Below are 72,089 nucleotides of genomic sequence, written 5' to 3'. Positions count from 1 at the left end.
CAATTGGATTTCACTGCATTCTCCAAACAAAAGGAAAAGGATTACCAGCCTATACTTCAAGCAATCTGTATTGAAGGAGAAAATTGGGAATTTGATTGTAAAATGCAGCCCAAGAATCTGACCACTAAACACCTTCTCCCTCCTGCCAAGGTGTGGAGTATCTTTGTTATCAGCTCATTCATGCCAGTCATCCACACCTCCACTATTGCAGTAAAGAGGGCAGAACTCCTCTATGCTATTCTCACTGGCATGCCCATCCATGTTGGGGAGGTCATCAGTAGAGCCATGCTGGAAGTCCTTAAAAGGAGCAGAGATTCTTTAGCTTTTCCCTCTCTAATCACTATGTTGTGCCAGGATGCAGGTGTTGATTTTGGAGACTACCAGCAGAGAATTAGAGCACTTCCTCCCATTTCCACTGCCTTGGTAAAGGACCTATTTAAGCCAAAGAAGTCTTCAGACCCCGGTCTCACCTTGCCACCCGAATACAAGAAGGAAACCCCTGCAACAATCAAGGAGCAGCTGCAGCAAATAGCACAGAGGCAGTCTGCCATCCACTCTGGTCAAACCAGCATGCTCCTCCTCATGGAGACCATGATGCTGAACATTGGCAAGAAGATGGGGATGACTTCAGACCAGATATATCAGGCCCACCGTTTCCCTGCCCCTTTCCTCCGAGCTGCTGTTCAGAATGACTTGCCCCCATTCAATCCCAATGCTCCCAGAGATGTCCGCAACTCCAGTTCCTCAGAGGAAGCAGAAGAAGTAGAAGAAGATGAAGGCGCCACCTCATCCACCTCTGATGAAGATGCCATTTAGTCCACTTTTTGTGTTTTCTTTTATTTCTCTGCTTGTACTTATTTTCTTTTATTTTTCCAAGTAATTAGGAACCACTTGTGTCCTTTTATTGTCTTTCCGTTCCTGCTTTTATGTTACTCTCCTTCAAACAGTTATGTTACCTCCCTTTTCGTTCTTTTTCTGAACTCTTGTTATCATTGTGCAGAGATACCCTCAGTTCCATCAAGAGGAGCATCATTTTACCCTGAACTTTGAATACATCATCTATAAAAGGGGGGTGAACTCTTTGTCTCTATTTTGCATTTATTTGTAGCTTACTTTTTCTGCACCGTACTAGATAAAATACAAAAATATTTTCCTTATTTCATTTCTTCTAGTTTCCTTTTAATTTACTCCCCTGTTTTATAATTTTGCTTTTATGCTTTGATTGCATTTCCCATCCATCCCATACTCATTCTCATTTTTGTACATATTTTCGTTCCTAACATTTTGAACATATTTTCTTGCCGGGTGAATTGTGCTCTCATTTTGCAAGTTATTATCACTTTTACCATGGTAGTGAATTGGGCCTCTTACTTCTTTTTCTGTGTGCATATTACATGTATTGTTGCATTCATCCTCTAGAACTTGCCTTGTTTCTTAATTCAATATGCATTGTGCAATTTTCCATCTAGATGATTGAGGCCTTCTTTGCACATACCCTTCCCCCCACCCTTGCACTTCACTTCCCTGTTCCCCACCTCTTGCTTTTTCCAAACTTAGTCAACAAATTTACTTCCCTTTCCTTAATAGAGGTATTTCTTTTGAGTTGCCTCAAGATTGAGTGCAAGAAACTAAGTTTGGGGTGTTGATTATGCTTGTAGTTGCTTGAGGACAAGCAATGTCTTAAGTTTGGGGTGGTGGACAGCATACATGTTCATAATACATGTCAAAAAAAAAAAAATGATTGTCAAAGTCCTTAATATCACAAAAATATGAATGAATGAAAAAGGAGAAAAGAAAGAAAGAAAAATATAGCAAGGCATTTGAGTTGAAAAAGGATCTCCACATAAGGCAAATAAAAAAAAAATTAATGTGGTGAAAGAATGCTTTAACCTCTTAAGCTACATCATTTAAGGCATTCCACTCTAGTTGTTGCACTAAATCACTCAAAAGAACTCCCTCCTCTTGAGTACCCACTTGATCTAGTCACCCCCCTTGGTTAAAATTTGAGCCTATCCTAACCCCATTTGTGACCAACAAAGCCCTCATGATAGGTGGTTCGTTGTATCTAGGCAAAGGAGATCGAGAATATGGGCAAGCCTATGGTAGAGTGAGGCTAAATGCATGGATTGAGGGAAAACACTTAGCCTGAAATGTTGTTGAGTGATGAGTGAAACACCACCTTGTGAGATGGATAGTTTCTTTGCATTATGAGAGTCACATGAAACCTTGCTTGATTCTTTTGTTTCAATTTAGTGGGACTTTGCATGGAATATTTGATATGAATATGATTCCTCTGTTGAATGAGTCTATGGTTGTGAAGATGTTGGAATTGCTAATTAAAGCATGAAGTTGAAATGAAAATTTCTAAAATTTTCTTTGGACAAATTCAACCCTCTTCATTTGAATTGTTTGAATTTTGATTTGCTTGAGGACAAGCAAAAGTTTAAGTTTGGGGTTGTGATGAATCCACTTTTTATTATATTTTTACTTGCCTTTTTTATGCTTCTTGATAGAAAAAATGGACTTAGATAGTGAAAATAATATAGAAATCACATTTTGAATAAATATCATAGGTTTATTAATTTTTGGTTAATTTGCATTTAATTACATAGATATAGATTGCAATTTTAATTATCTTGATGATTTTGCAGAATGCCCAAGTTAAATTTGAGAAATCTTGGTCCTTAGATGAAAGTTGCCCCCAAAGTAGCTACTTTGAGGAGTAAAAGTGGCAACTACAGCAAGCATGGGCATTAAAGGTTCCAAAGTAGCCACTTTCAAGCCCAAAAGTGGCAACTCCAGAAGCTCCAGGAACGCCAATTTTGAGGCATGATGCGCGTGGTTACTATGGGCTCTCATAGTAGCTACGCGCATCCAAAGTAGTTACTTTGAAGACCAAAAGTGGCAACTTCAGAAGCCCCTGGACGCTGATTTTGAAGCCTTCCTGCGCGTGGTTACTATGGGCTCTCATAGTAGCTACGCCCATCCAAAGTAGCTACTTTCAGCACAAATAGTAGCAACTCCAGAGAAGAGGCATTCCTTGCATTCTGCGCGTGGACACTTTCAAGGCCCAAAGTGGACACTTTCAAAGGCAAAAGTGGACACTTTGGTGACATGTCATCCACTATAAATAGATTTTAGGAATTAGGGTACGGGACTTTTTGACACTTTACACATTTTTCCTTTGCCAAATTGGGATAATTGCTTACGACATTGGAGTCTTGGGTGACAGCCAAGGGTCCTCTATAGGTTTTAATTTCCAATTTCTCCTTTGATTTTTGTTAAGTTTACATTAATGATGTTTACGTTCTTGCATTTCTTTCTCTCATTTGTGAAGCCCATCCATATGGAGGGCTAAACTTTCTTGTAATTCCTAGTCAATGCACATGAATCTTGAATTCTTGGGATTAATTGCAATACAAATCTTTCTTTCCTTGAATTTATTAACCCCAATCTCTGAATGAAATGGAATTTGCATGAAGGGAACATTGCTTAATGAACCCTAATTTACTTAACGAAATTCTAATTCAAAATTGCTTAATTTTGATTAATCCTTGAGGTTGCTTAATCTTTGGGATAGAGATTGGAGCCCATTAAGATGCTTAATTTTAATTGGGATGTTAAAGTTAGTTTTCGCTTGTTAGATTAACTTAATTCAAGGGAAAGAAAGGGGATTATTGAATCATTAGAAAGAATAATGATAGAACTCATTGCTTGACTAGGGATTACTCATTTTAATTGATTGAATTTCATTAAATTTACACTTTGCTCTTGATTAAAATCTGGAAATTGACAAACCTCCCCCCAATTTACTTGCTTTAAAATACATGTTTACACTTGTTCGATGTATGTTCCCAACCAAAAATTCCTTGGAGACGACCTAGGATAACACCCTAGTACTGCATTCATTTCTTTGCATATTTGATGAGGATTAACGACAATCTTTTGCATGACGAGTAGCTAAAATCGTTTCATCAATCTTCAAGTGCAAAGCTGAATCTGAGAAAAGGTTGCACCAAAGACTCCAAAATTCTCCACCAAAAATGTCCTTGAGAGATTTGAACGAAAATGGAGGAACTTGTAAGGGTTGGTCCTCTCGGTTTTTTGCCTTGAGAAAAGGAAGGGAAAAGAGTGCTTGAGAGGATGGTGGCTCTCAGCTTAGTCTTTGAGAGAATGGGTGAGATTGAGAGAAAGTTGCATGTGTTTGGTGGTGTGATGGATGCAAAGTGAGGAAGAAGTGCTCACGGTTTTGGGTGGCCAATTGGGGTATCTTTGCTTGCTGAAATTGGTTTAGTGCGCTTCTAAATTTGTATGTTTCCTATGGTGCAAAAGTGGACGTGAAGGGTGAGGGGTCCAAGGGAATATTGGGTGCAAACTTTCAAGGAGAATAGTAATTTAGGGACTTGTGAATATTTGAAACCATCCTCACGGATTCTAGCTCCCAAAAGCAAGGAGAATGTGTTAATTTTGTGTGCAAAGTGACAAGAATCAAGCATGGAATTTTCGGTCAGCCAATGAAAACTAGGGATAGGATTTCATGAAGCTATGCACACGATTTTAACAAAATAAGGTTGAATGAACAAATTCGGCAAGAAACAAGTGTGGAATTTTCGGCTACCAAAAATGGAAATTGGCTTAGGTTAGTACAAGATCACGCACGCAGTTCAAGGGTTCAAACTTTTAGGTTGCATGGATTTTCTAAAACTAAGATTGCATGCAATGTGATTGGTCGTCATAAATGCGACGAGACTTGGTACAAATTCTGAAAAAGGTAAAATTTATAATGGCGGCTCCTCGAAAAACACAAAAGGAAGTTTCAAATTTCAAGGATTCCTCAAATCGGAAAACGAGACACTTGCATGAAATTCTATTGGCTAGAAATAGATTTTGGAAGATTCGGCGCAATGATTGCAGCGGCTCGGCACTGACTACGATGAAAAAGTGCAATCATTGCGACGACTAAGTAATGATTACAGCAAAAGGTGATTATAGGATCCAAGTAATTATGGTAAAATCTAAGTAATCATTACTAACTTTGCACGTCTTTTGAGGCAAAAGTAACTTTTTTGAAAAGTAAAGGTAAAAACACTTTTTGGCACAATTTTCAAAGCATTTTCTCGAAATTCACAATGGAACAAGATTAGGGATTATTGGACGATGTCGGGACTAAGTATCATGCATGCAGTCATTCTAAAATGCAGGGCTCTCTACGAATTGAGACGATCGATTCGAGTCTAATATCTAACTATCTATTCCGACAGTGGCAGGTCAGAACTGCAAGAAATTCACGACTCTATCAGATAACAATTAGGCTACGAAAATCGGAGCGTTACATAGTCTGTGTGACGCCTAAAAATAGCAGGATTTTTTTTTTGTACAAACATAAGCTCTCTCTTCATAGAGAGTTTTAATCACACAATTAATATTCCGTATCCCATAGACAATCATCATTTCACTTCCCAATTTCAACCACATAGTGAGATAAGGATAAACATAACTCATGACATAAAGGTACCTCAAGGTATTTAAACATCAGTTTGGTAGAAATATTAAAATGTTCAGATAGTGTCGAGAGCAACAAACATTAATCCAATCCATCAGACAGAATAACAACATAAGTAAACCAAACGCCCTAAGAGCAGTCCCACTAGGACAAAAACAAACAACAAACATCACTCATAAGGTGAATAATCCTCAATGGGATCAGACTCCTCAGAAGATGTCGGGGAAGCAGAGCTAGAAGAAGCAGCGTCCTCAGTGTCCTCTTCAATCCATCCAGCAGTGTGAGGTGGCGAACGGTCTGTAGTGAAGGGCGAATAGGTGTTTGGGTAGGTAGGGAGCATGTGGGGCAGTACATCATCATTCCTCACTGAGGGTTTTGCCATGTGGACATCTCTCTTAGTGGCCATAGGGGGTGGAGTAGGATTCTCAATAGGGAATGGTACAGGTGCAGGTACTGGTCTAGAACTGGGAGTACAAGGATCAACAGATATGGGAGAAGGAGTAGCTGCAAGGGCAGGATAAGGTAGGTGAGAATCTCCAGGTGGGGTGGAGAAAACAAGCTCGATGGGGGTATCAACCATAAAGTGGGTGGTCCATGAGTGTCGGACATCCTGTCCATGAATCACTCGTGCCATTCCATGGAAGATGCTTTGCTGTGCTGCCGCATCGAACACCCAAACGTCCTCCTCAGATGGCAGGATCCATACCTTCACTCGGAAGCTGGTCATCTGTATAAGGCATATACAAAGTACAACAACACACACAAACAGGGGTGAGTTCTCCAAACACAAACAAACATCCAATAGCCGTACCCCAAGGAAGGTGGCTTTTCACACCATCACCCAAACAACATCATTATCCAATCTCAAAACAAACATTGGTACAATATAAGTCGGTTCATACTTCTTATAGAAAATTCCTAGGCTAATCAAACTAATAATGCACATGATGCATGAATGCAAGTTTCTTTCCTCGCTATCCATCCCTCAAATTTTCGTTTTAATGCATATGGTATGCATGGGGATCCCTTACTCTACTGCCAGCGACTTGCCCAGCATTTAGTGTAGAGTTAACAATTTCATATCCAAGTCGTGTGGCGATCGGAGGACTCCATTCCCTGCATCATAATTGCACAGAAAAGAATTTGTCTCATTTATTCAAAAACACCCAAACTGGTGCTGGCCCCAAACTGGGTCTCTTCGGGAATGGACCTCAACGACCCTAGGATGTGGAGTTCTTGTTGAGCTTGGCTAAGGCTTGCAAGTAGGGTCACGACCTGGCCACAGAGAGCTTTACTGCGCCATCTAGGTCGACTGTTCCCCCTTTCGCCACCCCCGTAGGTCTACTCGGGTCCGAACCTCCAATACCTACAGTTGTGCCCCTGTTATGCCATCAAGTCGTTCCAAAGAAATGTTATGATGCATGGAGCATGATTTTCTTTTCTCTCCCCAATCTTTCTCAATCTTGGATCACATGGAATTCAAGCACAGAATCAAAGCCCTCACAAGGCCTACTCAATCATTATTCACTTTCTCATCCAGCATAATTTTGTTAAACAACGAGGTTTAGAAATTACATACGAGCTTCCAATCCCATCAATACACATCCACTACTTCACAACACCTAAGTTTCAGTAATTTGACATAACCCACTCAGATTTTCCTCATCCAATTCCATTATAATAATTTACTATATCACCATTGTTCATTTTATCATTTCCATTGTTATTAACTATACTACTTCCTACTTAAATATGACTTGTTTCCACTTTCCTCTTTCTCTCTGGTTTTTCCATTTGGTTATTTTCTAATTACTTATATTGATTCCCGATTACCTATTTAATTCAAGGTTACTTAGTTTAGTTCTAGTTCTCTTTAGGTTTATTAATATTAAGTCCTCACGCGATGGGTTCTATTAAGTAACTAATAGTGAGATCTTTCCAAGAATGACTTTTATCAATTAACTACTATGTTCAGACCCTTAATTAACATCTCATTACCTTTAATTACCATCTTTTTAGTTTGGGCAAACTTTCCATCAAAAAGGGCTGCACTTGATTTTTTCCCATTTTACTCCTTATCTAATGCAATGAGCATGATGCATGATTTATCTTAATACTCACGAATCCAAGTGCAAACAGCAACACACCCTATCATTATACAATCCTTATCACTCATATTTCATCAAAATTAACACAATTTCAAGTACAACTTTTAGGATTCCTTATCATCAAAACTGAGAGTGAATAGTTTTCACTTTCTTGTCCACCACAAATTCCCAAAGCACCACATGCATGAAACTTTTTAAACCAAGTGGAAACATACATCACAATCAATTCAATCATCCATCATCCAAACTAGCAAGCAACCATTTTCATGCAAATCACACAAAGTCTAGCACAGTTTTCAATTTCTAAAGTGTAGTTCAATATACTAGTCTTTTTCATGAAAGGTCAAATTTGTCCAGCCTTTCCACTAGATTTTCGTCAAGTTAAAAATAGGTAACACAAAGGAAATTAACATGCAATGACATAGTTTCATCGTCCAAGTGCAGGGGCAACATTTCCAAGTGACATTCAAACTTCCAAGGGAAAACCGAGACACTTAGGGGCTGAAATCAACATGCAATGGCTTCCATTTCACATGCAATCCAAGGTTTATTGATTACAAGGATAAATCAACATTTTAAACAAAGAATCCAGCCAAACAAAAGTGAAACTGAGGCATGCACAAAGGGATCCAAAGCATTCCATGGTTAAAATTCAACATGCAAGTGAAAGGATATGTTAATCAAGTTCACAGTTCATGGTTTCAAGGAAGAAATATCATTAATTCAAAGATTTCTCCAAGGAGACATAAAGATCGAAACATGCACAAGGGAAAACCACATCCACACATCAAAGTTTCAAGCTTTTTAAGGAACAAAGTTGATTAAAAGTGGAATCAAGCTCTTTAGGATGTAACCGAGGCATGCAAACAAGAAATCCACACACTTTTTGAACAAAATTTAACATGCAAGTTCAGATTTGAAGTTCTTCAAACATGCAGTCCAATATACACTATTTTTCAAAGGGAAAATGAGCAAAAACAGCCAAGAAATGGACATGCAAACACATCAATGGTGAGAACTCCCCCTTGCCTTGAATGTGTCAAAAATTTGTGAGTAAAAGGAGTTTATCTTGGCTGGTTCTTCAAAAGAAAGGTGCTGGACCGAGAGGATGAGTTTCAAACTTCAATCTTTCTCCTCTTGGCTAGATTGTCTTCCTCAGTTCTTTGAAGAGAAAAGGGGAAAAGCTTCAAAATGGTTAAGATCAAAGTGAGAAAGGAAGTTTTAGGAGCTTTTGGTGTTAGGCTTCCAAGGTTCTTCAAATCAAAGAAGGAAAAAGAGTGAGAAAACTTACCTTCTTGAAGGAATGGTCAAGGTTTTGAAGAATCAAGTAAGGGAATGCAAAGGTGAAAGCTTGGAGTTCCTTGGCTTGTCTTGAAAGGTTGAGAAGATGAGAAATTTTGAAGGGATTTAGGGAGAGAGGGTCTCGGTTTCTTTGAAGAAAATGGAGAGAATGGGACTTGAAATAATTTTGAGAGAAAGAGTGGGAGGCTCACGGTTTTTAGAGTGAAAAAAGGGAGGAAATAAGGTAGCTTGACCTATTTATATGAAGTGTTCAATTTTGCTTTGCCAAATGTAACTTAATGCTCACGGTTTGGGCTTGTGGGACAAGATTCAAATGCCAAAACTGCACAAAATTGATTTGAAGCAATTTGGAAGTGAATTTTGGTGAGAAATTTGAATAATAAGGGTGCCACGGTTTTTTGTGCATGAATAGTGAATTCTTTTTGCAAACTTGCAAGTAAATACAATTTGGCAAGCAAAATGCATGGAGGAATGTGGAGGCTACATGCACATGGTTTTGGAGTAGAACATTCCAAGAATTGCACAAAATTCCAAAGGCTAGATTCTAGGCAGCAAATGCATGCAATGCGATTGGCCGATGAGGAATTTGATGTGACAAGATTGACTTTTGAAGGGACATTTGACATGGTGCAAATTTCAAGAAAAGCATTTAATTAAAGTAATCATGATGCCAGCCTTTTAGAAGACAAGACAAGAAAGTTTCAGAATAATTATGTCTACAAATCGGGAGGCAAGAATCTTTTGCATTAAATTCTAGTGGCCGATACTAGATTTGGAAATCTTTATAGTAATGATTACTAGATTTCGTGAGATTCCGTGCAGAATTTTGACAACTAAGGAATGATTACAAAATCTTAGCAATGATTACAAAATCTCACGTTTTTCAAGGCGGATAATTTTGATTTGACAATTTAAATAAGATAAAATTTAACTTTTCCAGATAAAAATTATCAGGGGCATTGCGGACAGTACAGCTGAACATACTCAAAGAAATCCTTGGACGATATTGAAACTATATACTGCATGCAGTTATCCTAAAATGCCGAACTTAGAAATAATTCAATATTCTATCAAAAAAAAATAATTTAACATTTATCTAATTATTTCGGTACTAAAGAACCAGAATAAGCAAGTAAGTACGATTCAAGGGTCGCTAGCTAAATCAGGAGGATCAGGGCGTTACAGTCTGCAACATCATTCTCTTTTCCTTTCTTATCTCGAATTTCTAATTCAAATTCTTGAAGTAGTAGAATCCATCTCAGCAGTCTTGGTTTAGCATTCTGCTTAGAAAACAAATATTTCAGAGCAACATGGTCAGTATATACCACAACCTTGGACCCTACTAAATAAGACCTGAATTTATCAAAAGCAAATACTATAGCAAGCAACTCTTTTTCAGTGGTTGTGTAATTAATCTGTGCAGAGTTTAGGACTCTACTAGCATAGTAAATCACATGTAATCTTTTATCTTTTCTTTGTCCTAATACAGTACCCACTGCTTTGTCACTTGCATCACACATTAGCTCAAATGGTATAGTCCAGTCAGGTTTAACAAGAATTGGAGCAGAAACCAATTTTTCTTTTAAGATAGTAAAAGCATGCATACAAGATTCATCAAATACAAATGCTGCATCCTTTACAAGCAAGTCACTCAGAGGTGTGGCAATTTTAGAAAAATCTTTAATGAACCTCCTATAAAACCCAGCATGGCCTAAGAAACTTCTAATTCCTTTCACATTCACAGGTGGAGGTAATTTACTAATCACTTCTATTTTAGCTTGATCAACCTCCATCCCTCTAATTGAAATCTTATGGCCAAGCACTATTCCTTCTTGCACCATAAAGTGACATTTTTCCCAATTTAACACCAAGTTGGTGTCTTGACATCTCTTCAAAACAATGGACAAGTTAGATAAACAATCATCAAATGAATTCCCAAAAACAGAAAAAAATCGTCCATGAATACCTCAATTATTTTCTCAACTAAGTCAGAAAAAATAGCTAACATGCACCTTTGAAATGTAGCTAGAGCATTACACAGCTCAAAAGGCATTCTTCTATATGCAAATATTCCAAAAGGACAAGTAAAAACAATTTTTTCTTGATCAATTAGATCTACAGCAATTTGGTTATAGCCAGAATATCCATTTAAAAAGCAGTAAAATGCATGTCCAGCTAACCTTTCTAGCATTTGGTCTGCAAAAGGTAGAGGAAAATGATCTTTTCTGGTTGCATCGTTCAGCTTTCTATAATCTATACACATCCTCCATCCTGTGACAGTCCTTGTGGGTATCAACTCATTCTTTTCATTTGGTACTACAGTCATTCCACCCTTTTTAGGTACCACTTGCACAGGACTTACCCAATTGCTGTCTGAAATAGGATATATGATCCCTACATCTAATAGTTTAATGACTTCCTTCCTTACCACTTCCTTCATGGCAAGGTTTAATCTTCTTTGAGGCTGCACAACTGGTTTAAAATTTTCTTCAAATAAAATTATGTGCTTACAAAAGGATGGATTTATACCTTTTAAATCTGAGATGTTCCACCTTATTGCTGATTTATGGGTTCTCAAAATTCTCAGCATTTTTTCCTACTCTTCTTCCTTGAGTTCATTGCTTATGATAACTGGATTTTCATGTTTATGATCCAAGAATGCATATCTCAAGTGAGATGGAAGTTGCTTTAGTTCCAGCTTCTGACTTTTCTCTTCTTCTCCTTCATTTTTCAACTCCTCTATGATTGATTTTTCTGTAGGTATTAAAATAGGTAGAGCTTCCAATTGCTGCTCCATTTCAAATACGTTTTCATCTTCAAAATGCAGAGTGTAACGCCCCAATTTTTGTAGCCTAATTGTTATCTGATAGAGTCGTGAATTTCTCGCAGTTTCGACCTGCCACTGTCGGAATAGATAGTTAGATATTAGACTCGAATCGATCGTCTCAATTCGTAGAGAGCCCTGCATTTTAGAATGACTGCATGCATGATACTCGGTCCCGACATCGTCCAAAAATCCCTAATCTTGTTCCGTTGTGAATTTCGAGAAAGTGCCTCAAAAACTGTGCTAAAAAGTATCTTTACTTTTTACTTTTATGAAAAGTCACTTTTTGCCTAAAAAGACATGAGATTCATTAATCATGTCCTAGATTTAGTAATGATTGCTTAGCCGCCACAATTATTACACCTTTTTACTTTAATCATTACTTAGCCGTCGCAATTAATGCATTAGACCTCCTCGGATTTAGTGCTGACCAATCAAAATTCATGCACCCGATTTTGTTCCCTAAAGCGAGAACATCGTGATTACCCGAATCTTCCAAAATCTAGTTCTGGCCAATTACATTTCATGCAAGTATCCTCGTTTCCCGATTCGAGGACGCCTTGAATTTTGAACCTCCTTTGGTATTTTTCGAGAAGCCACCATCATAAATTTTATCTTTTCCGAAAATTGCACCGAGTCTCGTCGCATTTATTACGGCCAATCATATTTCATGCAAACTTACTTCCTATCAAAATTTGTGCATGATTTTACTATGTTGTACACAAAATCTACACATTTCTCCTTGCTTTTGAATGCTAAGAACCGTGTGAGTAGTTTCAAGGATTTTAAGACCCTAAGTTACTATTTCACTTGAGTTTTTGTGTCACTTTTGGAACAAATCCCTTTCTTTTTCATGCTATTGGAACCGTGCACACCTTTCACCATTTTGTACACAAAATTACTATATTTTTCCTTGCTTTTGGGGTGATAGAAACCGTGTGGATGTTTTCAAAAAATTGCAAAGTCCTAGGTTACTATTTCATTTAAAATTTTGTGCCAACCAACTCTTTTGAATCACTCTCCCTTCACATCACTCATTGTCTTATGGAAAACATGCAAAATTTGATAAACACCAAACCAAAATCAACAAGGTAACTACCTTGGTTGGCCACCCACACACCAAGACACTTACTCACAAAAATCTCCTCTAATTCACTCTCTTTTCTCCCTAACCGAGAAGCACCCTTCCCATCTCACTCTCTTCACTCAACCGTTCCATCATCACACACAATCTCATTCTCTCATTCTCTTGCATGCAATCGTGAAGCCTTACCTTTCCAACACTATCTTTTTCTCTCAAATTGCCCAAACAAGATCGAGAGCCCTCAAGTCCCAAAACTCCACCATTTTTCACTCAAACACTCTCATTTTCCCCTTATTTCTTCAAGAAAACCGAGAGCTTGTAAGCTCTCAAGCTCCACTCAAAATCCTCCCACCCTTCCTTTGTTCATTTCAAGCAAACCAAGAGGATCAACACTTCCGATTTCATCCATTTTTCACTCATTCTCTCAAGGTAACTGTTGTTCGCAATCTAACACTAGCAAGTGCACTAGGATTGCAGCAAGTGATGAGTAAATTTAAGATCAGAATATCGTCTCCACAGGAAATTTAGGTTTCAAGTACCACTTCACAGAATTATAACCATTTGAGCCATACGAATTTTTGAAGGAGATTTGTAACATATAACAGCAATAAACCAAAGCAATTAAAGCAAAGAACTTGCAGAGAAACAGAGTATAAGATTTGTGATGAAATGAAATAGCAATGAAGGATAGTTAGGAATTTACTTCACAAGAATATCAATATCAATCCAATTAAATCCTCTGAACATTCAAGCAATTGAATAATTGACAATCAGTTTCACATATATCTAGCCAAAGGTTAATTCCTTAACTCATTGACCCTAACAATCCACTAAACCTCCCTAATCCCTTAGGTGAGATTCAATTTCAGGTTGCATTAAGAATTAGAACTATAAGATTGCAGAATTAGGTCTCCTTATCCCTAAGAAATCCCTAAACTCTGGTTGCCAATTCAGATCGGAGCAAACAATCCAATTCCCATTGGTAAAGATTCCTCTTGATTAATCAAATGAATTTCCATTCAAAGATTGCATGAAAAGCAGAATTAACAACTCAATTAATCCAAGAACTTAAAGTTCAGAAGATAAAGTCGAATCAATACATCAATTCGAGTTCCATAAACCCCTAACTATGGGAAATTAAGCACACATTGCAACAAAACAGAGAAAGAAGAAGAAGAAGATGAAGAAGAATGCAAAGCAGCCATGGCCACGAGCTCCAATCCGATCCCTCTTCTTGGAGCTTCAAGCTTCGACCCCAGTCTTCTCTCCACTCTCTCTCAACGAGACTCTAACTAACAAAACAGAAAATGAGCAACCGATCCCGGTTTTCGCGCTTCAATCATGTATATATAGAAACCCCACTTCTGCGTGTTGTCACTTTTCTTCACAAGAGTAACCACGCAGAAGCTTTATGTAGTGCGCGTGTTCACTTTCAAGAGCAAGAGTAACCACGCGCAACTTGCAGGGTTGAAGGCTTCTCTGGAACATTCACTTTTATTTAGAATAGTGGCAACGCAGGAGGTCAAGGGCTGCGCGTGATCACTTTCGTGAGTAATAGTAACCACGCGCAAGCTGTCCTGATACAAGTGCCTCTGGAATGCTCACTTTCGCTAGCGAGAGTGACAACGCATAGCTCCTCAGGAATAGAGTCTTCTCTGGAACGTTCACTTTCGCTGGCGAAAGTGATAACGCACACTGGCAACGCTCACTCTTGTAACTAAAAGTGATTACGCACAGGCTCCTCTTCTTATTTAGGCTCTGGAATGATCACTTTCACTAACAATAGTGATCACGCCCAGCCTACATCCCATCATTCTTGTATTTTGGAGTCCAACATTGCCATTCTTCCTCTTCCTTTCCATTGATGATCCATTTCCATGACTTTTGCTCAGCTTATTCCTTCAAAACAAGATAAATTCCTTAAGAACTAAGCATAAATTCTACAAATGCGAAAATAACTACAAATTGAATTAAAACTTTCAATCATTCTCTTTTTCTGAGTTTTTCCTGCTTTCTTCATATATTTTCCTTATTAAATGAGCTAGAATTATGCTAAAATATCAGTAAAAATATGGATTCATCAGTAACCGAGAAACTCATAGCCCTTTTCTCTCTTTCTTTTTTCGTTCAAACCTTTTGGAGTTTTGTCCAAGTATTCTCCTTCTTATTCCCTTGAGTTTGATGGTTTCAAAGGATATTTTAGTGGAAGATTTTGAAGCTCTTGGACCAACTCCTTCTCGAATCCAACCTTGCGTTTGGAGAGTTCAAGCTCAAGCTACCTTCCTCTCTTCATTTTCGTGCTACACTTAAGGCAAGGGGGAGTTCTCACCTTGCTTCAATTTATTTGCCATTTTCTTTGTGTTTTTCGTGATTGTACCATGAAAGCTCTATACTTTGCCTCTTGGAAATCTTTGGTGATGTGAATGAATCCTTGCATGATAGTTTTGGAATTTTCTCGCCTCAAAGTCCTAGTCTTTACCCTTGCATGTAAATTTACCCTTAAAAGTTACGATTTTTATGATTGCATGCCCATTTCTCTTTGAACCTTGTCTCGGTTTTTGACTTGTACCTTGCTGAAATTTTATTTAGAATGCTTCCAATACTTGAAATGGTGATTCAAAAGTGTGTGCGTCCATGGCAACCCTTGCATGTTGTTTTCCATTTGGAAAGTCTTGATTTTTCCTCTTGCATGTGTTAGATCTTCAAAAAGTTTCCATTTGTTGGCCTTGCACGTTGATTTCATATAGTGGATGCCTCGGTTTTGATCTCTTTGTGCTTGCATTCTTGTTTAAAATGTACCCTTTCTTTGGAATAGTAAAGTCGTGACCTTGCATGGCTATTTGAACCTTGTTCCTTGTGTTTTTCTCCTTGAATTCCATATCTAATGAAATTGGTACTTGGATGATGTTAGGAAGTGAATGCATGTTCATTCTAAAGTGTGTAAGTGTAGAAATTTAGAGGAATTTAATGGTATTTAGGGGCTGGACAGAACGCTATTTTTTAAGTAAAAGGTGGATTATCTCTTGTAATGTGGTGTGATTACCTTTGGAAATGATGTGTGAACATAAGGCAAGTGTCTTATGAAAATGTGTTACCAAAACTTGGCCTTGCTTGCTTCAGTTTTTATCCTTGGAATGACTAGATTATTCCAAAACTTTTTATAAAAAATTTCCTTATATGCCTTAGTTAAAATAAGGTTTTGATCAAAGGAGAAAGAGACTTTTACTTGGCTGAAATTTAGGAAAGTTTACTTGATGTGTGTAAAGAGACGTTTGGAAAAATCATGGTAAGAAATTGTGTTTTGTTGGTGTGCATTTTGCTATATGATGTGAAGTGTTATCATGGCAAGGATATGTGAAAACTTTGATTTCTACCTATGTGTGAGGTGCTGGAAAAAGTGTGCATGATATGAAAATATTACTAGCTATGCTTGGTATTTCTTACGTGAAAGATAGTGACATGTGTGCTGAAATGTGTTAGTGAAATAGTGGTTGTATGGTTTAATACATGGCTGAAAATTATATGAATTGCGTGCTAAGAGTCATGAATGTGCCATGAACTCACCTAATAGTTCAATCATGCATCATTGCATCTCAATGGAATGAAATCTTGATAAATTTGATGAATGTGGAAAAAGTGCAACCTTGACATTAAAAGTTCTATGATGATAATGAACTTGTGCCCTTGGGGCTTGGAAATGGGATTGAATTGTGGTTCGATGAATGGATGAGGTGAATTATGTAATGAAACCGAGAATGTGGAATGGTTGGTGGAGTGTATGAATTGTGAGGAAAGAAAGAAGAACCAAGAGAGATGATTAAGAGTGTTGTGAGCTTGCTTGAATTGTTTAAAGGATTAGAAGGAGCTAAGATTGACCAATTCTCCTTGATTGAGTGTGAAAAACCGAGAGGTAAAATACTTAGAATTCATGTGGATTAGTCTAATTAATTAAAGGATTAGAGGGAGCTTAAGTTTGATTGGAATTTCTTAATTGGAGAGTGAACAACCGAGAGAAGAAACCAAGTGAGTGTGGAACTTAGTGAAAATTATTGGAAACTTAGATGGAGCTAGAGGTTAATTCAATTGGGGAATCATTTAGGGTGAACCTTGAATAGCGAGAATGTCAAAGTAGAAAGTGAGACTCAATTCGAATGATAAGTAATGAATTGAATGGATTGCCACATTGGAATGTATTTTGCTGCACTTGAATGACTGTGATTGTGGAATCTATCCACGAGAATGTTTGAAATACCATGGAATCTATCCATGTGATTAATGAGGCTCATGGAACCTATCCGTGTTTGCTAAGCCATTGGCTTGTGTTGTGCATCGTTCTATTTTATTCGATGCTATGCTGCTGTGCTAATTTTGATAAAATAAGAAAACTATTGAATAAGACTAAAGATGCCACCTCATGCATCATTTCATTGCTTGAAACGACTCGAAGGCACTTACAACCGCACAGCTTGAAGGTGTCGTTGGTTCGGTCCCGAGATTGACCTACAGGGGTGGTGAAAGGGGATCTGGAGACTCAAGTGGTAACAGGTAAGAGGCGCGCCTTTGGCCGAGTCATGATCCACCTGCAGACCTTAGCCAAACTCGACAACGACCGCGCATTCTATGGTCGTCGAGGTCCATTCCCGAAGAGACCCACTGAGGGGCCAAACACCATTGGTGTTCTTTGATACTGAGCGCATCTGATATATGTATAAATTTTATACTGTTGTGCAGAACGATGCAGGGAATGGAGTCCTCCGATCGCCTTTCCGACTTGAATTGTCTAACTCTATGGTACAACTGGGAGAGTCGCCAGTCATAGAGGATGGGATCCCCATGCATTCCATGTGCATATGATTGAAACATGAGAGGCAACCTCTGTGAGGCTGAAACTTGCATCATGCATCATTTGCATTACCTTTAGAAAATGAATTGATTGTGCATGATCATGATTGAGATTCTTTGAAATAAATCTATGTTGTTTCATGCACATCGTATGTGGTCATGTCTTGAATATCCTAGAAATAGTACTTGTTGTGGTGACTGAAACTGATTATGTCTGAGATGCCACCTTCCTTGGGGCATGGCAATTGCTTGTTGTTTGTATTTGGAGAACTCACCCCTTGGTTCGTTGTTGTCTGTGTTCTTTCTATATGTTTAGATGGTCAGGAATAGTACACAGATACTAATCATTCCCTCTGAGGAAGACATGTGGGTGTATGACGCCATGGCCCAGCAGAGTATATTTCATGGCTTCGCTCGCCTCCTAGCACTGCCGGTTGGATTGAGGATAGTGATGGAGAACCTGTCGTTGTTGCTGCTGCTATGTATGCTTCACCTACCTCGTCCGAGGAGTCTGATCCTATAGAGGATTATTCCCCTCTCGATTGATTTGGGATAGTTTATCTGTTATTGTTAGGGAACTGCTCTTAGGGAGTCGACTATGTTATGTTTTGTAATTTCAGATTCTGCTATTTACTTCCTGGTATGCTTTAAGTTCTATGACTGACCTTGTTGAATCATTTCGCTCCTATTTACCAGGAAAGTAGCTTAATACTAGAGATATGTTGGCATGATTTCTCTTTAACTCAATCACTGTGATCTAAAGTAGCAAACCTCTAATGAGAAAAGAATGTGTTGGTTGAAATGACGTTGTGCATGTTAACTCTCTTACCTTGCAAAAGAACTTTTACCATGTAGAAAAAAAAAAAAAAAACGGTCTCAGATTTTGGTGTTTTTTGTATGTGCGATATCAGAGATATGTTTCTGCAATGTGTGGATTTGGGTCGTTACACAGAGATTTAGTATTTCCTGCAGCTATGGTTTCTCTCAACATAGAAATTTCATCAAATCCATTTAAAGAATAAGGAGTGATCATATAATCCAATGTATCTACTCTCATACATGTGTTATCATCAATTGGATATTTCAAAGCTTCAAATACATTAAATATTACCTTTTCCTCTTGAACTCTAAGCATTAACTCTCCTTTTTGCACATCAATGAGAGCTCGTCCAGTTGTAAGGAAAGGTCTATCCAAGATTAATGGTATGTTTGCATCTACCTCCATGTCCAATATGACAAAATCTGCAGGAAAAATAAATTTGTCAACCTTAACCAACAAATCCTCTACTACTCCATATGGATAAGTATATGATCAATCAGCTAATTGCAATGTAATGTTGGTTGGTTTCACTTCCTCTATCCCCAATTTCTTCATAATGGCTAATGGCATCAAATTAATGCTTGCCCCCAAATCACACAATGCTTTTCCCACAGTACAATTTCCTATTTCACAAGGTATGCTAAAGGATCCTGGGTCTTTTAATTTTTGAGGAAGTTTTCTTCTAAGAATAGCATTGCACTCCTCTGTCAAGGGTACCCTCTTATCATGTTCTAACTTCCTTTTCTTGGAGTGTAGTTCCTTCATGAATTTAGCATAAGATGGCTTTTGCTCCAAAGCTTTAGCAAATGGAATGTTAATTTGCAGCTTTTTGAACACATTTAGAAACCTCTCAAACTGCTCCTCTTGCTTAGGATTTTGCACTCTTTGAGGATAAGGCAGTCTCTTATATTTTTCTGGATTAATTGGCTTGTAAGTGTCCTCAAATAATTGCTTCTTTGTCTTTCTTTCAGGACTTTTATGAACTTCTTCATTCTTTTCTGAATGTTCTCTCTTTAGTAGCCTGAAGTTTCCTTGCTGCAATTCTTCTTTTAAATTTCTTTCGTCTGCTGCATTTTCTACTTGCTTTTCTGCTGCAACATTATTCAGTTTCTTTTCAGTTGGTTTTGGACTGGCTACAACAACTCCACTTCTTGTAACTATAGCTTGACATTGTTCCTTTGGATTCACCACTGTGTTGCTTGGAAATCTTCCTTCATCTCTGCTTGTTAATTGTTCAGCCAACTGTCCAATTTGAGTTTCTAACTTCTTCATAGAAGCTTCTTGATTCTTGATGCTGGATTGAGTGACTTTCATGAATTGTAACATTGTTTCCTCAATCTCGTTCATTCTTTCACTCATTGGTCTAGCTGAATGTTGACTCCTTTGAGGTTGAGTAGAAGAATTTCCTTGAAAGTACTGCTTTTGTTGTTGGTGATTTCCTGCATTTGAAAATGGAAGAGATGTATTAGTGCTTTTCATTGCAGAATTCTGAGGATTCCAATTATAAAATTGTTCATTCCTATTATTAGAATATTGAAATCCAGGAGGAAATGATTGTTGAGGATAAGATTGTTGCTGTCTTTGATAATTTCCCATATAATTGACATGCTCTTGTGGTTCAGGGGTAGGTACATCACATGCACCATTAGCATGATTCCCTCCACAAAAATCGCATGTCAACTGACTTGTTACCACATTTCCAGTCTGCAAATTATTAATCTGCTGAGTCAAAGCTGCTATTTGATCAAAAAATAATTGGTTCTGCAGCTGCTTCTGTGCAAGAAAAGTTTCTATCATCTTTGCTTCATATTCATTGCCTCTTCTTGTATTCCTCAAGTTGGAATTCTGATACATGGATGAAGCCATCATCTCAATGATTCTTTGGGCTTCTTCCAAGGATTTCATGCTCAAAGATCCTCCTGCAGCTGCATCAATCATAGTTCTAGTTACTACATTCATTCCATTATAAAAAGTTTTCAGCTGCATCCATTCTGGAATACAATGATATGGACATCTTCTCTGCAACTCTTTATATCTTTCCCATGCTTCATAAAGTGATTCTCCTTCCTACTGCACAAACGATGTTATTTCTCCTCTCAGCTTAGCAGCTTTTGAGGGAGGAAAATATTTTGTTAGAAATTTATTCACAAGTTCAGTCCATGTGGTGATACTTCCCTGAGGCTGTGCTTGTAACTAACATTTGGCTTTGTCTCTTAAAGAAAATGGAAATAGCCTCAGTCTTATAGCATCTTCACTTACTCCATTCATCCTTATAGTATCACACAACTGCAGAAAATTAGAAATATGCAGATTAGGATCATTAGAAATTCCACCAGAAAATTGATCCTGCTGCCCAGCATGAATGGAATCCTGCCTCAGAGCAAGCTGCTTCATCTGCTCCCTCATCCTCATTGAAGTATCCCTCCTGTAATCAGTTGGTAGAGATAGTCCTGGGTCAGCATTCTTTCTGAGTTTGAAGAAGTCCTTCACCATTGCAGTAGTAATAGGAGGAGCTGCTCTAATCTTCTGCAGGTAGTCCCCAAAATCTACCCCAGCATCTTGGCACAGCATGGTGATGATGGATGGGAAACCAATGGAATCTTTGCTTCTACTCAAGATGTCCATAATGGCATTACTGATTACCTGACCCACATGGATGGGCATTCCTGTCAGAATGGCATAAATAAGCTCTACTCGCTTCACTACTAAGGTAGAGGAGTGGAGGACCGGCATGAAAGAACTGAGGATGAAGACACTCCAGATTTTTGTTGCAGGGATGAGGTGCTTAGTGGTCAAGTTCTTGGGTTACATCTTGTAGTCAAACTCCCAATTCTCACCTTCTTTGCAGACAGTTTCAAGGATAGGCTTGTAGTCCTTATTCTCTTGGATGCTGAAGGTTGTAAAGTCCAGTTGGCCAGCTGACTTATGCACAACTGGGATATTCAGAACTCTTTGGATGTTGGAGGGGGTGAAGTTGATTGATGAATCCACATTTTACTAAATTTTTATACATCATTTATTACTTTTTATAGAAAAGAATAGACTTAGATAGCGTAAATAAGATGAATATTCCAATTAGGCTAAATAATATAGGCTTTTTAGTTTTTGGTTAATTTACATTGATTTAGATAGTTTATTTTTCATGTTTTGATCATTTGAATAATGTGGCAGGGATTCCCAAGCTTATTTTGAAGAATCATTGAATTTTGAGGAATTTGAGGTGAAAGTAACTACTTTCAATACTAATAGTGACAACTACAGCAAGCCATTTCCAGCAAAGGGACCAAAGTGATCACTTTCAAAGCTTAAAGTGACAACTACAGCAACCCAGGATCAACCAAACCTGCGCGTGGTTACTATGAATATTCATAGTAATCACTCCAGAGCATGCAAAAATTGAAGGTGCTGCGCGTAACTACTATGAATATTCATAGTAATCACTCCAGAGAGGAAAAACTCAACTGATGCTGCGCGTGGTTACTATGAAAGAATGAGAGTAATTACTTTGGGCGGCGCCAGCTTTAGTATAAATAGATTTTTACCAAATTAGGGTAGGGAGTTCTTACACTTTTTGAACCTTTTCTCTTCTTTACTCAATTTAGGATATTTTCCAGAGCTTAGGGCAACCTTGGGTGACAGCCAAGGGTCCAACCTAGGGTTTGGTTTCTCATTTCTCTTGCTTTTACATTAATGTTAATAAGTTTTCTGCATTTCCCAATTGCATTTTTGACCCCCATTTCCATGGAGGGCTAAGTTTGTGTAATCCTTAGTGAATTCACATGGGTTCTTGAGTTCCTTGAATTTAATGATAATATAATTCCTTTCTTTCATGAATTACTTCTTCCTTGTCTCTTGAATTGAATTAATGGTGAATGAGGGGGGTATTGCTCAATTAACCCTAATTTCGTTTTAAGGAGATTCTAAACTAAGGGTTGCTTAATCCTAGGTTTAATTCTAAGGTTGCGTAATTTTGGGATGAGAGATTAGAGCCTAACAAATTGCGTAATTTCGTTGGGACCATAAGGTTGATTTTTGCTTGTTAAATTAACCTAATTCATGGAAGAGAGGATGAATGTTAAATCTTGAGTGGAATGAGGATAGAATCTATGTGGATGAACTAAGGATTGCTGTTTTCTATTGTTTGAATTAATTAAACTCATTTGCTCATTGCACTTTATTTTGATTTGAAACCACAAAACCCCCCATTTTAATTGCTTGTTTAATTTACGCCTTCAACATGTTTAATGAAGATTAATAACCAATGTTCATGGGAGACAATCTAGGGTTACCCTAGTACTACATTAATTTGTTTAAATTTTGATGAGGATTTACAACAAATCTTTTAAACACCTCGAAATAGACCATCATCAAATTGGCGCCGTTGCCGAGGACATTGATGTTGATTTTTCATAAATATGTTATTTGCTCTGTTTTCATTTTCGTTTTCTGCATTGTGAATACTTTAGTATAGTTGTAGTTTCATAGGTAAGTAGAGATATCTTGCATTTAGGTAGAACCAATTGCTGTTTTCTGCATATTGCTTGAATTCTGATTTCTGTATTTTAGTTTACCACACTGTATTTTCGTTTGTTGCAATTACCCTGTTTCTGCTGCATAATTCTGCAGAATTTTGCAGAATTTGTGTTTGTGTGTTGCCTATTTTCATTCCCTAGTTTGCAATTTCTTTCTGTTTTTGCTGTTTGGTGTTAATACTTTATTTTACTGCACTTAGAAGTTAGTTTTTCTGCATAATTGTCATCTGAATTTTTCTGCATTTTTACTGCTTCATTAGTTTACTTCTTTTCAAATTTCCATAGACAATTCCTAATGAATGACCAGATCAAATCCGGGAGATTTATATCCTCCAAATATTGAAATTGATAGGACATTCCATAGAAATCTTAGGAACCTTAGTAGACAAAATTCTGCACATATTGAGGAACCATCTTCACCATTTTCTCCATCTTCTATATATTCTTCTCTGCATTCTTTAAATTCTGAACCTTTAGAAATGGCAGAAAATGACTTGACACTTAAGGAGCTTGCCGCACCGGACATGACCTACCAGACTTTATGTATCCAATACCCGGATGTGGATGCCCCTTTTGTTCTTAAAACTGGCCTAATCCATCTTTTGCCTAAATTTCATGGTCTTGCAGGTGAAGATCCGCATAAACACCTCAAAGAATTTCATATTGTTTGCTCTACAATGAGACCACAAGGTGTTCCGGAGGAGCATGTCAAATTGAAGGCATTTCCATTCTCTCTTATGGATTTGGCTAAAGACTGGTTGTATTATCTTCCATTTGGCTCTATTACAAGTTAGGACACCCTCAAGAGATTGTTCCTGGAAAAATTTTTCCCTGCTTCAAGGGCTGCCTCAATAAGAAAGGAAATATGTGGTATTAGGCAGCTGGAGAGGGAAAGTTTGTATGAATATTGGGAGCGTTTCAAGAGACTTTGTGCTAGCTGCCCCCATCATCAGATAAGTGACCAGCTCCTAATCCAATACTTCTATGAAGGCTTACACCAAATGGATAGGAGCATGATCGATGCAGCTAGTGGGGGAGCCCTAGTTGACAAGACTCCCGCAGCCGCTAGAAACCTCATTGAGAATATGGCAGCTAACTCTCAACAGTTTGCTACAAGGAAAAATTCCATTATGTCCAGAAGTGTCAATGAAATTCAAACTTCAGATTCACACAAGCTGGAGCATAAACTAGATGAGTTGGCTACGATGGTAAAACAATTGGCATCCATCCAAAAAAATTCTGCTGCATATACACCTCCACCTCCATCCATTCCAGCAATGCTTTGTGGGATCTGTTCATCTACGGATCACTTCACTGATAGTTGCCCCACATTGCAGGAAACTGAATCTTCGAAAGGTAATCCTCAAGCTTATGCTGCTAATATTTATGCTAATAAGTTTCCTTTTCAGCAGCCGCAACAACAACAAAGCTGGGATTTATCTTCCAATAGATATAATCCCGGTTGGAGGAACCATCCTAACTTAAGGTGGGGAGGAAATGCACAGCATCAAGGCTCTAGCCAACCAACTAACAACCATTTCCAACTGCATCAAGCTGGACAAATCAAGCCATATTCAGCCCAGCAACATCACCATCCATCATCTTCATCTCAACAGCACCATCAAGCATCTTCTTCAATAGCCGCTACACCTCAAAAGAATGAGTCATCTTTGGAAGACCTTGTGAAGCAACTCACCATGAGTAATCTCAATTTCCAACAACAGAGTCAAGCCTTCCAGCAACAGACTCAAGCAAGTATTAAGACCTTGGAGAATCACATGGGTCAACTTGCTTCATCCCTTAATCAACTTCAATCTCAAGGCTCAGGCAATCTCCCTGCACAAACTGTCACAAACCCAAAGAATGTGAGTTCCATTACCTTGAGATCTGGTAAGGTGATGCAAGAGCCAGAAATGCCTACTGAAAAGGATCCCGGTTGCACTTTAGCTGCAGAAGGTGAAGGAGGAGAAGTTGGAAGCCAAGAGCAGCCTGCACCTATGCCCACACCATGTCAACCAAAAGTGGTAGACAAGGAGGAGAGGTCTATTCCTATTCCCTTCCCTCAAAGAATGGTTCAGCCCAGCAAGAAGCAAGAAGAGGTTGATAAAGAAATTCTGGATACTTTCAGAAAAGTTGAAGTCAATATCCCCTTGTTAGATGCTATCAAGCAAATCCCAAAGTACGCCAAATTCCTTAAGGACTTGTGCACTCATAGAAGGCGTCTAAAGGGTAATGAAAGAGTGAACATGGGGAGAAATGTATCAGCTCTTTTTGAGAGGCAAAAAACTTCTATGCTGAGAAATGCAAAGATCCAGGGATGTTTACTATTCCCTGCATTATAGGAAACAATAGGATAGATAATGCCATGCTTGATTTAAGTGCATCTATTAATGTTATGCCTTTACCTATCTTCACATCTTTGTCTCTTGGACCATTACAGCCCACGGGTGTCATCATCCAATTAGCAAATAGGAGCACTACTAATCCAGCCGGCCTTGTGGAGGATGTTCTAGTGAGAGTGAATGACTTGATCTTTCCTGCTGACTTCTACATCTTGGACATGCAAGAAGAAGAGCTAATAAAAGGAGCTGCACCAATCATCTTGGGGAGGCCATTCTTGAAGACGGCCAGGACCAAAATTGATGTGCATGCTGGAACTCTCACTATGGAGTTTGGAGAGAGTGTGGTTCACTTCAACATACTAGATGCTATGAAGCACTCAGCTGAGGAGCATTCAGTTTTTCACATTGATGTTCTTGATAGCTTGATAGATGATAATTTTGCTGAATTTTTAGGAGACTCTTTCGTTGATTTTTCTGATTGTATAGATACCATAGATACTAAAATTTGTGAATATTGTACTAAGTCATCTTTGTGTGATATTTGTATTGCTGATTTTCTGGATTTAGATTCTGCAACTTCTGATATTAATGACATTGAAAAATCAAAAGGGTTAGAATGTGGTTCATTGAGTACAGCAAGTATAATTGAATCTAACCCTTGTGGTTTAAATGTTGCAGAAATCATTTCAAATGAAAGTGCTAAAGCTCTGCCTTTAGTTGAGCAGCCTCCCACCTTGGAGCTTAAACCCTTGCCTGAGCATTTAAAATACGCTTATTTGGAAACAGGTGAGAAACTCCCTGTGATCATTTCCACTGAGCTTGATGAGGACCAAGAGGAGCAGTTGCTTGATGTGATTCGGAAGCATAGAAAGGCTATTGGTTGGACCTTGGCTGACATCCCTGGAATCAGCCCTTCCTTGTGCATGCACCGGATTTTGCTGGAAGAAGGATCCAAGCCAGTAAGACAGCCCCAGAGGAGGGTAAATCCGATCATATTGGAGGTGGTGAAGAAGGAGATCACCAAACTACTCCAGGCAGGCATCATCTACCCGATATCAGATAGCATATGGGTGAGCCTAGTGCAAGTGGTGCCCAAAAAGTCAGGGATTACAGTTGTGAAGACTAAGAAGGATGAGCTCCTGTCCACAAGAGTGCAGAACAGCTGGAGAGTCTGCATTGATTATCGGAGGCTCAACCAGGCGACCAGGAAAGACCACTTTCCTCTACCTTTCATAGATCAGATGCTGGAGCGCCTGGCAGGTAAATCTCACTACTGTTTCCTAGATGAATTCTCAGGATATTTTCAAATATGCATAGCTCCTGAGGATCAGGAGAAGACCACTTTTACATGCCCATTTGGTACATTTGCATATAGGAGAATGCCATTCGGGCTTTGCAATGCTCCCGGTACATTTCAAAGATGCATGTTGAGCATATTTTCTGATTTGGTTGAGCATTGTATTGAAGTATTCATGGATGACTTCACTGTATATGGGTCATCATTTTCTGCATGTTAGGAAACTTGGATAGAGTTTTACAAAGATGTATAGAGACTAACCTTGTTCTGAACTTTGAGAAATGTCATTTTATGGTTAGGCAGGGGGTAGTCTTAGGTCATATAATATCTGAGAAGGGAATTAAGGTAGATCCTGCTAAGCTTAATGTCATTTCACAGCTTTCTTACCCCTCTTGTGTGCGAGAGGTGCGTGCATTTCTTGGCCATGCAGGTTTCTACAGGCGCTTTATCAAGGATTTTTCCAAGATAGCCCTTCCTCTCTCCAAGTTACTGCAGAAAGATATTGATTTCGAGTTTGGAGCCAAGTGCAAAGAGGCGTTTGATTGCCTAAAGACAGCCTTGACCACAACCCCCATCATTCAGCCACCAAACTGGACACTTCCATTTGAGCTCATATGTGACGCATCCAACTTTGCTGTGGGTGCTGTCTTAGCACAGCGGTTTGGTAAGGATCCACATGTCATTTATTATGCATCTAGGACTTTGGATCCTGCACAGTGTAACTATACCACAACTGAAAAGGAACTATTGGCCATAGTATTTGCTTTGGATAAATTTAGATCATACTTGCTAGGGTCAAAAGTTGTGGTGTTTACTGATCATTCTGCTCTTAAGTTCCTTTTGAAAAAGACAGATTCAAAGCCAAGGCTAATAAGGTGGATGCTTCTACTTCAAGAATTTGATGTAGAGATAAAGGATAGAAGTGGAGCACAAAATTTGGTGGCGGATCATTTGAGCAGGATAGAGGGAGTCCCTAAACTCACTCCTCTAAAAGATGATTTCCCTGATGAGCAATTATTAGAGTTGTATACTTCAAAGTTGCCTTGGTTTGCTGATATTGTAAATTTTTTAGTTGCAGGAGTTTTTCCAGCAGATGCACCAAGGAGTAAAAGGGAAAAGATCAAGAATGATGCCAAGCATTACCTCTGGGATGATCCCTATTTGTGGAAGTTCTGTAGTGATCAAGTGATTAGGAGATGCATTCCTGAGGAAGAAACTGCATCAATTTTGCATTTCTGTCATGCATCCACTGTAGGAGGCCATCTTGGGCCCCAAAGGACTACAAGGAAAGTACTGGATGCGGGTTTTTATTGGCCTACAATCTTCAAGGACTCTTGGCAAGTGTGTTCTACATGTGAGAAATGCCAAAGAACTGGAGGGGTAATCACCTTGAAGCATGAAATGCCTCAACAATCCATTTTATACTGTGATGTATTCGATGTTTGGGGTATAGACTTCATGGGTCCTTTTCCTCCTTCCTTTGGTTTCTTATATATTTTGCTTGCTGTAGACTATGTCTCTAAATGGGTAGAGGCTAAGCCTACAAGAACTAATGATTCAAGAGTGGTTGCAGATTTTGTGCGTACTCATTTGTTTTGTAGGTTTGGAGTACCTCAAGCTTTGATTAGTGACCAGGGTACCCACTTCTGCAATAGAACCATTGAGACTCTACTGAGAAAGTATGGAGTATTGCACAAAGTATCTACACCTTATCACCCCCAAACCAATGGGCAGGCTGAGCTCTCCAATAGAGAAATTAAAAAGATTTTAGAAAGGATTGTTCAGCCAAATAGGAAGGACTGGAGCAAGCGTCTTGATGACGCTCTTTGGGCTCATAGAGCAACATACAAGGCTCCTTTGGGAATGTCACCATACAGAATTGTCTATGGAAAAGCCTGCCACCTTCCAGTAGAAGTAGAACATCGTGCTTATTGGGCAGTGCGAGCCTGTAACATGGACATAGACAAAGCTGGAGAACAAAGGAAATTGCACTTGCAAGAATTAGAAGAACTTCGCCTTGAATCATATGAAAACTCTAGAATTTATAAGGAGAAGACGAAGGCCTTTCATGATGGAAAAATAGCAAGAAAGGAGTTTTTCTTAGGTCAAAAAGTTTTGTTGTTCAATTCCCGTTTGAAGCTCATGCCTGGAAAACTCAGATCTAGGTGGATCGGACCTTTCATTATGACTTCCATTTCTCCCTATGGAGCGGTGGAGGTAAAAAGTGAATCTACAAACAAGGTTTTTAAAGTGAATGGACATCGCCTAAAGCCTTTCCATGAGAGTCCTACAATTGAGACCAATGTGGAGGAAGTTTTCCTAGATCAACCTCCAGCTGATCTTGATTCTTTAATTATTTTGGAGTGAAAGCTCCATTTAATGTCAAACTAGTGACATTAAAGAAGCGCTTTGTGAAAGGCAACTCACAGTTTTATAGCACTTTCTAATTCTCTTTTGATTTCAATAAGCAATCTTTCATTTAAGCTGTGTTACTAGTCATGTTGCTTAGTTCATTTTGCATAAACATTTTGTTTACCACTTGACTCATTATTTGATTGATGATTTGTTCATAACTTTTGTAGAGGAAAAATTGCTGTAGTTGGACTCAATTTGTACATATATTCATGGAAGTCCAAGTAGAAAGGGAGGAATAATCATTTCCATGGCACCAAGCATTCACTCTAGAAAGAATTTTGAAGTTAGCCATGAAGGTAATCACTTTCCCAAGCCATAGTGGTCACTTTCCACCAAGGTATGTGACTTTGCTCTCTGTAGTTCTCACTTTCAATTTTCATAGTGACCACTTTGAGGGTTTTTGAATTCATTGGTTTGCGCGTAACTACTATGAAAATTCATAGTAGCCACGCGCAGTACCTTGGGAAAATAGACATGAAGGGCGCCTCTGTAGTGATTACTTTGAATATTCATAGTAACCACTACAAAAACTAATTTTTGAACATTTGATACGCGTAGTTACTATGAATATTCATAGTAACCACGCGTAACCTCTTTTAAAACAACTGAGAAAGGTGCCTCTGGAGTGATTACTTTGAAAATTCATAGTAACCACGCGCACCCCATTTTTGCTGAAACCCTTGCTACTATGATTATTGAGAGTAACTACGCCCAACATTTTTATATAAATAGGACCTGTTTCACGTTCACTCTCACTCTTTATTTCTGAGAAAATTTTCACTCCTCTCCTAATTTCCTGAGCACCCACTCCTTCAAATTAAATTCCTTGCATCTGAACGTCAACTCCCTACACTTTTGCACTGCATTTGAACTCCAATCCAGGTAATTTCCTCTCCCTCACTCTCTGCGTTAGGATCAGTTTCTGCAAAGATAATTATATGATTTCAAGCTAGTAGGGTGATTAATTTGATCCAGTATGCACAAATTGCCATGTTTGAACCCTAGGGTAGCCACTTTCATAATTCGTAGTGATTACTATGTGGGTAATGCTGAAATTCTGCTTCCCCTAGGTTCGTTTTAGTCTGGAATGTGATTTCTTTGCATTAAAATTCAACTTCTCATGGTTAGAAATCAAATTGCATTTTCCTTTTCTGAAGTTGAAGTGTTTTTGCTCTAGAGTAATTACTATCAATATTCATAGTAACTACTCTCTGTGAATATATTGTGTCTGCTCATTTCATACACTCATTCCTGATCTGAATCAGTTGCACTACCACGTAACTGCATTTTCCCTTACTACTTGCTCTGAATTCTGGAAATTTGATTTGAAATTAGACCCATCTTGCTGCACATGCTTTTTACCTTAGCTGATTTAGTGGAATTCATCCTCTGCATTTTATATATGTCCTCTACATTTTATATATGCTCTCTGCATTTTCACAGCCTGATTCAGAAGTTGAGAACTCATTTGATTGGATCCAAATGCACACTGTGTTTAAATTTTCCAGACCATCAAATGAACCTCTTTTGATGACCATAATTCATTACATGACATTTGCTGTTCTGCATTTTAAACACATGGATTATGAATTTTATTTTGGAACTGTTATTGCTGTCATAGTAGCTACCTGTAACACATAGTGGTCACTTTACTGAACCTAATTTGTTGATTGAATTTGCAAGTGTATGTGTCTATATGTTATTTTCTTGCTGCTGAACTTCACTGAAAGTGTCCACTTTCATAGTGGTCACTTTTATCATTTCAATATTGCAAAAACTGACATAATTCACACATAGTGATCACTCTGCATATGTTTAACTGTCTGATCTTTCACTGTCAAAGTAGTTACTACCAACTAGCATAGTAGTTACTTTTGCATGCAGAACCCCTCTGATTTGTCTTAATTTTCTCTGATTTCTGCACATTTGCTATGAAATTAAATTAATCTGTCATGCTTCACTGCCAAAGTAACTGCTTTCATTCATCATATTAGCCACTTTTTACTGCAGCAATGCTGTAAATTGCCTGCATTTTCTCTACTTCATTTCCAAATGGTGTGAAATTCTTGCTACAAGGTTAATTATGCACTATCACTCATTTATTCCTTTTTCTATATGCAGATTAATGGCAAACACTCCCAGAAAGAACGCACCCAGAGCCAAGAGAGCCAAGACAGCTGCTGCCTCTTCATCTAGGCCTCAGCCTGCACATGATCCCAGATTTCGGTCCCTGGCCCGTGAGAATTTCTTCAAAGCCAATATTCTCAGGCGACACATTGTGCAGGACAGGAATTTTGACCTGTAAAAAGGGACCTACCCCCAATTTGAGCAGGAAATCCAGAAAAGGGGGTGGGATTTGTTCACCATATGTGCTGGGCATAGGTGGAAGGACATCACCCAAGAGTTCTATGCAAATGCCTTCAGGGTTAAGGGAGATGATTTCCCCTACAGGCATTCCATGGTTAGAGGTAAGGTGATAGACTTCAACCCTGCCAACATCCAGAGGATCCTCAACATCCCTCTTCCTGAAAAGAGGCCTGGACAGCTGGACTACACTATTTTCAGCTACTTGGAGGAGAAGGACTACAAGCCAATCCTTCAAGCAATATGCAAGGCTGGAGAGAACTGGGAGTTTGACATGAAGCTCCAGCCCAAGAACCTAACTACAAAGCACCTCCTTCCACCTGCCAAAGTCTGGAGCATCTTCATCCTTAGCTCCTTCATGCCAGTCATGCACTCATCTACCTTGGCAGTGAAGAGGGCAGAGCTAGTTTATGCCATCATGACAGGGATGCCCATCCATGTTGGCAATGTTATCAGCAATGCCATCATGGAGATCCTAGCTAGGAAGAAGGACTCCATGGGTTTTCCCTCCATCATTACTATGCTCTGCCAGGATGCTGGAGTTGACTTTGGGGAGTATCAGTAGAAAATCATAGCAGCTCCCTGCATCACCACAGCTATGGTGAAGGAGCTGTTTAAAGCTAAGAAGAGCTCAGCCCCAGAGATACCTCCCCAAGTTGCAGGGAAGAAAGGCCTTCCTTCTAAAATGAAAGACCAGCTGAAGGAAATAGCTCTGCGACAAGATGCTATACATGCTGGTCAGAAGGCTGCTCTGACCCTTGTAGAGACCATGTTACTCAACGTGGGGAAGAAGATGGGAATGACTGCTGACCAGATCTACTATGCCCCCACCTTCCCAGCCCCTTATCTTCGAGCAGCAGTTCAGAATGATCTCCCACCTTTCACACCTACAGTAGAAGAGGAAGAGGAAGAGGAAGATAGCAGCTCTGAGGGTGAGCTAGTACCAGACCCAGTTGCAGCAGCAGAGGGGCAAGATGATGAGGACACTGATACGGATGCAGCTGATGATGATGACCTCTCTTCCAGCGCTGATGAGGATGCAATATAGTCTTAAACTTTTATTTCTGTTATTTATTTAACCTTATCTTTCATTGTACATATTTTTTTTTCTGCCAATTTCCCTGTAATTAGTACACTTTTCTTTTTATTTTCCCTGCCTTTAACTTCCCTTTACTGCTTCTACTCTGAACAACAACTTAACTCTTTCATGCTATTTATATATATTATCTGAGTTTGAGTTATTTTGTTCTGCTGGTGCTGAATTTATTATCTCTTTGTGCAGAGAATGCCCTCAGTTCCATCAAGAGGAGCATCATTTTTTTGCCCATGAGTTGAGGCACTATCATTCATGAAAGGGGGGTGAAGTTCTTTACCTCTATTTCATATACTCTTAACCTCATTTTTCCTGCATAATTATACATTAAAATACAAAAATATATTTTTATTCTTTTTCTTTTAATTGAACCAAATTTTGTAATCCCAATCTTAGACTCTTATTGCAATTTTCATTCAATTCATGAACACACTCTACTTTTGTAAATAATTTTCTCTCCATGCCATGCTGAATATCTTTTCTTGCAAGGTGATTTATCCTTACATGATGTTAAGTAATTATCACCATTTTTACCATGGTAGAGAATTGAGCCCCTAATTATCTTTCTGTGTGTATGCTTCATGTAATTTTGCATCTATTCTCTAGAACTTGCCCTGCTTCTTAATTTAATATGCATTATGCAATTTTTTATCTAGATGATTGAGGCCTCCTTTACACACACACACAACCACTCACCATTTCCCACCTTTGCACCTTATTGCATTACATCCTCTTCTTTTGCCAAAACTTAGTTTGCTAAAACATTTTTTTTCTTCCATCAAGAACGTATTTCTTTTGAGTAACATCAAGAGTGAATGCAAATACCAAGTTTGGGGTGTTGAATTTGATGGTAGTTGCTTGAGGACAAGCAACCTCTCAAGTTTGGGGTGGTGAACAATATACATGTTAAAATACATGTAAAAAAAAAAAAAAGTGGTTGCCAAAGTCCAATAAATCATAAAAGAAAGAATGAAAAAGGAAAGAAAATAAAATGAAGCAAGATCCAAGAGATTGAAGAGATCTTCACATAATGAAAAATGATGAAAAACAAGGTGAAAAATGCTTAAACCTCTTAGGCTACCTCATTTGATGCATTTCATTCTAATTGTTGTATTCACTCACTCAAGAGAATTCCCTTATCTTGAAAACCCACCTGAGCTTTTGACCCTCCTTGATCAAATTGAACCTTACCTATCCCTATTTGTGACCAACCAAGTCCTTTTGATAGGTAAATCATTGTATTAAGGCAAAGGAGATTGAGAATATGGGCAAGCATATGGTAGGGTAGAGCAATTTGCATGTGTTGAGGGAAAATACCTAGCTTGAAACACTGATGAGTGAAGAGTGAAACACCACCTTGTGAGCCAGATAATTTCTTGGCATTGTGTGAAATATGATGAACCTTGTTGAATTTTTGTTTCACTTGTATGGGACTTTGCATAAAATTAATTGATATGAGTGTGCTTTCTTTGTTGAATGACTCCATGATTTTGAAAAGGCGAAAGTGCATATTAGAGTTGAAAGATTGGAACAGAAAAATTTTGAGAAATTTTTTTGGATAAGTCCAACTTTTTTTTTACTTTAGTCCTTGAATTTTGGTTTGCTTGAGGACAAGCAAAAGTTTAAGTTTGGGGTTGTGATGAATCCACAATTTACTAAATTTTTATACATCATTTATTACTTTTTATAGAAAAGAATAGACTTAGATAGCGTAAATAAGATGAATATTCCAATTAGGTTAAATAATATAGGCTTCTTAGTTTTTGGTTAATTTACATTGATTTAGATAGTTTATTTTTCATGTTTTGATCATTTGAATAATGTGGCAGGGATTCCCAAGCTTATTTTGAAGAATCATTGAATTTTAAGGAATTTGATGTGAAAGTAACTACTTTCAATACTGATAGTGACAACTACAGCAAGCCATTTCCAGCAAAGGGACCAAAGTGATCACTTTCAAAGCTTAAAGTGACAACTACAGCAACCCAGGATCAACCAAACCTGCGCGTGGTTACTATGAATATTCATAGTAATCACTCCAGAGCATGCAAAAATTGAAGGTGCTGCGCGTAACTACTATGAATATTCATAGTAATCACTCCAGAGAGGAAAAACTCAACTGATGCTGCGCGTGGTTACTATGAAAGAATGAGAGTAATTACTTTGGGCGGCGCCAGCTTTAGTATAAATAGATTTTTACCAAATTAGGGTAGGGAGTTCTTACACTTTTTGAACCTTTTCTCTTCTTTACTCAATTTAGGATATTTTCCAGAGCTTAGGGCAACCTTGGGTGACAGCCAAGGGTCCAACCTAGGGTTTGGTTTCTCATTTCTCTTGCTTTTACATTAATGTTAATGAGTTTTCTGCATTTCCCAATTGCGTTTTTGACCCCCATTTCCATGGAGGGCTAAGTTTGTGTAATCCTTAGTGAATTCACATGGGTTCTTGAGTTCCTTGAATTTAATGATAATATAATTCCTTTCTTTCATGAATTACTTCTTCCTTGTCTCTTGAATTGAATTAATGGTGAATGAGGGGGGTATTGCTCAATTAACCCTAATTTCATTTTAAGGAGATTATAAACCAAGGGTTGCTTAATCCTAGGTTTAATTCTAAGGTTGCGTAATTTTGGGATGAGAGATTAGAGCCTAACAAATTGCGTAATTTCATTGGGACCATAAGGTTGATTTTCGCTTGTTAAATTAACCTAATTCATGGAAGAGAGGATGAATGTTAAATCTTGAGTGGAATGAGGATAGAATCTATGTGGATGAACTAAGGATTGTTGTTTTCTATTGTTTGAATTAATTAAACTCATTTGCTCATTGCTCTTTATTTTGATTTGAAACCACAAAACCCCCTATTTTAATTGCTTGTTTAATTTATGCCTTCAACATGTTTAATGAAGATTAATAACCAATGTTCATGGGAGACAATCTAGGGTTACCCTAGTACTACATTAATTTGTTTAAATTTTGATGAGGATTTACAACAAATCTTTTAAACACCTCGAAATAGACCATCATCATTGATCAGTTTTCCCCTCACCATGCTGTGTTTGGGAGGGAGAGTGTCACTTTTAATCCTCATTGCGTTGGCTAAGAACTCTTGGGTGATTTCCTTCCACCCATTTCCAGCACAGGTTGTAAAAAGGTCCCATCCTCTTCTCTGAATCTCTTCCTCAAATTGGGGATAAGTGCCTTCTTGAATCTCAAAGTTACGGTCCTGTACCAGCTTCCTTCTCAGGATATTTGTTTTAAAATATTCTTCATGTTCCAAGGACCTAAACCTCTGGTCATGGTTAGGAGGAGGTGCAGAGGAAGAGACACCAGCTGTTTTGGCCCTCTTAGACCTTGGAGTGCTCTTCCTTGGTGTGTTGACCATTTTTGCTGCAGAGAAAAAGGAAATCTGTGTGAGATATTCTGCAGCAACGATGTATTTCAAATAAAATAATATTTAACTAACTGAGACAGCAAACCAGAACATCAGGAATAGGATACAATGCAAGGTGATCACATTATGGTTCAGGCAAAACAGCATTAAGACAACCAAATTGGACATAGGCAATGATGCAGCAAACTGAAATTAAGTGCACATGAAGCAAACAAGTGGTAACAAACCATTTTGTATGCCAGCAAAATGTCAAGAACTATGCAGACAAATACAAATAACGAAATATGCATGGGGGTAATCTAATTAACCACTTTCCATTAAAGTAATGTGCACAACAAAATGAAAGTGGTTAATTTGGAGCAGCAAAGATCAGCAGAAGTGTGTTCAGACTGTATCAGAGGTGAAGTAAGTTCAATAGGGTGCAGTCAGGGCCAGACATGCATTAACATAATAGCACAGCAATGCAGAGAGTGAGAGTATGTAGCAGATATGCATACGCTAAGTATGTCAAAGTAATGCAGAGTGAATGAAGGGCATTTCATGCTTGTACACTAATGGCTGCAGTGAACTAGTGAATATCATGCAGGCAGAAAATTAAATTAATCCTTATTATATTAAACATGCAAGATAGTCACTACTAAAAATGGAAGTAGGCACCCTATGATGCAGCAATAGTACAGAACACATATAACCAAAGTAACAACTCTCAATCCCTTTTGATCAAACAAGTGTCGTTCAGAATTGTCAACACAATTGTTATGCATACAAGGTTCAAGCATAGGCAGGGCAATCTTTAAATTCTAGAATGCAGAAATGAAATAGAAATACATGGGTGTGTAACAGTGAAAATGGCATTTTGAATTTACCACTGTGCAGTAAGGCACAATGAGAATTATAACAGAAGAATTGAAAATTTGGGGATGCAAGTATGCATGGTGTGACAGTTGTTAAAGTTCGGCAAATGGGAGTATAGAACAATTGCAACAAAGTGTTATTCAAGGCAAAATGTATACACAGGGGAATGAATCATTAAGCAAGCACAAAAATTTAATTCCTTTCCACAAATAATTCAGATTGCAAATAACAGAGTGTTCAAAATAATTTCAGTGCAAAAGCTCAAAACATAATTCCCAATTTATAGTAATTATCCATGATAGGACTTCAGACCTTGTGCATGTAAGCATAGCTAAAATCAGTGGATTACAGGCCTAGAGTGGTTGCCACTACATCAGAATTCACAGTTATCCATAATTTCGAACAAGAGTGACTACCCTAGGGGTGATAATGGTGGAACACCGCATATTTCCCAATTGAAAGTACCCTAACCCCTTCAAACACATAATCATGATCAAATTGAAAGTATTTGCATGAAAACCCCAACAAACGAGAGTTAAAATCAAAGTTTCCAATTGACAACGAGCAAGTTAGGGCTAGAGCAATGGTGAAATGTACAATTCATCACAATTAAGCACCCCTAAACCCTTTGAATCAGTAATCTTACATCAACTAATAGGATGCACGCAAAATTTTCAAAGTATAAAATCCCAGATCAAAACCCGCCAAATTATGCATTATAAACCCTAACACAGAAAGAGATGAAATTGGAAAATTTACCTGGATGGAAGTTCAATATTGTTGCAGAAATGCAGAATGGAGTAGGTTTGAACACAAAGTAACAAAGGGAAGAGGGGAAATCAAGGGGGGTGGGAGATGAGGGTGAAAGTGAACACTTTCAGTTTAGAGAGGGTGAGTGCGAGAGTGAACACTTTCAGTTTATATAGGTTTCGGGCGTTATCACTTTCAAACCATAGTGAACACACGCATTTGTATTTGGCAAGTGAAGTGGTGCGCATAATCACTATGGCATGAAAGTGATAACTACAGAAAAGGCTTTTGGTGAAGTGGCTTGTGCGTAGTTACTATGAGATGGGAGTAACTACGCGCATCAACGTTAGTCCAGGAGGTGCCTCTGTAGTTATTCACATTTGCGTGTGTTCACTATGAACTGGGAGTGATGACGCGTAAACCCATGACCCAAAAACCTCTTCAAAGTGATCACTATAGGCTGAAAGTGAAAACTACAAAGAGTGGATTCACTTACCTTAGCATGAAAGTGACTACTATGAAATGGAAGTGGACACCTTGGATAGGTCTTGGTGCATAGGGATTTTCTATGGTCTCTGCATGAATCAGATTCAAAATTTAAAACTGTCCACTCTGACAAGAATGAAGAATATGTAATAGAATCATGTTTAATGCATATCAATTCACAGCTCAATCATAAAAAATGCTTTTTGGATGAAAAGAACCATAAAGAATAAAAGTAAAAATAAAAATAAATACAAAAAATTCTTAATCAACTTGTGAGTTGCCTCTCACACAGCGCTTCTTTAACGTCACTAGCTTGACGTATGAAATTATTTATAGGAGCCAAGGAATGGAATAGAGGTTGGTGCATGGCGATATCAAGTTAATCTCTTCAACTTCTTCCAAGGTAGCTGAGTTTTACAAGAATGACTTCAAGCGGTGCCCATTCACCATAAAACTTTTGCTAGTGGAGTCACTTATGATCTCCACTGTACCATGGGAAAATACCTTTGTAACAGTGAAAGGTCCAAGCCACCTTGATTTGAGCTTTCCAGGCATGAGTTTAAGACGAGAATTAAACAAGAGAACCTTTTGACCAACATAAAATTCTTTGCTTGAAATCTTCTTATCATGGTATTGTTTGGTCTTTTCCTTATAAATTCTGGAGTTCTCATAGGCCTTAAGACGTAGCTCCTCCAACTCTTGCAGCTGTAATTTCCTCTACTCTCTAGCTGAATCATAATGGATGTTGCAAGCCTTTACTGCGCAATAAGCTTTGTGTTCCACCTCAACTGGCAGATGGCAGGCTTTTCCATAGACCACCCTGTATGGTGACATTCCCAAGGGTGTCTTGAATGTTGTTCTATGTGCCTACAAGGCATCATCAAGCCTGCGACTCCAGTTTTTTCTATGGGGCTGCACTACTCTCTCAAGTATTTTCTTGATTTCTCTATTTGAGAGCTCGGCCTGCCCATTTTTCTGTGGGTGGTAGGCAGTGGAAACTTTGTGTACAACTCCATATTTCTTCAACAAGACTTCCATAGTCCTATTACAAAAATGACTTCCTTGATCACTAATGATGGCCCTAGGAATTCCAAACCTGCAAAATAAGTTGCTACGAACAAACTCTGCAACAACTCTAGCATCATTAGTTCTGGTGGCTTTAGCTTCCACCCATTTTGAGACATAATCAACAGCAAGAAGTATATAAAGAAAACCAAAAGAGGAGGGGAATGGCCCCATAAAATCAATACCCCAGACATCAAAGATGTCACAATAGAGAATGGGCTGTTGGGGCATCTCTTGTCTCCCTGTAATTACCCCTCCCGCTCTTTGGCATCTCTCACAGGTAGAATATGCTTGCCATGAGTTTTTAAAAATAGATGGCCAATACAGCCCTGTATCCAGCACCTTTCTTGCTGTTCTCTGAGGCCCTTGATGACCTCCTACAGCTGAGGCATGACAGAACTGCAGTATGGATGGAATTTCTTCATCTGGCACACATCTTCTGATGACTTGGTCACTGCAGAATTTCCATAAATAAGGGTCATCCCAAACGTAATGTTTGGCATCGCTCCTTATCCTATCCTTTTTAGCCTTTGGTGCACCTGCTGGAAAAACTTCTGCAGCAAGAAAGTTAACAATATCAGCATACCAGGGTGCCTGTGAAGCATACAACTGGAAGAGTTTTCATCAGGAAAATCATCTAAAATTGGAATAGGGTCTAGAACTCCCTCTATCCTGCTCAGGTGGTCGGCTACCAAATTCTGAGTTCCACTTCTATCCTTGATCTCCAAATCAAATTCTTGAAGTAAGAGCATCCATCTTATAAGTCTGGGCTTAGAATCTGTCTTTTTCAGCAAATACTTCAAGGCAGAATGATCAGTAAAAACCACAACTTTTGACCCTAATAGATATGATCTAAACTTGTCCAGTGCAAAAACTATGGCCAATAATTCTTTTTCAGTTGTGGTATAATTACATTGTGCTGAATCCAAAGTTCTAGAAGCATAATAAATGATATGGGGAAACTTACCAACCCGCTGTGTCAATGCGGCCCCCACTGCAAAATTGGATGCATCACACATTAATTCAAATGGTGTGGTCCAATCTGGAGGTTGGATGATGGGTGTGGTGGTCAGGGCTTCCTTAAGCATATTAAATGCTTCTTTGCACTTTTCATCAAAGTTGAACTCAGCCTCCTTTTGCAAAAGCTTGGACAGGGGAATGGCTATTTTGGAGAAGTTCTTAATGAATCTCCTGTAGAACCCTGCATGGCCAGGGAAAGCACGAACCTCTCGAATGCAAAAAAGGTAAGGCAATTGTGCAATAACATCAAGTTTTGCAGGATCTACTTCAATTCCCTTTTCAGATATGATATGGCCTAACACTACACCTTGCTCTACCATGAAATGGCATTTTTCAAAATTCAGCACAAGGTTAGTATCAATGCATCTTTTCAATACTTTTTCCAAATTATTCAAACATACAGAGAAAGATAGGCCATACACAGTAAAATCATTCATAAAAACTTCTATACAATGCTCCACTAAATCAGAAAAAATGCTTAACATACATCTTTGAAATGTTCCTGGAGCATTGCATAAGCCAAAGGGCATTCTCCTATAGGCAAAAGTGCCAAAAGGACATGTAAAAGTGGTTTTTTCCTGGTCTTCAGGTGCAATGCAAATTTGGAAATAACCAAAAAAACTGTCAAGAAAACAATAATGAGACTTACCAGCCAACCTTTCCAACATTTGATCAATGAAAGGTAATAGGAAGTGATCTTTCCGGGTTGCTTGGTTAAGCCTTCTGTAGTCTATGCAGACTCTCCAACTATTCTGGACTCTGGTGGGTATCAACTCATCTTTTTCATTCATCACCACAGTGAGTCTAGATTTCTTTGGTACCACTTGGACCGGGCTAACCCAAGTGCTATCTGATATAGGGTAGATAATCCCAGCTTGCAGCAACTTGGTGACTTCCTTCTTCACCAGGTCTAGAATAATGGGATTCACTCTCCTCTGAGGCTGCCTCACTGGCTTAGCACCCTCCTCCAATAATATTTTGTGAATACAAAGAGAGGGGCTGATTCCAGGGATATCAGCAAGGGTCCAGCCTATAGTTTTCTTGTGCCTCTTAATCACTTCTAGGAGTTTCTCCTCTTGTTCTACATTCAGTTTGGTGGAGATTATCACTGGAAGCTTCTCATTTGCCTCTAGATAGGCATATTTCATATGTTCTGGTAAAGGTTTAAGTTCCAGTGCTGGAGGTTGCTCCACAGAGGGAAGTGGTTTAGCACTCTCAGTAGAAGAAATCTCTGCAACATTCAAATCAAAGGGATTAGATTCAATTGTACTTGCTGATTTCAAAACATCACATTCTTCCCCTATCAATTTGTCAATCTCTTCAATATTAGAATTTGCAGAATTCACATTCAAAAAGTCAGAAACACAAGAGTCACACATACAAGAATTATTACAATATTCACAAATAGAAGTATCAATACATTCAGTAAAATCAAAAGAAAAATTTGTTTCTAAAAATTCAGAAAATTGTTCATCTATCAAATCATCAAATAAATCAATTTGGAAGACAGAATGTTCTTCAGATGGATGCTTCATAGCATCAAGTATGTTGAAGCGCACAATGCTGTCCCCAAACTCCATGGTAAGTGTCCCGGCATGCACATCAATTTTCGTTCTTGCGGTCTTCAAGAACGGTCTTCCCAATATGATTGGTGCAGCACTCTTCATTGACTCTCCCTCTTGCATGTCCAAAATGTAAAAGTCAGCTAGGAAGATGAGATCATTCACCCTGACTAGTACATCTTCAACAATCCCAGCTGGGTTTGTTATGCTTCTATTGGCTAACTGAATAACCACACCTGTAGGCTGTAGAGGGCCAAGAGACAGTGAAGTAAAAATGGACAAAGGCATGACATTTATAGATGCTCCTAAATCTAGCATAGCATTCTCAATCCTATTATTACCAATAATGCATGGGATAGTGAACGTTCCTGGGTCCTTACATTTCTCAGGCATTGTAGACCTTTGTTTTTCAAAAAGTGCAGACACATTCCTACCCATATTTACCTTCTCATTACCCTTAAGACGCCTCCTATAGGTGGATAAATCTTTCAAGAACTTGGCATACTTGGGTATTTGCTTGATTGCATCTAGTAGAGGTATGTTCACCTCTACCTTCCTGAAGGTCTCAAAAATCTCTTTCTCAGCCTCTTCAATCTTTTTACTCGGCTGAATAACTCTCTGAGGGAATGGTAGAGGAATTGGCCTTTCAACATTTTCTGCTACCTTTGGTTGGGTAGGAGTAGGTTCTGGTTATTCTTGAGTCATTTCCTCTCCATTTTGACCAACTGTAGTTGGAGTACAGCTTGAGTCTTCCTTCTCTTTGGGCATTGTGGGCTCTTGCATCACTTTCCCAGACCTCAAGGTGATTGCACTCACATTTTTGGGATTCACAACAGTTTGTGCAGGGAGGTTCCCTGAGCCTTGAGATTGCATCTGGTTTAGAGAAGAGGCTAACTGTCCCATTTGATTCTCCAAAGTTTTGATACTAGCCTCAGTTCTCTGCTGGAAAGTGATGTTGTTCATGGTCAATTGCTTCATGAGCTCCTTCAATAATGGTTCATTTTTCTGGGATGCATTTGGTTGTGAAGAGGGCTAGCATTATGTGCTTCATATTGAGTGCCTTGCTGCTGGTTATGTTGTTGAGAATTGCTTCCCCATCTTAGATTTCGATGGTTCCTCCAGCCTGGGTTGTATCTATTGGAAGATAGATCCCAATTGGGTTGTTGCTGCGAATTTGGAAAAGGAAATTTATTAGTGTAAATGTTTGCAACATAAGCCTGAGGATTACCTTCTAGAGTGTCAGACTCTTGTAGTGTGGGGCAGCTATCAATGTAGTGATCTGTAGCTGAGCAAATACCACACAACATGGCTGGAATGGATGGTGGAGGAGGTGAGGATGCAGCAACACTCTTTTGTATGGAAGCCAATTGCTTTACCATGGATGCTAATTCATCAAGTTTGTGTTCCAGCTTACTAGATTCAGCAACTTGTACTTCACTCACATTTCTGGTAACACAAGAATTTTGCCTTATTGCAAATTGTTGGGAGTTGGCGGCCATGTTCTTAATCAGGTTGTGAGCTGCAACTGGAGTTTTGTCAACCAACGCCCCTCCACTTGCAGCGTCTATCATGCTTCGGTCCATAGGGTGCAGTCCCTCATAAAAGTATTGTATCAACAATTGATCACTAATCTGGTGATGGGGGCAGCTAGCACACAACCTCTTGAATCTTTCCCAATATTCATAGAGGGTTTCTCTTTCAAGTTGCCTTATCCCACATATTTTCTTTCTTATGGACGCAGCTCTTGACGCTGGGAAAAATTTCTCCAGGAAAAGCCTTTTCAAGTTGTCCCAACTAGCAATGGATCCTGGAGGGAGATAGTAAAGCCAATCCTTGGCTGCATCCATCAGAGAGAACGGAAAAGCCTTTAATTTGACATGCTCCTCAGGCACACCTTGTGGCCTCATGGTTGAACAAACAATGTGGAATTCCTTGAGGTGCTTGTGTGGATCTTCACTTGCAAGGCCATGAAATCTTGGCAACAAGTGTATTAGTCCAGTTTTTAGAACAAAAGGAGCATCAATATCAGGATACTGTATGCATAAAGTTTGATATGTTACATCGGGTGCAGCCAGTTCCTTTAATGTTCTTTCATTGTCAGCCATTTTTTCAATTTCAAATTTTAATGAATGGGGTGATGAATAGATAGATGAAGGAGATGAAGACTCCTCAAAATGTTCAGAACTATTCCTATGTGTTCTAATGCTACTATAAAATGTCCTATCAATCTCTGGGTCAAGTGGATACAAGTCTCCAGGATTCGATCTGGTCATGCACTAGAAACTAATTATAAGGAATGAAAAGAAGTAAGCTAGATGAAACAGCAAAAATGCAGAGAAAATCATATGACAATTATGCAGAAAACTAATGTCTATGTGTAGTAATATGAAGCAAAGAAGTTAAGCAACAAAAACAGAAAAGAAATTACAACTAATTGCAAGAACACACAACACAAGCTAACAAATTCTGCAGAAATGTGCAGCAAAAACAGAGTAATAATGCAGAAAGTGACCAAAACTGGAACTTGGGTCCAAAGGCGACAGAAAGTGCCAAAAGGGGACAAGTGATGAAACGAATTTTAGCTATTCGTCATGCAAAAGATTGTCGTTAATCCTCACCAAATATGCAAAGAAATGAATGCAGTACTAGGGTGTTATCCTAGGTTGTCTCCAAGGAATTTTTGGTTGGGAACATACATCGAACAAGTGTAAACATATATTTTAAAGCAAGTAAATTGGGGGGAGGTTTGTCAATTTCCAGATTTTAATCAAGAGCAAAATGTAAACTAGTAAAATTCAATCAATTAAGAAGAGTAATCCCTAGTCAATCAATGAGTTCTATCACTATTCTTCCAAATGATTCAATAATCCCCTATTTTTCCCTTGAATTAAGTTAATCTAACTAGTGAAAATTAACTTTAGCATCCCAATTAAAATTAAGCATCTTAATGGGCTCCAATCTCTATCCCCAAGATTAAGCAATCTCAAAGATTAATCAAAATTAAGCAATTTTGGATTAGAATTTCATTTGGGTAATTTAGGGTTCATTAAGCAATGTTCCCCTCATGCAAATTTCATTTTATTCAGAGATTGGGGTTAATAAATCCAAGGAAATAAAGAGTAATATTGCCATTAAACCCAAGAATTCAAGAACCATGTGAGTTGACTAGGAATTACAAGAGAATTCAGCCCTCCATATGGATGGGCTTCACAAATGAAAGAAGGAAATGCAGAAACGTAAGCAACATTAATGTAAAATCAATGAGAATCAAAGGGAAATTGAAAATTAAAACCTATAATGGACCCCTGGCTGTCACCCAAAGATCCTAAGCTCTGCAAAAAAGTGGCAAAAGAATCTAAGGAAATGTAAAAAGCTCCGTACCCTAATTTCTCAAATTCTATTTATAGTGCAGAAATTTTCACCCAAAGTGACAACTATGGTTTCATAGTGATAACGCGCAACGTTCCAAAGTGATTACGCACATTCCATAGTGATAGCGCGCAAGGTCTGTGATTTTGGCCTCTCTGGAGTTATCACTTTGGCTTCATAGTGATAACGCGCAACGTCCCAAAGTGATTACTCTCGCTCCATAGTGTTTATGCGCAGGTCTTGTGTTTTTGCCCTCTCTGGAGTTGTCACTTTGGCATCAGAGTGATAACTTTGGCTGCTCCAGAGTGTCTACTATGGTTCCATAGTAGCTATGCGTAGGATATTGTTCTTTTTGGCCTTTCTGGAGTTGTCACTGTGGGTTCATAGTGATCACTCTGGTCTACCTTTCTGGAACAAGCTTGCTGTAGTGTTCACTATGGACTCCAAAGTGATCACTTTCACCTCAAACTTTCTCAAATGCTAAAAATCCATGGAAAAAGTCTAGAAACTCCTACACAATTATTCAAATGATCAAAATTACAAACTATATCTATGTAAATCAATGTAAATTAACCTAAAATTAAGAAATCTATTATAAATTGACCAAAATAATATTTTTATGTTATTTACCACCCTAAGTTTACTTTTTCTATTAAGAAACATTAAAATAACAAGTAAAAATTCCATAAAATGTGGATTCATCACTATCAGATTAAGACTATTTCCTTTTTTCTTGAGAGATAGAGCAAAATGTTGGTTACAAGCTCAACCACAAGGAAGCATCACAACCTGGACAGAACTTGTGAATAAGTTTCTAACTAAGTACTTCCCTCCATCCAAAGCTGCTAAGTTGAGAGGAGAAATTACATCCTTTGTGCAGCAAGAAGGAGAATCATTGTATGAAGCTTGGGAAAGATACAAAGAATTACTTAGAAGGTATCCACATCATTGTATCCTAGATTGGATGCAATTGGAAACTTTTTATAATGGGATGAATGTAGTAACAAGAACAATGGTTGATGCTGCTGCTGTTGGAGGTTCATTAAATACAAAATCCTTGGAAGAAGCTCAAAGAATTATTGAGATGATGGCATCTTCAATGTATCAGAATTCAAACTCAAGAAATCAAGGAAGAAATTCTGGTCATGAAGCTAAGGTTCTGGAAACTTTTCTTGCACAGAATCAGCTACAAAATCAAATGTTTTCAGAACAATTAGCTGCCTTAACACAACAAATCAGCAATCTGCAAACAGGGAGTATGCCTACTAGTCAGCTAAGTTGTGATTTTTGTGGAGGAAACCATGTAAATGGTGCATGTGAGGCATCCACAAGTGAACCACAAGAGCAAGTGAATTATTTGAATAATTTTCAGAGACAACAGTCATCATATCCCCCTGGATTTCAATTTTTGAATAATAGAACTCAGCAGTATTCTAATTGGAATAATCAATATTCTGCTGCAAAGAATTCTAACTCAAATTTTCCTTTTTCTAATGCAGGTCCAGCAACACAACAGCCTTATTTTCAGAGGAATTCATCCACTCAACCTCAAGGAAATCAGAATTTTTCTAAGCCTATGAATGAGAGGTTGACTGAGATGGAAGAAACTATGCTGCAATTCATGAAGGTGACTCAAACAAGCTTCAAGAACCAAGAAGCTTCTATGAAGAAACTAGAAACACAAATCGGACAATTAGCTGAACAACTATCCAGTAGGGATGAAGGAAGATTTCCAAGCAATACAGTAATTAATCCTAAAGAGCAATGTCAAGCCATAACTACAAGGAGTGGAGCTGTAGTTGCAAGCCCTAAACCAGCAGAAAAGAAAGTAAATGATGGAGAAGAGAGAAAAATTGAACAAGATCTGCAACAAGGAAATTTTAAGCTATTAAAGAAAGACCATTCAGAAGAAAAAGTAGATGTTCCTATGAATTCTGAGAGGAAAACCAAAAAGCAACTCTTTGAGGAAGCTTGTAAGCCAATAGATCCAGAAAAATACAAGAGGCTGCCCTATCCTCAAAGAGTCCAAAATCCTAAACAAGAGGAACAATTTGAAAGGTTTATGAATGTCTTTAAGAAATTACAAATTAACATTCCTTTTGCAGAAGCTTTGGAGCAAATGCCTTCATATGCAAAGTTTATGAAAGAACTACTTTCCAGAAAAAGGAAGCTAGAGCATGATAAAACAGTACCTTTGACAGAGGAGTGCAGTGTCATTCTCAAGAGAAAGCTTCCTCAAAAGCTGAAAGATCCTGGATCATTTAGCATTCCTTGTGAAATAGGAAACTGCACTGTGGGAAGAGCATTGTGTGACTTGGGAGCAAGCATAAATTTGATGCCATTAGCTGTTCTGCAGAAACTTGGCATAGTGGAAGTGAAGCCCACCAACATTACACTGCAGCTAGCTGATAGATCATACACTTATCCATATGGCGTTGTTGAAGATTTATTAGTTAAAGTTGATAAGTTCATTTTTCCTGCAGATTTTGTAATTCTCGACATAGAAGTGGATTCCAACATTCCTTTGATACTAGGAAGGCCATTTCTTGCAACCGGAAGAGCCTTAATAGATGTGCAGAAAGGTGAACTTATGCTTCGTGTTCAAGATGAGAAGGTAGTGTTTAATGCGTTTGAAGCTTTAAAATATCCAATTGAAGATAGTACATGTATGAAGGTAGATATACTAGATGCTTTTATTACACAACGCCATATTGATGAAATTGATGAACTTGCTGTGTTAGAAGAAATAATATTTGCAGGTAATAACAAATCTGAACTTCTGCATGAAGAATACATCATGGAAGTGCAGCAGCAATTAGAGGCTCTGCCTATTCAAAAATCTGCAGAAAATTTAGTGAAGGAGAGGCTAAAAGAGGATGATAAAGAAGAGGAAAAGCAAAAGCTAGAGCTAACACAACTTCCTTCCCACCTGCGGTATGCATTTCTGGATGAGAAACATGAAAATCCAGTCATCATCAATAATGAACTTAAGGAAGAACAAGAGGAAAAACTGCTGAGAATTTTAAGAGAACACAAATCTGCAATTGGATGGAGTATTGCAGATTTGAAAGGTATAAATACTTCATTTTGTAAGCACAAAATTTTATTTGAAGAGAATTTTAAGCCTGTTGTGCATCCACAAAGGAGGTTAAACCCAGCCATGAAAAAGGTAGTTAAAAAGGAGGTCATGAAGCTGTTAGATGCAGGAATAATATACCCTATTTCTGACAGCAATTGGGTAAGTCCAGTCCAAGTTGTTCCAAAGAAAGGTGGTATGACAGTTGTACCTAATGAAAAGAATGAACTTGTCCCTACTAGGACTGTGACTGGATGGAGAATGTGCATAGACTATAGGAAATTAAATGATGCAACTAGAAAAGACCATTTCCCACTACCATTTGCAGATCAAATGCTAGAAAGACTTGCTGGACATTCATTTTATTGTTTTCTTGATGGGTATTCAAGATATAACCAAATAGCTGTGGATCCTTTGGATCAAGAGAAAACTGCATTTACATGTCCATTTGGAGTCTTTGCATATAGGAGAATGCCATTTGGTTTGTGTAATGCCCCTGCCACTTTCCAAAGATGCATGTTGTCTATTTTTCTGATTTGGTAGAAAACATCACAGAGGTATTCATGGATGATTTCTCTATTTTTGGTGATTCTTTTGATGATTGTTTAGCTAATCTATCCACTGTTTTGCAGAGATGTCAAGACACTAACCTTGTGTTGAATTGGGAGAAGTGTCATTTTATGGTACAAGAAGGCATTGTCCTTGGTCATAAAATTTCAGAGAAAGGAATGGAGGTGGACCAAGCTAAGATAGAAGTCATTAGTAAATTGCCTCCACCTATCAATGTTAAGGGAGTTAGAAGTTTTTTAGGACATGCTGGTTTTTATAGAAGATTCATAAAAGATTTTTCCAAGATTGCTAAACCCTTGAGTAATTTACTTATAAAGGATGCAGATTTTATATTTGATGATAATTGTTTGCATGGATTTTCTGTTTTAAAAGAGAAACTGATTTCTACACCTATTCTTGCAAAACCAGATTGGAAATTACCTTTTGAACTCATGTGTGATGCAAGTGATAGTGCAGTGGGTGCTGTGTTAGGACAGAGAAAAGATAGGAAATTACATGCTATCTATTCTTCAAGCAAAGTGTTAAATCCTGCACAAGTGAATTACACAACAACAGAAAAAGAATTTTTAGCTGTTGTATATGCTTTTGATAAGTTCAGATCATATTTAATGGGTTCGAAAGTGATTGTATACACTGATCATGCTGCTCTTAAATATCTTTTGACAAAACAGGATGCAAAGCCCAGATTATTAAGATGGATTCTACTCCTCCAAGAATTTGAGCTAGAGATCAAAGACAAGAAAGGAAAAGAAAATAGTGTTGCTGACCACCTGTCCAGATTATCTTTGGAGAATTCAACCACTGAATCATTGGAAATAAATGAAGAATTTGCAGATGAAAAGCTGTTTGCACTGGATAACATGCCTTGGTTTGCTAACATTGCAAATTTTAAAGCCACTCAATTCATTCCAAAGAGGTTTACCTGGCAGCAAAAGAAGAAGTTCTTACATGACAGCAAATTCTATGTGTGGGAAGACCCATACCAGTTCAAAATTGGAGTAGATGGGTTACTTAGAAGGTGCATTCTAGAAAGTGAGCAAGCTGAGATACTATGGCATTGTCACAATTCAGAATATGGAGGCCACCATGCAAGTTCAAGGACTGCAGCAAAAGTTTTGCAAGCAGGTTTCTTTTGGCCTACACTCTTCAAAGATGCCAAGAGGTATGTGGAAAACTGTGACAAATGTCAAAGAACTGGAAATATCTCAAGAAGACATGAGCTGCCATTAACCAACATCTTAGAAGTGGAAACATTTGATGTATGCGGGATTGATTTCATGGGACCATTTCCCCCATCATTTTCACACGAATACATTCTAGTGGCAGTGGATTATGTGTCTAAATGGGTAGAAGCAATTCCCACCAGATCAAATGATGTAAAGGTAGTGATTTCTTTTATAAGAAAGAACATTTTTCAAGATTTGGTGTGCCTAGAGTGCTGATAAGTGATGGAGGTACTCACTTCTGCAACAAGTATCTTGAAGCTGTATTAATGAAATATGGTGTGAAGCATAAAGTTGCTACTCCATACCATCCACAAACAAGTGGACAAGTGGAGGTTTTAAATAGAGAAATCAAGCAAATTCTAGAGAAAGTAGTGAACAGCTCAAGGAAGGATTGGTCAAAGAGGCTGGATGATTCATTGTGGGCATATAGAACTGCTTTTAAAACTCCAATTGGTATGTCTCCATATCAGTTAGTATTTGGAAAGGCCTGTCACCTACCTCTAGAGCTGGAACATAGAGCATATTGGACTACAAAATGGCTTAACTTCTATCTGTCAAGTGCTGGAAGGAAGAGAGTTCTGCAGCTGCATGAATTGGAGGAATTCAGACAGCAAGCTTATGAGAATGCATAGTTGTACAAAGAAAGAACCAAGAGAATCCATGACAAGTTCATTCTGCAAAAAGATTTTAGACTTAGCCAGCAAGTGCTGCTATTCAATTCAAGATTAAAATTGTTTCCAGGGAAACTGAAATCTAGATGGTCTGGACCATTTTTAATTAAGGAGACTTCTCCCTTTGGAGCAATTCTTATAGAAGATCAGAAAACAGGGAGGGAATTCAAGGTCAATGGCCAAAGATTGAAGATCTATCATGGAGAAGAGTTTGCAAGAAACATATCATGCTTGAAATTGGTTCCTCTTGAGTGAGGAACCACTAATGTCAAGCTAGTGACATTAAAGAAGCGCTTTGTGAGAGGCAACTCACATTTCTAACCCAGTTTAAGCTTTCTATAGTGTTTTTAGAATTCTGCATATTAATGTTCTGTAAATTTCTGATATTCTGCAAAAATTCTGCAAAAATACTACTGAATCTGATTTTCTAAGGTGCAATTGGATGCTTAAATTGAGAATTGATGAGGTGAATGTGAATCAAAGGGTTAAAATTCTGCATAATCAGATTTTCCAATTTTCTGTTCTTCTGCTATGTAATTTTGCTACATATCTTTGTTGAGGTGAAATTGATATGTGAATTGAGATCTAATATGTCTAATGTGTATCTGCAGAATTAGAAATATGTATAATCACGTTTTACAATTTTATCCAAGTTCTGCATATATGTTGCTACAGCTGTCTTTAAGAATTGAATCTAATAAATGGTCAGAGGTTTGAAATTGATATTCAATGTGGAGAATGTGTATTTAATGGATTTGAGAGTAAAAATTGAATTAATTGAGGTTTTAGAGGTATTTGATTAATGAGAGGAGTCACTTTATTGCAGAAAAGAAGCTACGCAGAGAATGCATTTTGAGGTTTTCTGCTGAAACAATCACTTTTACTGATAAAAGTGATCACGCAGAGACAGATGGGAAAATGAGCTCTCTGGAACGCTTCCTTTTTCTGTCAGAAGTGACTACGCACAGGTAAGTAAACTTCTAATATTTCTGCGTTAGTACTTTTATTGAAAAAAGTTATCACTTTGCTGCGCGTTATCACTTTGCTCAGCAATAGTGATAACGCGCGCCTCACTCTGAAAAATCCACTCTCTGGAACATTCACTCTTATGAATAATAGTGATAACGCTGGAATTTTTAATAACATAAAAGTCACTTTTATTCTCCAAAGTAGTCACGTGTTTAGGCGTGTCTATAAATAATGCTAAGAGTGAATACGCACATACGTTTTTAAATCAAAAATCCCTTTCCTCTCTGAGAGCTCTCTACTCATCAATCTCTGCATTGCGATTCAGAAGATTCTTCTTCCCTGTTCGAACATCATTTCTGCATCTTCAACCAAGGTACACTTCCCTTATTTCTTAAATCTGTGATTGGGGTTTTTGTATGTGTTTAAATATTTTGGGGAAGTTGTTGAAAAAGGGTAACTAAGAATGTTCAAGGCATTTAAATCAATTTGGGAAATAAAAAGTACTGAGACTAGGTTTTGCTGTGATTTGAGTTCTCTGAGAAGATTCACTTCTGCATTGCATCTTTCACATTAATAAACTTCTGCAAAAATTGACTTGACCTAAAAAGACTTTAATAATAATGTTTTGATTGAGAGATATTGAATTTGAAGTCTGAATTTATCTATTGAGCTGTGTTCTGTATAGAGTGTCTTGGGAAAATGTCGAGATGAGTGTTGGGAAACTATTTTGATATTAGTTTCTTCAAGAATAGAATAGACAATACTCTGAATTGGTCTTTCTCTGTCAACTATGACATTTCTACTGGATAACTGACATTGCATTGCATACTATATGTATCACATTCTGCAACATTTTAGTTGACTTAAATTGAAGTATGTGAATTGGTTGATTGGAAATTTCTGAATACGACTATTTGAAATTACCTGCTGTGATAGAACCACTTCTTCATTAATCTGAAAATTACAATAAGTGAGTGCAGCAATATTTTTGAAAATTGATTGAAACCTGAACAGATTGCTCTGCACTACCTTAATTCTTTAGGACAGTGAACACATCCTGAATTTCCAAATTAGGAGTATCTAAATTTCTTTGAATGTGATGGATTAATGTTGAGCATCTATTCTGTGCATCTGTATAATACATGTTTTGACAGCAAACTTAAATTCACATTCTGAGGCTATTTGGTTCAAAATAGAATGAATAATACTCTAAAATAGCTGTTCTCTGTCATGTATGTTAGTTTGATGGAATAGTTGAAATCACATTGCATTATATGAACCAAATCTCTGCAGAATCTGAACTGATAGCAACAGAATTTTCTGAAACTGTGGAATTGGAAATTAGAATGCATAAATGTGCTGAAATTGAGTTAGACATTAAACTAGGAATATCTGAAATGCATATTTGATTGCAAAATGAATACAACTTGTGAATTTTTGCTGACAGCACAAAATTAGTTTGAAAATTTGGTCAAGGCATGTAATTATCTTTCTGCGTTACCCTGATATTTGATAAGAGTGTGCACTCTAAAATTCTACTGTTAGATTTTGCATGTTTTGACTAAGTTGTGCAATTGGGTGTTGGTATTTGAATGTGAATGATATTATTAGCAGATTGCATGATGAGAAGTATTAGAAAATTTAAATTTCTGTAAATTGCTTGATTGCACTTTCTGCAGTATAGGATTATTATATGGTTCTAAAATTTTAAACTGACAATTATTCCTTTCTTACAGAAAAGTACAAAATGGTTAGGACTTCATTCAACACACCTGTAGGTCCTCCTAAGAAGAAGCAAACTGCATCTTCTACCACTCCTAAGAAGAAGTGAGTTGCATCTTCCACAACTCTAACAAGAAGATCCAGCAGAAATCTCCAAGCTGCAGCATCAAAGAGGGCTAGAACTGATGGTGTCTCAAGTTCCTCACCTATTCAGATTTCTGAACCCTCACCTTCTCCTTCACCTCAAACAAGGTCATCTGAACCTTCACCTTCTCCACCACCTCAGACACAATCTCATGCACCTTCACCTTTGCCATCACCTCCACCAAGAACAGCTGCACCCTCAGGATCTTCACCACCTGCCACACATGATCCGAGATTCAGAAGTTTGACTCATGAAAACTTTTTCAGAGCCAATATTCTAAGAAGAAAAATTGTTCCTGATAGAGCATTCCAAATAGCTGGGAACAATTACCCTGAATTCAAGGAGGAAATCCAGAAAAGAGGCTGGGAATTCTTCTGTGTAACAGCTGGCCTGGGTTGGAGAGAAATAACTCAGGAATTCTATGCCAATGCCATGAGGTTTAAAGGAAAAGGAATCCCTAAGTTCAGCTCCATGGTCAAGGGCATGAGAATTGACTTCTCACCAGCAAACATCAACAGGGTGCTGTAAATTAATTCTACACAACATGCTGCACAACTGGACTTCAAAACATTTAAGGAAAGTCCAGATATTGATTTTGTGCAAATTTTGGAAAGGATTGGGAAACCAGGCACCACATGGGAGCTTAATCAGTCTAAGAAGCCAAAGCACATTGTCACTAAAAATCTTTTGCCCTTTGCCAAAGTATGGAGCATGTTTATCTTAAATTCTTTCATGCCTGTCAAACATAGCTCCACACTAGCTGTCAAGAGGGCTGCTCTGCTTTTTGCCATAGTCTCTAACATCTACATAGATGTGGGAGAAGTAATAAGTGAATGTATTTTGGGAATACTGAAGACAAAAAGGGATTCATTAGCCTTCCCTTCAGTAATTACATTACTTTGTGAAGACGCAGGAGTAGAGTTTGGTGATTATCAAGAGAAAATCAGAGCTGCACCATCCATTTCTGCAGCTCTGATAAAAGAGATTTATGCAACTGTCTCCTGCACCTCTGCAGCCCCAATTCCTTCACAATTCAAGAAAGAGAAACCGATGATGATGAAGGACACTCTGAAGCAGCTAGCTGAAGGGAAGAATCAATTGGCTGAAAGGCAGACTGAGCTGCACAATAGCCTCAAAGCTGGAGTCATGTTAATGGAATGTATTATGCTGAATATTGGTCAGAAATTGGGAATGACCAAAGAAGAAATGTATCATACTCCAGACTTGGCAGAGAATGCCCAGTGCCTTCGTTCTTCTGTTTTCAAGAATATGCCAATATACAGAACCCACTTTTCTCAGCCACCATTTGAAGAGGTAGTGGAAGAAGAAGAAGAAGAAGAAGAAAGTTCTGAAGAGGAAAGCTCAGAGGAAGAAGATGCAGCAGAAGACTAGTTTAGGAATTTATTTTCTGTTATTAGGATTTTGTAAATTTCTGTAGTTTTAAACTTTTTGGGTTGTAATCACTATTTGGTAGAATTTGGTTTAATTTTCACTTACCTATTTTGCAATTATATTAGCTTCCTAACTAATTACCTTTCTCTTGCTGTGAATTGATGGAATTCTGGTGTTTTTGTGCAGAGAATATCACACACACAACACTCACACACATTGGATGGTGACTCTTGCACAAGCTGCCATGAAAGGGGGGTTTCATTCTCTACCTCTTATTCATGTGTAGCCTCACATTACACTGAATTATTTTTGAAAAACACTAATTACTAGAATAAATAATAAACTGCTGTGATGAATCCATATTTTTACTGATATTTTAGCATAATTCTAGCTCATTTAATAAGGAAAATATATGAAGAAAGCAGAAAAACTCAGAAAAAGAGAATGATTGAAAGTTTTATTTCAATTTGTAGTTATTTTCACATTTGTAGAATTTATGCTTAGTTCTTAAGGAATTTATCTTGTTTTTGAAGGAATAATCTGAGCAAAAGTCATGGAAATGGATTATCAATGGAAAGGAAGAGGAAGAATGGCAATGTTGGACTCCAAAATACAAGAATTATGGGATGCAGGTTGGGCGTGATCACTATTGTTAGTGAAAGTGATCATTCCAGAGCCTAAATGAGAAGAGGAGCCTGTGCGTAATCACTTTTATTTACAAGAGCAAGCGTTGCCAGTGTGCGTTATCACTTTCGCCAATGAAAGTGAACGTTCCAGAGAGACTTCATTCCTGATGAGCTGCGCGTTGTCACTTTCGCCAACGAAAGTGAGCGTTCCAGAGGCACTTGTATCAGGACAGCTTGCGCGTGGTTACTATTACTCACGAAAGTGATCACACGCAGCCCTCGACCTCCTGCGTTGCCACTCTTATGAATTAAAGTGAATGTTCCAGAGAAGCCTTCAACTCTGCAAGTTGCGCATGGTTACTCTTGCTCTTGAAAGTGAACACGCGCACTACATAAAGCTTCTGCGCGGTTACTCTTGTGAAGAAAAGTGACAACGCGCAGAACTGGGGTTTCTATAAATACATGATTGAAGCGCGAAACTTGGGGTCTTTTGCTCATTTTCTATTTTGTTAGTTAGATTCTCGTTGAGAGAGAGTGGAGAGAAGATTGGGGGTCGAAGCTTGAAGCTCCAAGAAGAGGGATCGGATTGGAGCTCGTGGCCATGGCTGCTCTGCATTCTTCTTCATCTTCTTCTTCTTCTTTCTCTGTTTTTGTTGCAATGTGTGCTTAATTTCCCATAGTTAGGGGTTTATGGAACTCGAATTGATGTATTGATTCGACTTTATCTTCTGAACTTTAAGTTCTTGGATTAATTGAGTTGTTAATTCTGCTTTTCATGCAATCTTTGAATGGAAATTCATTTGATTAATCAAGAGGAATCTTTACCAATGGGAATTGGATTGTTTGCTCCGATCTGAATTGGCAACCAGAGTTTAGGGATTTCTTAGGGATATGGAGACCAAATTCTGTAATCTTATAGTTCTAATTCTTAATGCAACCTGAAATTGAATCTCACCTAAGGGATTAGGGAGGTTTAGTGGATTGTTAGGGTCAATGAGTTAAGGAATTAACCTTTGGCTAGGTATATGTGAAACTGATTGTCAATTATTCAATTGCTTGAATGTTCAGAGGATTTAATTGGATTGATATTGATATTCTTATGAAGTAAATTCCTAACTATCCTTCATTGCTATTTCATTTCATCACAAATCTTATACTTTGTTTTTCTGCAAGTTCTTTACTTTTGATTGCTCTGATTATTGCTTTTATATGATACAACTCTCTTCCCAAATTCGTATGGCTCAAATGGTTATTTTTCTGTGAAGTGATAATTGAGTTCCTAATTCCCTGTGGAGACGATACTCGGATCTTAAATTTACTCATTACTTGTTGTAATCCTAGTGCACTTGCTAGTGTTTAGATTGCAAACAACATGTTGGCTGTGAATTCTGTGTGAATTTCTTTTTAAGTTGTTTTTTCCATTTTCAAAATGAGATCACATTTGTATTTTCAAAAATGAGGCAGTTGCCACTAGGTGCATATATTTCTAAAAAGTGCATTGTGTTTTCATTAATCCACATGATCACTTATAAATACCTAGTGAGACTTGAGCTGCCTATTTCTTTTTCTTGTGTGATTAATCAGATTTTACTGCATTCTCTAGAACTTGCCCTTGTTCTTAATTGAATATGCATGTTACAGTTCTCACACACATGATAGAGGCCATGTTTAATATACTTAGTTAGCCTAAAATGCCTTCCCTTATGATTAATTGCCCTAGTTTACCCCTTTGAGCTTAATATTCTCATTTTTTAAGTTAACTTCATTGCAAGCCTTGCTGAAAAACCAATTTTACCATTCAAAGGAAAAGAGGCATAGTGAGTTTAATCAAGAATGAGTTTTAAAACTAAGTTTGGGGTAGCATCCATTTATGTTGCTTGAGGACAAGCAAATTTTTAAGTTTAGGGTAGGGGAATAGCAAGCTATCTAAGTTTGAATTCAAAAAGTCAGAAAGTGATAGTAAAAGTGCTACAGAAAAATGAAAAATTATGCAACAAAACTGTGGAAAGAGTAAAACATGAGTTCAAAAACAGAATCTAAGTTGAAAAGAGCAAAATGGAGATCAAAAAGAAGAAATTCGCAGTAAACTGTTGCAGAGAAAAAGAAAAAGAAATTCAAGGAAAATAAAAGAGTAAATGGAAGTAAGAGAAGAAAAAGGAAAATAAAAATTCTACTACACAGAAACAATTTGTTTGCTGCATAATTGAGGGATTTAATGTGAATTGATGCTAAACCAGACTAGTTTTAAAGTCATTCACTCAAAATGCCTCTGATCTTTTGAAATTGCAACTTGTTTCTTATTTTGTTCAGTATCTACCTTAACCTAAGCCCTGTTATAAACTATAAAAAGTCCTCTTGATGTGTGATTGGCTGTACTAAGCAGAGGAGATGGAGAAATTGGGCAAGCATATGGTAGAGTGTAGCTGAATTGATGATTAAAGAGAGAAAACAATACCTAAACACTGCTGAGAAATGAGGGAAACACTATCCAGTGAGAAGTGATCATGATTTTTAATGTTTCTCACATGAACTTGGCTGATATATATTCACTTAGATAGCAATTCTTGCTGAAAATTTGATGAATGCATTGTGATTGCAATGATGAGTAATTGGATGAACATCTTGATTGAAAATTTTGCAGAAAACACAGAATTGGAAATTGAAAAATCTGAGAAAAGCAGTTTGCTAATTGGTTTTTGAAAAGTGGAAAAATTACCCTTGGTTTAGTTTGATTTGCTTGAGGACAAGTAAAAATTCAAGTTTGGGGTAGTGATGAATCCATATTTTGACTGATATTTTAGCATAATTCTAACACATTTGATAAGAAAAATATATAAAGAAAGCAGAAAAACTCAGAAAAAGAGAAGGAATTGAAGTTTTGTTTAAATTTGTAATTATTTTAGCAATTGTGAAACTTTTGCTTAGGAATTAAGTTTTTAATCTTGTTTTTGAAGGAATAAATTGAGCGAGGATCATATCCATGGAGGTTTGATGATAAGGAAGAGGAAAGAAGCAAGTCTGGACTCCAAAAACACAAGAATAAGAAATTACAGACTGGGCGTGATCACTATTGTCAGTGAAAGTGATCACTTCAGAGCTCAAAGAAGAAGGAAAGCTCTGCGTAACCACTTTTATCATTAAAAGTGATAGTTCCAGAGAGGCAAAATATCAGGAAAGCTCTGCGTAACCACTATTGTCATCAAAAGTGATCGTTCCAGAGAATCTTCAACTTGGCGAGTTGCGCGTAGTCACTTTTATCAGCAATAGTGATAACGCGCAACTACCTTGGCTCTGCGTTGTCACTTTTATCATCAAGAGTGATAGTTCCAGAGAGCTCTCAATATCAGGAAAATGCGCGTGGCCACTATTTCTGGGAAAAGTGTTAACGCGCAACCAAAAACTCTCTGCGTAACTACTATTTCTAATAAAAGTGATGATGTGAAAATCTGGGAAATCATATAAATACCAGAAACGATCCGGAAAGAGGGGATTCTGTTCATTTTCAGTTTTTTTTAGTTAGATTCTTGTTAGAGGAAGTGAGAGAGAGGAGTGGGGATTCGAATCTTGGAGCTTCACGAAGAGGAATTGGAGTGGAGCAAGCTTCCATGGCGTTTCTGAGTTTCTTCTTCTCTTCTTCTCTTTCTTTTCTTTTCTCTGAGCTTCACGAACATATTGAATTGATTTGGATCTGAATTTCAAGCTTTGGAATAGATTGAGTGATTGATTCTGAACTTCACGTGGAAATTGAATGGAAATTTGGTTAACTAAATTCAGAGGAACTCTTGTCAATGGAAATTGAATTTTTTCTTCAGATCTGAACCAATCACCGAGATTATAGTTTTCTTAGGGATAAGAGGCTTTGATTTTGCAATCTTTTGGTTTCTTACACTTAAAGCAATATTGAATTGAATCAGATCTAAGGAATTAGAATGGTTTAATTGAATGTTAGGTTCACTGAGTTAAGGAATTAACCTCTGAATAATATAATGTGAAACTGATTGTCATTCTTTCCAATTGCTTGTTAATTCATAACTTTATTGATTAAACATTGGAGTTTTGGTGAAGCAATTCCCTAGCTATGGTTTCTTCCTTTGTTATCACATAACTGTGTGTTCATTGTTCTGTTTTCTACAAGTCATTTTACTTTTAATTGTTCTAGTTTGCTGTTATTACATGTTATTACTCTCCTTCCAATTCAAAAAAGCTTAAATGGTTATAATTCTATGAAGTGGTATTTGAAACCTAAATTCCCTGTGGAGACGATATTTGGATCTTAAATTTACTCATTACTTGCTGCAATCCTAGTGCACTTGCTAGTGTTAGATTGCGAACAACATGAGAGCTTATTCAAGATTGAATCCCAGCCCTGGTTTGCTGATATGGCCAACTTTAAAGCTACAAATCATGTTCCAAATTGGATGAGTTGGTAGCAAAGAAAGAAATTCTTGCATGACAGCAAATATTATGTGTGGGAAGATCCATTACTGTTCAAAATTGGAATAGATGGACTGTTGAGAAGGTGTATACCAGAGAAAGAGTAGGAAGATGTTTTGTGGCATTGTCATAGTTCAAAATATGGAAGACACCATTGTAGTTCAAGGACAGCAACCAAGGTCCTGCAATCTTGTCTTTTTTGGCCCACATTATTTAAGGATGCTAAGAACTATGAGGAGAGATGTGATAGATGCCAGAGAATGGGAAATATTTCCAAGAAAAATGAGATGCCACTACAAAACATACTTGAGGTAGAACTGTTTGACATGTGGGGGATAGACTTCATGGGTCCTTTCCATACTTCATTCTTGAATGAGTATATGCTAGTAGCAGTGGACTATGTGTCTAAATGGGTGGAAGCAATTCCTACCAGATCCAATGATGCAAGGATTGTTATTTCATTCATAAAAAAGAACATTTTCTCAAGATTTAGAGTGCCCAGAATTCTAGTAAGTGAGTGAGGAAGCCATTTCTGCAACAAATATCTAGAATCAGTCCTAGAGAAGTATGGAGTCAAGCATAGAAAAGCTACACCTTATCACCCTCAAACAAGTGGTCAAGTGGAGGTTTCCAACAGAGAAATAAAACAAATTTTGGAGAAGGTGGTGAGTAATTCAAGGAAGGACTGGTCCAAGAAAGTGGATGATGCTCTGTAGGCATACAGGACAGCCTTCAAGACACCAATTGGCATGTCTCCTTATCAGCTAGTGTATGGAAAGGCTTGCCACTTACCAGTGGAGCTAGAACATAAAGCCTTTTGGGCTGTAAAATGGTTGAATTTTGACCAAGTTAGTGCAGGAAACAAAAGACTGTTACAGCTGCATGAATTGGATGAGTTCAGACTCAATACTGTTACATCCTTTCCAAATTCGTATGGCTCAAATGGTGATTGTTCTGTGAATTGGTAATTGAATTCCTAATTCCCTGTGGAAACGATATTCTAATCTTAAATTTACTCATTACTTGCCGCAATTCCTAGTGCACTTGCTAGTGTTTAGAGAATTTTAACAATTTGCCATTTTCCCATGCAAATAAGCTTCACACAAATATCTTGTTTTGCAAAAGTAGAATTGAACATTATTAAATAAAGGTTATAAAAGTTATAAATTGACTATGAATTATATAATTTGAAAATTAATGTACCGTATGTAAAGGTTAATGCTAGATGTATTCAACCAATGTCGACATATGACCTCTATGATGTTTTTCTTCCCCACAATGTCACAAAACTGTTTACCCCAGTGCTCACTTGTCAGTTGAATTGTAGCTGTATCAATGGCTTGATCACTTCTCACAAACAGCTTCATCATATCCAAGCATGCAGCACCTTGGGCTTCTGCCAACTTCAAAATCTCTGGTGACACACAACCAGTGCTACCTTTATTGGATGGACCAGCAATTGACTCTTTTGAGTACCCTGTCTCTTTCCCTAACCCTTTACCTGATGAAGGGGCAACCTGAAAAGAACAAACCTTTTAATGTCTTCATCTAGCAATAGGAACTATAAAGAAACACGTTTACATACCTTGGGTCTTAAAGTGATTAGGTACAATGGCCAAGCAACATAAGTACCAATGGCATCTCTCAAGGAATACAGGTTTGCTTGTTCATTTGGAACAGATAGTGCAGAGTCCTCCTCATGTCGTTGCACTACCTCTATAGAAACCTTACCATGCTCTAAAGGAAGAGCCATATTATGTAAGGAGTCCCCAGCCACTGTATGATGTACTCTACCTCTTGCAACTAGGCGAAAAGGTTTGTTCAAGTATAACATACAGTCATGATCACCCTACAAATGAAAGTTTGTTATATTACGCAAAAATTAAATCAAAAGCATTAAACATTAAAAGGTAAATGATGATTTACTGTAGTTTAAATACCTCTGGAATCTCAACAGATGCAATTGGTGTCCAACTGCCTCTATGGCTGGTACAAGGTGCATCTACACGCGTTTAGGGACCAATATTCGCCATAGGTTGCATTTGAGGAGCAATATTGAAAGAGGGTGGCATACATGGTGGTGGGGAATGAGTGGGGTTGAATTGCATCTGACCTGACATGAATGGGGGTAGTCCCTGACCCCCTGTCAACTGTGTCACTACATTGGTCAAATGCGCTACCCAATGCTTCATGTTTTGCCACTCGATAGATGAAGGATGTGGACATGTAGCTGGCCCAAATGCAGATTTTTGGGTCACCCCAAAACCTACAGCCCTCATGCGACCTGGATGCTCCCTTACACCAAGTGCTTGAGAGAGTATGTCATTTCGGGTTGTTGATTCAATCTCAGCGTCTAGAGTGACCTGTGAAAGGGTATTCTACAATAAACATAACAAAAAACCATTAGGAAGGAGAATTCAAAATAAAAGTTAACGTATTTGTCCAATACTAACATATTAGTATTAAGTACTTACAAATTCATTGACCATTTTTTTAACTCCTTCGTCATTAATGCTACCTTGTTTATTTACCCTAGCAGCTTTCCAAAGGACATGTCGAGGTACTGAGGTCAAATTAGACGCAGATGTAGCAATCTACACAAATTTAATAGTTAAATGCCCTCGTTAATAGGTTTAACATAATACAATACATCAGCATCACATTGTTACATAAGGTACAAATTTACATACCAACTCTTGCTCCAACTGAGAATATCCCTTAGCTGACCTCTTGTATCTGTACGACATTGCTTTTGCCCTTTGAGCATTAGCCTCACTTTCTTTCTGAAATAAGGCATTCAGAAACATACCAAATCAATACCCATTTGTGATGGTGACAATAATTTGATATAATAATGTGTGACATGGTACCTTGAAAGTTTCTGTGCAACTTTGGTTGACAAAGTCCATCCAGTGATTAGTGACTGTGATGAATCTCTGATACTTCTCCAGAGGATGGGGGACACAATTTCCATCTTTGTCATAGATATGTTTCCTCAAACGTGTTCAGAATAACTGAACAACATCCACTTCAAAAGTTTCCTACATTGGAAAGAAAAAACATATTAGATAAACGCTCTTGGGTAAACCAACATAAAATAACTGAAACGATTATGATTGTGTACCTCAACTTGCTCCCAAATGTGTTCTTTAACATTAGTATGGACATATGTCCAATCAGAATAACTGATTGGCATTGTACTCCTTGTAACAAAGCCAATGAAATGTGCAAATTTTGATCTGTTAGGGTCTATCAGTTGACCTTTTCCATTCTAGCCAACCTATATGCAAATATAAATCATAAAGACATTTTAGTGTTACTAATATTAGCATAAAAGATCATTGAATATCATTGCAAAATTCATTGATGGTGACAATTTACCTGTAACTTTTGTCCTAACTTTCTTGATTTGCTAATGGACTTAAGTTTTGTAATCCCTCTATCATTCTTCTTATTTGCCTCAGAAGAGTGATGAGGGGGACTCTCGTCCATGTTATCTAAAGAAGTCATCGCTGTAAGACAAAAGGTAAAGGTTAATATTAAATACTTACATTCAGGGATAAAGTAAAACCATAAAAACAAATTATAATCAATTTAAATTTAATATGAAATGCACCTTTTTCTTTTTTTAGGAGCCTTACTAAGTTTCCTATGAACTTTTATTGAATGAAATGACGTATTCAACCAAATGTCCTCTTCATGATCAAGTCTTGCATAAATATCCTCGTCATCTATTAATGTATCAGCAATTGACATGTGTTCAACACTTCTCAAAGGATCGTCCTTCACATTAACTTCTTCTTTTGTTAATTCTCTATCGGTGAAAGCATTTATTTTATTAGACATTAGGACAATTGACCATGACTTGTCAACGGGATCTACGACGTAGAACACCTGTCAAGCCTGTGATGCAAGGATAAACGAATCATCTTGGTAACCAACCTTTTTAAAATTGACCTTATAAAGCCCATATCGTCAATTCGAACGCCACTGTTGTTGTCTACCCACTTGCATCCAAAGGTTGCTACATGAAAGTTAGTGTAATCCAACTCCCATATATATTCAATGACTCCAAAGTATGACATGTTTGCATATATTGGATTTTTATCCTTTGCACTGGAGATATGCAATGATTCAGCAACCAGAGTGACCCCACTATTCTGCATTGTGCTTTGGTCGTCATGCTGTTTTGTGTAAAATGTGAAACCATTGACTAAGTACGAAGTGTATGAAAAGGCATCAATACAAGGACCTTTTGACAACCATCGAATCATTTCTAACACCGAATTGTTATTCTGTTTCAACTGTTCACCAACATATTCTTATAGCCATCCATTGAATCGCTGGTTATGTTCTTTTGTTATCCAATTCTCACCTTTGGAAGGATTTCTACGCTTCAGTGTCTCTTTGTGCAAGCTTATATATGGTTCAATTTCAAGGGTGTTTTGTAATACATACAAGTGTGCTTGTTTCCATTGCAGTCTAGGGACCTCTATTTGTTGACAACCACTACTACCTTCCCCTAAAGTCCTTCCTGTGTGACGTGATTTTGAAATGCCACATGATTCAACATTTGACAGGTATTCATTGCAAAATTCCACTACTTCTTCTACTAAATATCGTTCAGCAATACAACCCTCTGGTTTGCTTCTATTCTTAACATACCCTTTTAAAATCTTCATATATCTTTCAACGGGATACATCCACTACAATAAAAATAATTTTTAGTGACAATTATTTAGTAACCATAAATTATTTGCCAGTAAATTATTTTAAATATAAATTAATATATTTATTAAATATTAGTCGGCATAAATTAAATTTATAGTAACTATTATTTTAAATGGCCGTTAATAAATATTTAAATTACATTCTTACTTCTTACTTCTTACTTCTGATAATTATTTTTGTATTTTTTCACTCGACACTCTTACGCTCTCATTCTTAATTGTAATACATTTTTTTTCAAAATTAGGGATCAACAATAGAGTTACAATGGCGTGATACAGCAGAGCTCCATTGATTTCTATTCATAGGGTATGGGTTTTAGCTTTCACTTATAGTCTGATTCAGCTTTCACTTTGTAAGGTATGGGTTTCTTCCATTCTTTGGATTTCTACTTGCTCGACACTCATATTTTACTCTTATTCTGCATAATATAATGCATTCCATGGCAAGCGTGAGGTGAGTTTTAAATCTCACTATCTCTTGATTTTCAGATCTATATGGCGAGTTTCCGATCTTGCTCTATCTCTTGATTTTCAGATCTATAAGGTGAGTTTCCGATCTTGCTCAATCTCTTGATTTTCAGTTTCCACTCCGTGTTCTTTTGTTTTTTCTGTGGGTGATGTTTCAGATCTTGCTCAATCTTTGTTAATATGCAAGATATGTTCTCTCTATTTCGTTGGGTATTTTTTTGGTAGATAGAATTAGCGGTTTCCTTTTCTCTCTGTATTGAACTAACCAGAGTTATTGCGATTGCTTAATGCTTAGTGAAATTATTGGACTGGGGCGAAGAAAGCCAAAGGACACAAGCAGAAGTTGCTTCTTTGAGGGTGGCGTTTATACAGGAATTTGCTGTTTGGCATAAACTTGATCATCCCAATGTCACAAAGGTTGATTTCAATTTCTTTATTTCAACCTCAATTTATGTTACTTTGTTTGTGTTGTTTCAAAGTTGCATATGCTAACATTATTTGCATGGAGGGATCCATCAAAACAAGAACTTCTTGCCATCTGAGGTCATATGAACTTATATTATTTCAGCTAAGAGTATCATTTTCGTATCAGTTTGTGTATTATGCCTGTGTGTCCCTGCTTTCAGTTTTAGTTGGCTTTTCATAGTTGTATGTAATGTCTTTCAAGGGTGTCAATTAGGTGTTTTGATAATTATTTTAATACTCAAGGATACTAAGTTATGTTTGTTTCACATTTCACGGGACTTCCTTCTTAACTATTTCTATCATCACCTTCCCACCTCCCTTTTTTGCATTCGTTTCACTTACATTCAACTTGAATTTGCTTGCTATTATAGAAAGGGATTCTCTCTTTCTGGTTGTGGAGGGCTATTTAATTATTGTTATTATGATTGTCATTTTAAAAATTCTCATGTACATTGTTTCAAGAGCAAATGGTATGCAGGTTGCTTGCTGAAATAGTATTCTAGAAATACAAGTATTTATGGAAGTGAAAAGAATAGAAACTTAAAATATCAAAGTTTGTTCACAAGACATGAAATTCCTAGATATGTTTTAGTTGTTGTTTTATCCAATTGATTCAAGATTGCTGTTTTAGTTAAACAATAACAACAAAGCGCTTTCCCACTAGGTGGAGTCACCTGTTTCTATTAAACAAAAAGCTTGTAAATAAATAAACCATCCTTACAACATTTTTTTTAATTTTACTTATTATGAAAGCTTCTAGTCTTCAGCTTTCTATAATTTATGATGAATCTGTTTTTTTGGAAAGATTGATATATTTATTATCATGTTCTCCTCTAAATGATCATCGAGCTTTTTTTGATTGAAAAGATATCATGTATCTTCATTACATTTGAGTACATTCATTTAGTATGCTGGGGAGTCCTGCTCTAGTCTTTGCCATTGAGTTTATGCCATTTTCATATCAAGGTATTATTAGATATGGTGTTGAAACATTATGGAATTTGGGTAGTAAGAATCTTAAATTATGATGATGCTTGAGTTTTTTTTTTTAAATTATATTTTCTATTCATTTCCTGATACACTGTTTTATATACAGAACATAATTTATATATCTTTTTCTTTGAAATAAGTTTTAATTTGGAAGAAAAGTTATACGTCGGAACACGATTCTTTATATATTACAGGAATAAAAGAAGTGGAAGTTGTTTATCTATAATGACCATTATAGGAAGTTTTATAATTGTGTATTCATTATTCTACCAAAAACGGTTTCAATAGAAATTCCATCACTTTTTTGTTGAACAAGTTGAATTATTTATTTTTCTCATAGAACACCTTCATAACTAAATTTTGTTTTGAAACTAAAATATTATTTGATATAGGAGAATTTCACAAACCAATTCTCTTTTGCAACTAAAATTTTTTTCATTAATATATTTTGAATTAAATTGTTCTTTTGAATGTGGTATATGACTAATTTTTATTACGAATTTCATTTCTTTTGTTTTGAACAAATTTTTTAAGTTAAAAATATCAAGATGTGACTAAATATATAGATTAGATGCTGCTTCTTTGAAAATTCGAAGTCTTCTCTGGCGGGCTTGAATTCAAGGTGAAAGTCCCTGCTAAGAAGAGTCAATTCAACGTGATTCTTTATGTATAGTGGTACAGTGATAAAAATAGTGAGACTATTGCTTACTTTTGACTACAAACTTGAGCTATTACTTATGTCTCTTAAATGACTATTTTGACTACAAACTTTTCTATTCATTTTAAATTATATTTTTAGAGAATACTAATCAGTATTAGGATATTTACTAAAAATAAAAAAATAGAGTTGATTGACTTTCCATCTTATATTATCATTTGTGCCCTTATTATGGACTAGTAGTTGGTCGCATATTGTAATTTCAGTTGAACTCTACTTATATTAATATAATTTAGAAGTTTATGTTAAGAATTATAATGCTGCTATTTGAATGCACACGCTATGTGGAGACCATTTTAGTTTGTGTTCTTTGATTGTTTTTATAGATTCTGTTCGGATACTTGTTGTTGAGAGTTATATGAATCTTGGAAAATTGTTGGAGTCTCAAGATTGTGTGGCACATATTCTTTCAGTCAAAGTCAATTTCAGGTTAAACACTTTATTTTAAATAATTTAAGTACTTTGATTGTCTTTTTCATTTTGATATTGAAATATTTTAAATTAATTTTTTTTATGATAGTTATCAAATAGTCATGGACAATCCTAGAAGTAGAAGATGGATAGATTATGATAGAGTTAGTAAAGAATATTTGGATGGAGTTGAAAATTTTTTAGATCATGCCTTTCATCAAAAATCTAAAGAAACAATTCAGTGTCCTTGTAAAAAATGTGTTCTACATTACACAGTTAATCGGGCAGAAGCTTATGATCACCTTGTGGTTTATGGTATTATGTTATCATATGATACTTGGTTTTGCCATGGAGAGTTGTTTGCAATCTAAACACTAGCAAGTGCACTAGTATTGCAGCAAGTAATGAGTGATTTTTAAGAATAGGATATCGTCTCCACAGGGAATTTAGATTTCAAGTATCAATTCATAAAATTGTAACCATTTGAGCCATACGAATTTTGAATGAGATTTGTATCATATAATAGCAGTAAACCAGCACAATGTAGAGAATTAAACTTGCAGTAAAAAGAGAATATAAAAGTTGTGATGGATTAAGATAGGAATGAAGAATAGTTAGGAATTTATTTCACAAGAATATCAATATTAATTCAATTATGCCTCTTAACATTCAAGAACTTAGTTAATTGACAATCAGTTTCGCATATCAATAGCCAAAGGTTAATCCCTTAACTCATTGATTTAACAGGTAACTAAACCACCCTAATCCCTTAAGTGAAGTTCAATTTCATGTTGCATTAAGACTTGCAACATTAGGATTGCAGAATTAAGTGTACTTATCCCTAAGAAACCCCCTAATTCTGGTTATTCATTTAGATCAGAGAATCAAATCCAATTCCCATTGGCAAATGTTCCTCTAAGGTTTAATCAAATGAATTTCCATTCAAAGATTATGTAAAAGTGCAGAATTAACAACTCAATTAATCCAAATACTCAAATTTCAGAAGCAAGAATCAAATCAATACATCAATTCGAGTTCCATAAACCCCTAACTACAAGAAAACTACTCAGACATGGGAGAAGAGAAAAAGAAAGAAGAAGAAGAAAAACTTCAAAAAGCCATGGCCGGAAGCTCCAATCTGATTTCTCTTCGTGGAAGCTTCAAGACTTGACCCCAATCTTCTCTCTCAACGATAATCTAACAGAAAAATGGAAAAATAAAACTGACTCCCCGAAAATCTGAGCGCATCTGGTTTTTATAGAGATTATCAAATTTGCGTGTTATCACTTTCCTCAAAAATAGTAGCTACGCAGAAGGTTAGTTGGTTGTGCGTTAACACTTTTATGAGAAAAAGTGGCCACGCGCAACTTTGCTGAATTGAGAGCTCTCTGGAACTATCACTCTTGCTGATAAAAATGTCACCACAGAGCTCAAGTAGTTGCGTGTGATCACTCTTATGAATAAAAGTGACTACGCACAACTCGCCAAGTTGAAGGCTCTCTGGAACGATCACTTTCGATGACAATAGTGGTTACGCGCAGCTTTCCTGATATTTTGCCTCTCTGGAACGCTCACTTTTACTAATAAGAGTGATAACGCTGGGCATGTTGAGTCTGAGGCTTCACTGGAACTCTCACTTTTCCTAGCAAAAGTGGTAACGCCCAGGCTTCACTTCTTCTTTGAGCTCTGGAGTGATCACTTTCACTGACAATAGTGATCACGCCCAGCCTACATTTCCTTGTTCTTGTGTTTTGGAGTCCAGACTTGCTACTTTCCTCTTCCTTTCCATCAAGCCTCCATTTACATGAACCTTGCTTGAATTATTCCTTCAAAAACAAGATTAAAAACTTAATTCCTAAGCAAAAATTCCACAATTGCTAAAATAACTACAAATTGAAAGAAAACTTCAATTCATTCTCTTTTTCTAAGTTTTTCTGCTTTCTTCATATATTTTCCTTATCAAATGAGTTAGAATTATGTTAAAATATCAGTAAAAATATGGATTCATCACCACCCCAAACTTGAATTTTTGCTTGTCCTCAAGCAAATCAAACTAAACCAAGGGTAAGTTCCTCCATTTTCAAATTCAATTAACAAACTGCTTCTCTCAGATTTTCCAATTTCCAATTCTGTGTTTTCTGCAAAATTTTCAATCAAGTTGTTCATCCAAATACTCATCATGATATTCCTACTGCATAATCATCATTGAGTAAGAATTGCTATCTAAGTTCATATATTTCATCAAAATTCATGTGAGTACAATTAATAAACATGATCACAGCTCACTTAGAAGTGTTTCTCTCATCACTCAACAGTGTTTAGGTGTTGTTTTCTCTCTGAATCATCAATTCAACTACACTATACCATATACTTGCCTAATTTCTCCATCTCCTCTGCTTAGTACAGTTAATCACACATCCGAAGGGCTTTGTGCAGGTTATAACAGGGCTTAAGTTAGGATAGATACTAAACAAAATAGGAAGCAAATGCAATTTCAAAAGATCAGAGGCATTTTGAGTGAATAACTTTAAAACTAGCGTGGTTTTGCCTCATTTCTCACTAACTTCCTCAATTATATAGCAAACAATTTGTTTTTGTGCAGCAGAATTTTCATTTTTATTTTTCTTTTCTTGCTATCATTGAATTTCTTTTTTTTTCCTTTTTCTCTGCAGCAGTTTGCTGCAAATTTGAACTCCAATTTGCTCTTTTCAACTCAATTTCTGTTTTTGAACTCATGTTTCACTCTTTCCATAATTTTTCTGCATAATTTTCATTTTTGCAGCACTATTCTATTTCTTTCTGGCTTTTTGAACTTAAAACTCAGATAGCTTGCTATTTCCCTACCCCCAAACTTATAAATTTGCTTGTCCTCAAGCAACACAATATGGATGCTACCCCAAACTTAGTTTTAAAGCTCATTCTTGATTAAATTCACTATGCCTCTGATTAATTGAATGGTAAAATTAGTTTTTCAGCAGGGCTTGTAATGAGGTTAATTCAAGAAAAGGATATTAAGCTCAAAGGGGTGAACTAGGGCATTCAAGCATAAGGAAAGGTATTTAGGCTGAGTAGGTATATCAAACATAGCCTTCATCATATATGTGAAAACTGTAAATTGCATATTCAACCAAGAAACAAGGCAAGTTCTAGAGAATGCAGCAAAATGTGATTAATCACACATGAAAAAGAAGCATGTAGCTCAAGTCTCACTCAGGTTGTGTAAATGACATGTTAATCAATGAACTCACATTTCTCTTTTCAGATTTATATGCGCTTAGTGGCAAGACTGCCTCATTTTTTAAAATACAAGTGTAATCTCATGTTGAAATTAGGAAAAAAACAACTTAAAAAATAAAGTCAAACAGAATTCACAGAACTATCAAGCATCTTGCAGTCAATTTGCAGAAAAATAGCTCATATCCTATACTATTATCAGGAAGTTTTCAGTGGATTGTGTAGTGATAAATCCATATTTTGCCATGTTTTTAGCATAGTTTTTGGTTAATAATTAGGAAAATAGTTGTAAAAATAACTTGAAAAGATCACAAAAAATAAAATAATTAGTATAAATTGTTGATTTGTTGAAGTATTAAAAATTGTTTAGATTTTTATAGGAGTTCATGCAAAAGATGAAAAATTGTTGAAAGTGCTTAAAGGAAGGATTAAAAGCTGAAATTACAGAAGAAAAGTCAAAGAATCAAGCTTGAAGAAATCCTAAGAGCTAGGCATTACAACTCCAAGTGATTGGCGTTTAAACGTGGACAGAAGAAAATACAGCATTAGGTCTGCATGGCTACTCTGAGTGATACGCGTTAACACTCCAGCAACTGTAACTGGATAATTGTCATTGCGTTGAAACGCACATTACCTGGAGCTTTGGCGCGCAACAGAGAGTTACAACTCATAACAGATGACGTAGCAACGCAGAGCTGAGCATATGGAAGAAGCGTTCACTGAAGTGCTGTGCATTAAAACGCACATCATCTGAAGCTTTGGTGCGCAAGAGCGCGTTGCAACGTAGATCACTTGCAACCAAGGCGCGCAACCACGCGCCTTCACTCCAGCCATTTCACGTTTTGGCGCAAAACTCTACAATTTTTATAACTTCTTTTTCTCGCCAATTCTGGACGTTTGGAGCTTTTGTATCACTTTTAGAAGATTCCAGAACACCTGGGGATAACTAACTTTCAGAATTTCAAGGGTTAAGTTAAAGAATTAGAGGAACTCTATAAATAGAAATTAGAAACTTAGAAAAGAAGCTTTTTGACATTTTTTAGTTTTGGTATTCAGTTGTAACCATTTTAACTTCTAAGGGAAGTCAGAGGGAGAAGATAGGAGCGACTTTTGTTCTTCTTTGCTAGAGGAATCTGGGAGAAGACAAAGTGATGGAGATGGCTCTCTGCTTTTTATCTTCTTTTCTTCTTTCTTCTCTCCATTTCATTGTAATGTG

At 37.3% G+C, this 72,089-nt stretch overlaps 3 non-coding genes across 3 annotated transcripts; 1 reads left to right on the top strand and 2 right to left on the bottom strand.

Moving 5' to 3' along the window:
* The first annotated feature begins 20,479 nt into the window (after window positions 1–20,479).
* LOC113870519 lies at window positions 20,480–20,586 on the top strand. Its single transcript, XR_003505542.1, has one exon. It is a non-coding gene; the product is annotated as a small nucleolar RNA R71 (small nucleolar RNA).
* A 3,279-nt stretch (window positions 20,587–23,865) lies between these two features.
* On the bottom strand, window positions 23,866–23,970 carry LOC113870521. The gene has a single exon (XR_003505544.1). It is a non-coding gene; the product is annotated as a small nucleolar RNA R71 (small nucleolar RNA).
* Window positions 23,971–45,873: 21,903 nt separating this feature from the next.
* On the bottom strand, window positions 45,874–45,980 carry LOC113870515. Its single transcript, XR_003505539.1, has one exon. It is a non-coding gene; the product is annotated as a small nucleolar RNA R71 (small nucleolar RNA).
* Between the last annotated feature and the right edge of the window lie 26,109 nt (window positions 45,981–72,089).

The sequence above is a fragment of the Abrus precatorius genome, unplaced genomic scaffold (genome assembly GCF_003935025.1).
Source record: "Abrus precatorius isolate BTA unplaced genomic scaffold, Abrus_2018 Scaffold6, whole genome shotgun sequence".
Classification (NCBI taxonomy): domain Eukaryota; kingdom Viridiplantae; phylum Streptophyta; class Magnoliopsida; order Fabales; family Fabaceae; genus Abrus; species Abrus precatorius.
Note: the sequence above shows the minus strand (reverse complement) of the source record. Positions and strands in the feature narration are given on the sequence as shown.